This window comes from Ostrea edulis, chromosome 6 (assembly GCF_947568905.1).
Source record: "Ostrea edulis chromosome 6, xbOstEdul1.1, whole genome shotgun sequence".
Lineage (NCBI taxonomy): Eukaryota > Metazoa > Mollusca > Bivalvia > Ostreida > Ostreidae > Ostrea > Ostrea edulis.
The window spans coordinates 572,097-644,185 of record NC_079169.1 but is presented as its reverse complement, the minus strand read 5'-3'; the positions used below and the strand labels follow the sequence as shown (position 1 = coordinate 644,185).

The following is a 72,089-nucleotide window of genomic DNA, read 5'->3' as shown; positions in this document are numbered from 1 at the left end:
TCATTAGATTTATGTATATTTAGTATTTTGAAATTCAAATCTTTATTAAATAATATTGAAACTCCTCTACTGAAAATTGAATCGGAAAAGCAATGTATTGATATACCTTTCCACCTTGCATCATAATTTAGTACATTTTTTTCAATATAGTGGGTTTCTTGCATAAATATTACATCAAAACAGCTATCATTAATCCAGGTATAAAATTTTATACGTTTTTCTGCAGTATTTAAACCCCTGCAGTTCACTGAAATAATATTTAACTTGTTCATGCGTATGACTGACTAGCGTTTTTTTTTTTTTTTTTTTTTTTTTGTTTTTGTTTGGTAGACTTAACTCTGTTTTTTGCCCTGCTTGTTTCTTGTTGATCTAGAGGAATTGTTGGTAGCTGAATTTTCGTCTGTACGCTGCAATTTGGCTGCCATGCCGTCGAGGATACGTCCAAGCTTATTTTCACCTGGCCAATGTTGCATTAGAGTATGAGATGTTCCGGTCACGTTCAGCCCGCTACCCCAATAAGTATCCCACGTCGATTCCACCAGAATATCGGATTTTCTGATTTTTTTTAAAGCACTTCTGAATTGTGAACAATGCTGTAGTTTAGATTCCAGTATTTCCCGCATAACGGAGTCTTTAGATGTAATCCAAGCATCAGATTCCAGGACCTGACCTCCTACACGTTTGGCATCTAAGGCGGTTTCAGCTTTACTTACGGCTTCTGCACGGTTAAGATCACCAGAACGTAAGGATTTGATGTGTTGGAAAGCATGTTCGGCTGAAGGATATGTTTGCCCAAAAACCTTTAACTCAGTAGGGAAGAAATTTGAAAGAGGGTTATCTTTTCCAGAGAAGCATACTATGTCCTCCTGGTGAGTGACATATGATCTGCATTTATCCGATCCCGGAAAGTGACTTGGTAGCTTGCATATTCTACAACTCTGCTCGAATTCGCAAGCATTTTTGTAATGGTCATCTGCCCAGCAGTTTGTGCACTGCTTCTTTCGTTCCCGTAGGGGTTGGCCTTTGTGAGATATGGTACAGCGTAAACCTGCACATGACGCAGAGCGTGGAAGGAATTTTCCATTCTCTAGAGGCGACATATACACAAAACGATTTCCATTTAATATTTCAGTCATTCTGTGGGTTTTAGGATGTCTGATTTTTTCATATTTGATATCACTTGTTAATTCTACTCCTAGACCTAAGCCTTTGAGCATCTTTTTAATACATGAATCTTCAACCGATAGAGGTATACCTTTAATTAGGACTCGAACAACTTTCTCATCAGGAGAGTCTGTACCCGCAGAGAATGGGTTCGTGTCATAAACCTGGATTGATCTGCTTCCAAGTGAGAATCCTTCAGTAACTAATTTCGATCTACTCTCCGCAGACTTTATGTAGATCCTCCACAGATCTCTATCTCTTTGTACACATATCACATCCGAGACTGTTGCGCTCGCGGCTTCTGCAATGTCAAAGTCGGTGAAATATTTACTTTTTGTTGTTTGAATGTCTCTGTTCCGCATATAAACTGGCTTAAGAGTTTGTGTCCACTCCATAATTTCGTTATCTTAGACACTATGAGACTCTGAAACGCCGTTCGAAAAACACAGGCACCGTGAGTAGATTGTGAACACCTATTCACGCTCAGCACAGGTGTAAATTCACAAAAACAGTCCAAAAACAAGATCACCTTGAGAAATTGTGTCAAGAGTCAAGAAATATATTCACTATCTATCCAAACTCCAAACTCTGAGAAAATCGCATTAATTTCTCGAATTAAAGAGTGAAAATGACGGTCAAATTGACGGAGCAAAAAAAGTACGTCCGTACCTTAGCTCATCACGTGACTTCTCAAACGGTACTAGAATGTCTGATCATAAGTGTTTAATTTTTTCTTTGATTGTAAATGAAAACCTTAGAGGTCCAGGATACTGGAAATTTAACACATCTTTAATTGAAAATGAAACCTTCATGAACGAAATGAATACATTCCTGAAAAACTATAATTTCGATAAAGAAAATGCACTAGATTCATGGGAAAATTTGAAAAGGAATATAAAAACAAAATGTATAAATTTATCGAAAAATATATCTAAATCTTACAAAAACAAAATAAATTCTATTCAAGGAGAAATAAGTAAGATAGAAGACTTGCCATATGAAAAAATAGATATGAATAGAAAAAGAAAATTAGAAAATGAATTGACAGAATTAATAAACAAAAAGGCAAAAGGTGCACAGGTAAGATCAAGGGCAAAATGGATTGAAGAGGGAGAAAGAAATACCTCTTATTTTTTAAATTTAGAAAAGAGACGACAAATATCAAATGTGATAAAATCATTAAAAAATGAAAAAGGTACAGTTTTTGATGAAGATGAAATATTAGATTCTACATGCAATTTTTATGAAAAATTGTATACATCAAATAATGAAAATGATAATAAAGTGAATGAATATTTAAGTAATATACAATTAGAATATAGTCTAAATGATGAAGAAAAAAATGAATTAGACACCCTTCCCTCACTATCAGAATGTACAGAAACAGTATTCATTATGAAAAAAAATAAATCACCCGGATCTGATGGATTACCGTGTGAATTCTATCAAACTTTCTGGGAAAACATAAAACAACATTATTATTGCACTCTTCAAGAGATCTTCCAAAAGTATACAATGACATATTCACAAAGACTATCTTTAATTACTCTCTTATTTAAAAAAGGAGACCCGCAGAGTCTTAACAATTATAGGCCTATTAGTCTTACAAATACTGATTATAAAATAATAGCTTTTCTTTTAGCTAATAGACTACAAAAAGTGTTGGATAAAGCAATACATGTTAATCAATCAGCTTATATAAAAGGGAGAAATATAGCTCTGAATGCAAGGTTAATTATTGATATTTTTGAATATTGTGAAGAAAATGATATAGAATCAATAATGTTATTTCTTGATTTCCAAAAAGCGTTCGACTCTGTGGAATGGAACTTCATGACGAAAGTTCTTAAAAAATTTAACTTTGGCGAAAACTTTCTCAAATGGGTCAACATACTATACAATAAACCTATATTTAAAATAAAAAATAATGGATGGATGTCCAAAACATGCAATATGCAGAGAGGTATAAGACAAGGATGTCCCATCTCTGCAATATTATTTCTTTTTGTTATAGAAATATTAGCGGTAAATATTAGATCGAATTCAAATATTAATGGATTTCAAAAACCAGGAATGACTAACAGTATTAAGATTATACAACATGCAGATGATTGTACTCTTCCTCTAAAAGATGAAACCTCTCTAGAACATTCTTTAAAAGTCATAGCAAAATTCAGCAATGTTTTGGGTATGTATTTAAATATGTCAAAAACAGAATGTATATTAACGGGTCCTCACAAATATCATTATAAACAAATTAGAAATGTTAACGTAAACAATGATAGCATAAAAACTCTTGGAATTTATATAGGACACAACAAAGAAATATGTTATAAAAACAATTGGACAAAAATTGTAGATGACTTAGAAAAACTGTTTGAATCATGGAAAAAAAGAAACCTAACCATTTTTGGTAAAGTTTGTGTCATCAATAGCCTAGCAATATCAAAGATTATATATGTTGGATCAGTTCTGAGCTTTCCAAATGAAGAAGTAATTAAGAAATTTCAAAGTTTGTTATATAACTATATATGGAACAAAAGAGATAGAATTAAAAGAAATACACAGATTGGAAATGTCCTAAAGGGAGGCATTGGAATTGTCGATGTATCTTTGAAATTAAAATCCATAAAAGTATCTTGGATAAACAGGATTTCAAGCGAGAGAAACTCTCTATTCTTTTTTGTAGATAGTTTGTGCAAAGAAAGAGACTTTGATTTTGAATATCTATGTAAAACAAATATTACGAAATCAAATGATTATCAAATAATGGAACATTTTCCTCTATTCTACAAGGAAATGCTTGTATTTTTCAACGAATGTAAAAAAAATAAAAAACAATTTTATCTGAATGCATTATTGAAAGAACCGTTGTGGTGTAATAAAAATTTTATGTACAAAAACAAGCCAATATTTTTTCATAATTGGCTGAGGAGCGGTTTTAAATTTTTGAATGATATTGTAAATGAAAATGGCATAAAACCTTTGGAATGGTTTGATGACAAACTTATATGTAAAAAAAACTGGATGTGTGAATATATGATTATAAAAACAGTTATAACAAAAACCTTCAAAAGTTATGAATATTCAAATATACGATACGAAAACATTTTTCATGGGAGTACATCATACGATTTATTATGTAAAGGACATGTTAAAGTGTGTGATATCAATTCAAAGTTGATTTACGAAATTCTTTGTCATGAAAAATTTATACCTCCATTACACCAAACATATTACGGAAAGGTTTTTGAAATAACAAAAACGGCTTGGAAATCTATTTATGAACAAAAAATCTTATCCATAAGAGACAGAAGTATATCAGAATTTAATTATAAATTATTAAATAATCTATTGTGTAACAGAGAATTGCTGAAGAAATGGAAGATAGTAGAAAATGATTTTTGTGTCTTTTGCAGAGATGCTAAAGAAAACAATGAACATCTTATCTTAAAATGTAAAAATGTTTCTCATATATGGGACATTGTTAAACAAATTTTAAAATTTGATATATCGTGGAAAACAATTGTGATAGGATTTTACTATGAAAACAATGAAAAGACACTCTTTTTGAATAGCATAATATCTCTTATTGCCTGTAAAATATACAAGTATAAAATGTATTGTAGATTAGATAACAAAGACGAAAAACCTCAAGAAATATGTAACCACATAAAAAGTAAATTGAATTTTTATACAGAAGTGTACACAAAAATTCAGGATAAAAAATATGCTAAAGTTATGAAAGCAATTAAAGACAAATTGTAATTTATACACCTTTGCAGGTATGACTTTTTATAATATGAAACCTGACAAATATCTGACTATGCACATTTTTAACTATGTTACAATGTGAGTTTATTTTGAACAATTTGAATTGATTACAAACAACTATATTTCTATATCAAATAAAATTTTGTAATAAAAAAAAAAAAAAAAAAAAAAAGGGACTGGTTCATGATTTTTGAACAAAATATTTTTTATTTTTGATGTTAAACATTAAAAGTACAACTCTTAATATTGACAACCAAAATTTTGACCTTCTGAATGTAAGAATAAAGGCTATATTCTACACTTAGATCTGTGTTATGTAAACAAAGACTCAAGTCTTTTTATGTATACAAACAAACAAGTAAATATTAATTTTGTAATATATAGCATCTTAAGTCTGCATAGTCACAAATTTTAACTTTTACACGAAGAATGCTTGAAATGTGAAAGATATAATAAACTTAGATCAAAATCCATTTCTTTTGAAAATTTCGTAAACAATAAGATACTGCGATCTTTGTTTACAAACAAATAATTAACTCTCTAAATTGAGCTTCTGTGATCAATGTATAACCTTAATTTTTATGTGAAATCTTTTAAACATATTAGGCAGTAGATTTTGATCATTAAAAGTGAAAAATAAAATTTTGGGGACAATCATGAATCAGTCCCTTTAAGATTTTTAAAGATTTCCCATATTTATTCCCATGCGAAATTTTGATCCCCTATTGTGGGCCCAACCTACCCCGGGGGCCATGATTTGAACAAACTTGAATCTGCACTATGTCAGGAAGCTTTCATGTAAATTTCAGCTCCTCTGGCTCAGTGGTTCTTCAGAAGATTTTGAAATTACCCCACCCTATTTTGTAATTATCTCCCCTTTGAAGGAGGCATTGCCCTTCATTTGAACAAATTTGAAAGCCCTTTACCCAAGGATGCTTTTGGCCAAGTTTGGTTGGAATTTGCCTAGTGGTTCTGGAGAAGTCAAAAATGTGAAAAGTTTACAGACTACGGACAACAGGCAATCGGAAAAGCTCACTTGAGCTTTCAGCTCAGGTGAGCTAAAACCTGAATGCATGGTGATGTAGAGCAGGAAAGGCCTCAACCAAAATTGTAAATTTCATGATCACCTGGGAATAGGTTTGGACTCCAGGGTTGGGTCAAACTTGGTATATATAGTGTATATGTAAAACATTTAAATAAAAGTATCTTTAATGCAATTGATACTAAATTAATGGATATTTAGAAAGAGCAGGCAGTCCTTTACCAAATAGTAAATTCCATGATCCCAGAGGTTAAGAGTTTGGTTCCAGGATGGGGCCAAACTTATTATAGTCTTCATCATTTGAAAGACTTCTTTAATTTTGCTGATATGGTATAAAAGCTAAATGCCTATTTAGGAAAAGCAGAAAAGGATGTACAGTCCCAAAATTGACTTTCACAACCCCAGGGTTTTGACTAGGGCAGGTCGAAAATGGTCATATAGTGTTGATATACTATATATATAATATATATTACTGACTTGTATGTAAAGTCTTTCATCTGTATGGACACTTTCGGGGGATTTGTGTTTTGAGAAATACCGCTATGGAATATTAGAATTTAGATTAGATATATAGAAGAGGAAAATTATTAGAGATTTCGCAGCCCTAGGCGCCCTGGGCCTAGTGATTCTTTTAACAAATACTCAGGGGACTGATAAGGCCTGTGAACCTCTTGTATTTTATTTCTTTGAAACACTTTGACAAGCAAGTGGTTGTTCAGTTTGACATACTTGTAAAAGTTCTATTTTTAAAAGATGAGTTATAGATTGTAAAATATAGATATGGACAAGTTGTAAAATATAGATATGTACAAGTTGTAAAATATAGATATGTACAAGTTGTAAAATATAGACTTGTGTAAGAAACATAGAGATATAAATTAGAATTATTATTTTTAAACTTTTATATTGTTCTATCATATTGGTAATACCATAGAGAGAAAAAAACCTGAATTACATTTTTGCATACATAAAATTTTGAATTTGCAGGCAATACTATTAGTATATATTCATTTATTAGACTTTCATTGTGAAGCTCAATTTGTTCTAAATTTATACACAGGTGCCCCGTAGCTGGGTGTATGAATGAAAACCCCATTCAGAAGGACGATTTAGTTGAGAATAAAGAACTCAGGAGATACATCGAGAGGAAAATACGCCAAGAAAAGAGAGCGAAGAAAACAAGTTGATGACGTTCAGAGAAATTATATACCAGTCTATCTATATCAAAGGTCATTGAAGATGCAATTGTTCATTTGCTTTAGGGGCCATTGTTATAAACAATGAACATTTAACTGGTGCCCGTACTCTGCTATATTGGATATTAAAGGTTGACGAAAACCAATTTTATGTTTTACATCAAGTAAATTATTGAGGATGCGGGAAAATACACAAATTCTAAATAGTGACTAGGATAAAAGATGTTACGGTATTAAATTTGTAGCCATCCAAATATATAAAGTAGTTTTATCGGTGTGAAATAAAACTCCCAGAAGGTTAGACAGATTCACATGTATCATGTCCTTGCCAATTCAATTTTCATTCCGGAAACCGAAATGTTGAAATACAGTATCTTAGATTTTGGCATAAGAATTTACGCTGCGTTTAGTTTTATATTTGACATTTCTGATTGGACCAACTTTTGAACAACTGCATTGTGCAGTTGATGTGATGCATAGAATTTTTTTTTTAGGTCAGCTTTAAGAAAAATCAAACGTGTGTATATTTTGTGCAATATACTATTCTCTGGTGAAGAAAAATCAAACATTGTTACATGTTTTATCCTTTACTGTCTTTTAAGGAGGTAGGAATGTGTTGTACCCCAAGTTTTATAGATAATAGACAGTCTGTCAAAAAAATTAAATTGGGAATAATAAATTTTACAATATATGATCTATTTGTTGTGTTTTGAAATGAATTATTTAGATGTTCAAGATTTTTTGGTCACCGGAGTCACTTAGATGACCTATTGATATCGGTCTTCGTCCACTGTTTTGTTAAACAATTGAATATTTTAAACTTCTTGATTACTACCATTCCAATACTTCAAATTTAGTATGAAGCATCTATGGGACAATGGAAACAATAATTTAAGGACTTCTGCACCCTTGAGGTCTTAGGAGTGGGGCAAAAATTTACCAATTTTCAACATTCTCTACAACCACACATTAATTTTGTTAGAAAAACTAGATACATAGCCATGTTGAGCAGGAAAGCTTCTCCCAAAATTGTAAATTTCATGATCCCCCGTGGAAGTGGTCAGACTCCAGGACAGGGCCAAAACTTGGTACCCAACATCTTTAATGCTATTGAAACTAAAATTGAAGGTAAATGGGATAATGTAGTATTTAGAAGGAGTCGGTATACATTTAATTGTAAATTTCGAGATCTTGGGCCAGGGGCCAAAATTATGATGATTATTGCCTTTTAAGGAGGTATGCTACACCAGAGAAATTTGATGTAGATGAAAAGTGGAGGATATGTACAACAATATTTTGAAGTTGAAAATTTTCAAATTTATTAGATTTTGTCAAAAAATACAGTTTTAGTAGAAGGTAATCTGAAATTTTTTTTACAGTAAACCCCTGCTGACTCGAACATGCGACCTACAATTCAGCAGTCAGTATTCTAACCTACTGAGCTACTCGGCTTGGTATTTAAATGGGAAAGGAAAAGTCAAATATTGCTGATATCGATTTTTTCATCTATGTTTTTATAGGAAGTCGGCCATTATGACGATGTAGAGTACTACCTTAAGTTGCATTTGAAAGACATCTTTAATTTTCTGATACTGTAAAGCACTATTGATGAATATTGAGGTAAAGCAGAAAGGAATGTACCAAAATGGTGAATTTAACAATCCCAGGATTCAGACTTTGGGTTGGGTCCAAAGTGTCATGGACTTTTATTTCGGTATTACAATTTTTGACCTTGGTCATACACTCTGGATTTCCATGTTTGTCTTAAGGGGGGTTACAACATTTATTTCCATATGAACACATACACGTATGTGAATATATGATGACAAAACATAAGTATATTATTGATGTCAAGCATAAGTATATGGTAAACATATCTAGATCTTTGATATCGTATCTAATATATCACATCACATAATCATCTTGGCCTATATGTATATATTTTGTGTCGTTTTCCAAGAGATGGAGAAGAATTAAAAGATCATCAATAATAAAGGACCATTTCTTCCAGTTGGTATTGAAATGTATAATTTTATTAGTTTCATATGCAATTTGCTTTAAAGCTCTTCTATTTTAAACATCTCATTTTATATATATATATTCACTTTTGTTTAATTCTCCAAATATGGTAATGCCATCCAGATTTAAAATGACTTCTGAATAACAAAGATTAATGAACTCTCCAAGTAACTTTTGGACAGTCCCACAACAGATGATAGATTGTTTCTTCTTTGTGTTTACATAAATCACACAAATTTGAGTTTACTTTGCCAATTTTAAACAAAACTATTTGTAGTGAGAATGTAATGATTGGGTAATTTTGAATTGTAATAATTTACTATTATGTGTGGTTGAAAAAGGCAGATCATATATTACTTTCCACTGTTTTTTGAGTGGTGTTGAAATATCTATCCCACTTTTTTTTCACCCACTTGAATTTTATTGTAGTATAGTCACAGACATAAGTCCAAGTTTTGACGGAGTTTCTTTCAAGATTTTGAAATGACCCCACCCTTATTTTTGTGACTATCTCCCCCTTTGAAGGGGGCATAGTCCTTCATGAAAGGTGAAGATAACAAACAGTGATCAATCTCATATTTCCTATAAGCAATACAAAATTATAGATATAGTTGGGCAAACACAGACCCCTGGACACACCAGAGGTGAGATCAGGTGCCTAGGAGGAATAAGCATCCTGTCGACTGGTCACCCCCGCCGTGAGCCCTATATCATGATCAGGTAAACAGAATTATCCGTAGTCAAAATCAGTGTGCCAAGAACGGCCTAACAATCTGTATGAAACATGTCAGACAGCATTTAACCCAATAATGGGTTGTATTGACGAACTAGATCATTATAACGACCATAAAATTCGCGAAATGCTGACTTTCAATTGAGACTGTTGAAACCCCTGTACCATCAACTTGTTTGTCAGTAGCTTGCCTTGATTTAAAAACTGACTATACGCAGAACAAGCTCCTGCCTATCGAATCAGTCGAGATATATAAACACCATATGCAGGTGATAATGGAATATTGCTACATAAATATTGGAAGTTGACGATGGAGAAGCTGAAATCATCCTGTTTGTCATACTGTTGAGTTGCCAGTTTGTCGTTAATGTCTACTTTCAATAAAATATCGAAGTATGAAGCAGAAGTGGATGACTCTGTGGTGTCTTTTATTTCGAGCTCAAAGGGATATATCTAATCGACATATGAATGAAAGTTATCATTGTTAATAGATAAAACATCGTCGATATATCTAAATGTCGAATTGAAGGCCACAGCAAGAGATTTCTTGCGTACAAGTTTTTGAATAAATTCTGCTTCATATGAATATTGAAACAGGTCAGCTAACAAAGGAGCACAATTCGTGCCCATGGGAATTTCAACAGACTGTTGTAAGACCTAATCACCAAAGACCACGAAGATATTGTCAATAAGGAACTCGAGCATATTTATCCCCTTCACCCAAAGATGCTTTGTACCAAGTTTGACTGAAATTGGCCCAGCAGTTACATGTATGGATAAGAAGAAAATGTGAAAAGTTTACGGATAAAGTAATCACTTGAAAGGCTCAGGTGAGCTCAAATGTATTTGAGATATTGCTAAGAAGTGCAAAATGTTGACACCCACACAGCATTCTCCCATTTTGTCAGCCAAGTGTGACATCACAACTTGGCTTACTTAAAGTGAAACGGCTCACAAAGGGATACCGTGGGAGGGGTCGAGGTCCTCAATCCAAACAACTGTGATCTCAAGTACCAAAGATATTAAAAAAACATTGCATGTACAATAAATATCAAATTTTAATGGAAAAAAAAAATACATCCTAAGACAAAACTTTTCATAGGAAATGCACAAAAATATCACAACAGCTTTCTATAATACTATGAAATTTATACTGGTAAAAATGAAGAATAAATATGTTAGAAATTGTATACAGAAAGTGATTCTCATTCCATGAATCTTATCCTAAAAATATAGTTGTCATTCCAGGATTGCCACCAGTGATTCAATGTTAAAATGCATCACAGTATCTTCAACCAGTCAACAAAGCTCCCCCCCCCCATTTGTTTTTTTTTTTATATTGGAAACGGTTGCATAAAGGCAGACCACTATATCTCCTCACTAAAGATTGCGTGGGCTATATTGCTGTTCAAATCGATGCTGCCGAAGAATCAGGTGATCCTGGAATATTTCTATAGTTATACAGTTTCACTTGAGTGTACTTTTGTAGTTACAGCTTCACCTAAGTGTACTTAGTACACACCAAATTATATAAAGAAGCTGAGCCCTAACTTTTAAATACTTCAGATTCATTCAACGAAGATATATACGTATGTATTTGATATATTATGAACAATTTTAATACTGCTGAAAGTTGCATCAACGAATTCAGAATTATGCTCTGTTGATGGGTAGCTTCCCCTTCATCTGAAAATACTGGGGACAATCTCAACACACAATCCGAACAGAATACTAGTGGATAATACTGTGACAATTTCTGAATAATACTGTAGTTTTGTATTCAAGAATACACACCAGACAACCAAAGACTATACGTCAAATCTACACACAATACTGAAAATCATGAAGAAATGCCATTTGTTTTTGATACAGTCAAACCTTGTTATCTCGATCTTGATGGGGGTGGGAAAAAAACCTTTGAAATATCCAAAGGAAGAGTCGAAATATTGGGGTTAAAATACATAAAGATAATTGGGACTTCCAATTCACTTCAAAATATTCACTGTATTCGAAATATTGATGTTCGAGAAACCAAAGTTCAACTTCATTTAAATAGTTTCTCTTTTTAATCTAATAGTATACCATTTAAAGAGCAAAAACAAATGACTTCTGTAATTTTCACTCCAAAATCTTTTTTCTAATTCATGAAAATTAAACACAATGAAATTTTAAGAATTGTAACAGAATCTTAAAAACATGAAGAACAATTACTACAATTTTGACAATATTACTCCAACATAACTTAATTCTTTATTATCTTGATTGCCTTAAATTGAAATGTTTTATTGTTTATTTGAATATCTTTTACTGTACACGATTCGTTCCGGAGTAGAACACTACTGAAGCTAAGAGCATGATATGGCAAGAAAACCCCGAACAAGATGCATAATTTATCAGTCAAAATTCAAATCTTGTTCTTCAGAGTACATAAGAATTTCAATGAGCAAAACCTAATAAATATCACCATTTCTAGAAAATAATGAAGAGAAAAAATTCAAACAAAAATAAATAAATAAAAAAATATATACATGTATATATTAAATGGGCATGAAGTAAACATATATTGGCAGGAAACCATCAATAACTTGTGTAACAAAGCAGAAAAATATGATACTGGTTATTGATCAAATCTTGAGCATTTCTCTTGAATTTTCCAAGTTTACGTAAACAACAGCAAGTAGAATAAATGAGGAAATGCAAAAGAATCCAAACACAGACGACAATAATCAAACACCCATTATTTACACATATTCTTTACAATGCTTTCTTGGGTCTAACTTTCCGGGGAATAGGTACACAGAGTTCTTCCACCCTTGGCGTAGCATGAGCACGTCTGGCAGCCATAGAAACTCTATAAGGATCAAAATCATCCTTGATGAGTGTACGACTCCGGGGTCTGGAGAGCTGCTGTAAGCGGAGATTGGCGATTGCCTTCAGAGTACTCTCGTTCACGCTCCACTGAACAGGTTTTTCTCCGGTGAAGCGTGGGTGGTATTTTTTGGCCTCCGCTAGAGATTCTACGTGTGGAGTACAGTGGGCTGTCTTGGCCGCTGGGGCGACTGGATTGTACTGACCCCATGACGTTTCCAAGGTGATGAATCCAAACTTGTCACGGTCCCGCCTATCTCTGGGTTTGGCCAATACGTCTAATCTTTCACTTGCACTTGCTTTAGTAGCCCCTTCATTGACCTGATACGGATAAGAAACAAAATATGTCAGCTCGAATACATGCATTTCTTACTTATAAACGGAAAATCGCCCCAATGGAAAGGATATACTAAAGCTGAGATGCAGATTGTGGTTACATTGCTTTTTCTCATCATTTTGTTGGCAAAAGCTTATTTGTGTAGAATTTCAAGAATAAGGTATTGTGTCTATCTTTGCCGCCAAAATGATGAGTGAACTTCACATGGTAATAACATGTATATGAAACCTCAAGGACTTGCACATCATATATAATTCAATGCATACATTTTGTAAATATGAAGCCACAATACAGAGATATATAACTCGGTTTTTTTTGTGTGCAAGAGTTAAAATGAGCAATTTAAACGTATTATTTGTTTTAAACCCCTACTGCAGCCCTACTCTGATTGAAGGGGGGGGGGGGGGGGGGGGCTGGTTTAAACCCCTAGTATTGTAGCCCTATAATAATCCTGGTTCTAGGGGATCTGGTTTAAACCCCTATTGTAGCCCTATAGTAACCCTGCTTCTAGAGGACCTGTTTAAACCCCTACTGTGAAAAATATTGTATTGAGTGTATATCGAGAGTTTTCAAGCAAAATTTGGTTTTTATGGTTCTTATGATCGATGTTTTAAACACCTCCATTTTCACCATTTCAAAGTTACACATTTATCTCTGCTGAAGCCAGCATTATATGGTCCTCCATTTGTACAAATTCAAATCACCAAAGGAAACTTTTATTGTATAAATTTGGTTGGAAGTGGCCTAGTGGAGTAAAAGTTATAGTTCACATTGACAAACAAATGAATTTCGACATCAATTCATACACCCATGGGTACATAATATAGTTTGTATATATTTTTCTTTTTTAAAAGTTGGCAACCTAACATTTCTGAAATATGTATATTTTTGGTTTGTCTGCATGCAACTCAATAATGGTCATAAAATTTGATTTAGAATACTAGTAATACAAAATAGCAATTATTAAGTCATTGCAGTACTTAGTGGACAGAAAGGTCCATCACTTAGTCACCTCACTGTAATCGGCTCATAATTGGAGGTACATGCAACATGTTTCACAAACTTGTTTACATTTCAAAAACGTTAAAAACATAATCTATGTTAAAAGCTAAAAAAGTCATTATTTTCACTTCAAACTAGAATCTCTATATCTACAATTAAGTACATGTAATTTCTAAACAAGAGGCCCATGGGCCACATTGCTCACCTGAGTCACCTTGGCCCATATCTGAAGACTTTCCATATATATTTGCATGTAAAACCTTAGTCCCTATTATGGCCCAAACTACCCTTTGCAAACTTGAATCTACACTATGTCAGAAAGCTTTCATGTAAATGTCAACTTCTTTGGCCCAATGGTTCTTGAGAAGAAGATTTTTAAAGCTTTTTCCTATATTTGTATGTAAAACTTTGACCCCCCCCCACTTGTGGCCCCATCCTACCCCCCGGGGGCCATGATTTGAACAAACTTGAATCTGCAATATGTCAGAAAGTTTTCATGTAAAAATCAGCTTTTCTGGCTCAGTGGTTCTTGAGAAGAAGATTTTTCCTATATATTTGAATGTAAAACTTTGATCCCCTATTGTGGCCCCATCCAACCCCCGGATCCCATGATTTAAACAAACTTGAATGTGCATTATGTCAGGAAGCTTTCATGTAAATCTCAGCTTTTCTGGCTTAGTGGTTCTTGAGAAGAAGATTTTTAAAGTTTTCCCCTATATATTTGTATGTAAAACTTTGATCCCCCCTTGTGGCCCCATCCTACCCCCGGGGGCCATGATTTGAACAAACTTGAATCTGCATTATGTCAGAAAGTTTTCATGTAAAAATCAGCTTTTCTGGCTCAGTGGTTCTTGAGAAAAAGATTTTAACTATATATTTGTATGTAAAACTTTGATCCCCCTTGTGGCCCCGGGCATCCAACCCCCAGAGCCCATGATTTGAACAAACTTGAATCTGCATTATGTCAGGAAGCTTTCATGTAAATCTCAGCTTTTCTGGCTTAGTGGTTCTTGAGAAGAAGATTTTTAAAGTTTTTCCCTATATATTTGTATGTAAAACTTTGATCCCCCCTTGTGGCCCCATCCTACCCCCGGGGGCCATGATTCGAACAAACTTGAATCTGCACTATGTCAGAAAGTTTTCATGTAAAAATCAGCTTTTCTGGCTCAGTGGTTCTTGAGAAGAAGATTTTTAAATGACCCCACCCTATTTTTGCATTTTTGTGATTATCTCCCCTTTGAAAGGGACATTGTCCTTCATTTGAACAAACTTGAAAGTGAGCCCTTCACCCAAGGATGCTTTTGGCCATGTTTGGTTGAAATTGGCCCAGTGGTTCTGGAGAAGAAGTCGAAAATGTGAAAAGTTTAACAAACAGACAGACGGACGGACAGAGAGACAGACGACGGACAAAAAGCGATCAGAAAAGCTCACTTGAACCTTCGGTTCAGGTGAGCTGAAAAAACCATGTAAGCCAAAATCAATTTACAAATACACAATAAGTTACTATAAATTAAAATCAATTTACAACCTATACAATAGAGTGATTGAATGACAACTCTGAACTTAAATCAGGATTTAACACAGTGTACAATGATGTTCAATACTTACAATTCATATACCGCATAAGTAGAAATTTTAATGAGGATTTTAATTTTGGCATTATTAGCGAGGATGTTGAGATTGCTAAAATTGAATATCTCTAACAATTTATTCTGTATCGTTGGTAATACTTACATGTATTTTTCTTGGAATTATAAAGTCGCTAGAATTGACTCTCGCTAATTCTATGTACTCATTTCTATGGAAAAATCGCTGTGTATATATCGCAAAAAATTCCACTTATACGGTATATCTTGGTGTAATTTCGAATTCACGATAACATTCTCCCATACACAGTGTATTTAATATAATCTGTAAAGCACAAATATTTGTGAGCTAGCTAATTCCTGTTTGTTGCTCCAGGTAGCTATAAGTCACTGTGTGTTCCTTGTAGGGACTTCTTAATGCAAACCAGAGACAATGAAAATGAAAACCCCACATAAACGTACAGTAACACAACCGCCCTCCACATGTTCTACCAATACGTAAAGCAGTACTTATGTATATATATATATATATATATATATATAGATTAAATGAAAGCTACACATTTCCAGGTTATATTTGAATACATACTTGAATGAGTGGCATCTGAAAAGCAATTAATCCATCGTATTTGGTGGTCATTGTAAAACTTAATCCACATGCACTTTTAAAATATGTACTGACACAACATTATCGTTTGGTCGGTATAGAGTCACATTTTCTCCATCATAATCATTTAGTGTGCAGTTAGAGTTCAATATAAGACTTCATTGTTAAATGCCGCAGGTGCTTGTTTCATACACTTCTTAAGTTATGCTATATGAAATAACGTTACTTAAGCAGTCTTCATTACTATCACATAACTTAATAAAGTCTTACTGTTTATTATAAAAGCACCTAGCTGTGCAAAACCTAGAGAAAAATCTTAACTCCACTATTTGAAAGGAAAAATAATTAACCAAAAGTTCTATTATTACAATTTTTTTTTTTTAAAAATAGGAGCATATAGTTCATTTTATTGTGGTTTTAAAATCTTTGTTGAAACATTGTGACTATATGAGACTTTTCCCATTGTGTTTTGTCATTCTTTGACAACTAAATTGCTAATCATGCACTTTTGTTTGACTAAAATCTGAGATATGTGAAATTGTATTAAAACTACATGATGTATCTTGGTAATCATACACGAACTCTTTATATCAAGGAGGTGAAAAAACTATTTAGAGAAATTGTCAGAAATGTTGTGCATGTCCTAAATTTATATATCACTTGTAATAAGCTGGAAAAACACCTGAATGCAATCCTTAAACAGATTCACTGAAAACCAAAATGTAGGTCAAGACCATAAGCTTGACTTCACTTCCGTCCAATTCTGATTAGTACTTAAATACCTTAAAGATGAATCTTGCACAAATATTTAAAACTACTGGTTGATGAAAAAAAAAAATCAAATACAAACATACAGCTGTATACCAGTACTGAAAATTTTCTCATTTTTGTAAAGGAAACTTGTTTCAGAGTTAGCTGGATTTGAAATGTAGACTGAAGTCAGAGTGTACCATGAGTCAGAAGAAAAATCCTAAAATGTGTTATAGATAAAAATGGATGTAAATGCTGTCCTTAATCATGGTAACTTTAGCACAAAATGTCGGTCAGATGACGTAGCTAACTAATGGACCAGCAGTCGGAAGAGGCATCCTAGTAAGATGTCACATGATGTGTGCAGGGTGCCAAACTTTTTCTGTACTATAGACAATTGGTCTACCACAATTTCAAATATTCTATAATAGACCAAACTGATTTATTATAGACCAACAACAAAATAAAAATTATCCTTAATGTTCATTGTACTGTTTCTCATTATTTGTATTTCATTTCCTTCTTAAGACAGATTTATGACTTAATATTTTTATGTAGATATATTATTTACAACACCTATTCTTTCTGTGATATTTTCTAAAGCCTAATTAGTATAAATAGTGGAGGAAAATAATATCTGAACTACAATTTGTCAAAAAATATTTAACTGTCTTGAAAACTGCATTAATTCTCTCCATGTAAACAAATCAATCTTAAAATTTTCATTTTGATATAAACCAGACAAATTTTCTTAAGATTTTGCCTATCAGTCTATCATTAATTTCACACATTGCAGTTTCCACTTAAAATATGTAAACAGACCTACACACTAAACCTTAACCTAAAGTCTACACACAGACAGATGGACATGGTAATGCCAGTAATTACTCCCTTCAACATCATTATGGTAGGAGTGTGTATAATGATAAAATCATATAAACCATGCCAAAAGTAGAATAGAAACAAAATAATGAAATAAACAAACTCTTTAATAAACACAGTTGAACATTGAAGTAGATGTTATCTAATGATACGTACTGTCATGTAGGCTGTCCGATCAAACAAATATCGGGGGTGGGGCTCTTTGTGTTGGCTAAGGGACATCAGGCGGGGCCCTGCATCTGCCTTCTTTGCACCATCGCTCACTCCCCACATAGGGGTGGGTCTAAAAAATAGAATAAAGTTTTCAGGAAATGATTAAATGAATTCTTGGGGAGTTTATTTTGTGCCACAATAATTGTATGATATAGGGATCTGGTGTGTTGGTCTGGTAGCTCAGATCTTAAAGCATGTCCATGGTTCTTAGAGGGTTTGTGTCCGGTCACGAGGGGGTCAGAGTCCAGTCACGAGGGGGTCAGTGTCCAGTCACGAGGGGGTTAGCGTCCAGTCACGAGGGGGTTAGCGTCCAGTCACGAGGGGGTTAGGATCCAGTCACGAGGGGGTTAGTGTCCGGTCACGAGGGGGTTAGTGTTCAGTTATGAGGGAGTTAGTGTCCAGTCACGAGGGAGTTAGTGTCCAGTCACGAGGGGGTTAGCGTCCAGTCACAAGGAGGTTAGCGTCCAGTCACGAGGGGGTTAGTGTTCAGTTATGAGGGGGTTGGGATCCAGTCACGAGGGGGTTAGTGTCCAGTTACGAGGAGGTCAGTGTCCAGTCATGAGGGGGTTAGCGTCCAGTCACGAGGGGGTTTAAGCATCCAGTCATGAGGGAATTAGTGTCCAGTCATGAGGGGGTTAGCGTCCAGTCACGAGGGGGTTAGTGTCCAGTCAAGAGGAGGTCAGTGTCCAGTCACGAGGCAGTCAACAATTTTCTCTTCCTGTTACAATTGGATTAAATCCATGTGATTCATCATTTGTTCAAGTTGCAAAATTTTCAGTTGCAATGAATTTTTTTTGGTTGTTCTAAGCTGGACACACCTGATGTTGGGTCTTCTTTGCAGTTACATAATCGGTATTTGTGTAGAATTTGTGTGTTTTATGTTTCGTCGAGAATTTTTCACTCACATTTGTCTCCTGCCTAAGAAGGAAATGCTCTACCACTGAGCTACCATGACCGATTTATTTGTGTAGGAAGAGCCATTTGTCTAGGATTAGAGCCACACATGTTCCAAATCGGACTTTACAAAACTGATCAAAGTAGTCTTCTGAGCACACATAAAATTCTCTCAGAATCTATCAGTTGATATCTTGGGAAAAAAGCTAAAACTTTACAATAGAACTTAGAGGCTGTAGGTGTAGAGAACTTAGAGGCTCTGGGTGTAAAGAACATAAAGGCTGTAGGTGTAGAGAACTTAGAGGTTCTGGGTGTAGAGAACTTAGAGGCTGTAGATGTAGAGAACTTAGAGGCTCTGGGTGTAAAGAACATAAAGGCTGTAGGTGTAGAGAACTTAGAGGTTCTGGGTGTAGAGAACTTAGAGGCTGTAGGTGTAGAGAACTTAGAGGCTCTGGGTGTAGAGAACTTAAAGGTTGTAAGTGTAGAGAACTTAGAGTCTGTAGGTGTAGAGAACTTAGATTATGTGGGTGTAGAGAACTTAGAAGCTCTGGATGTAGTGAACTTAGAGGCTGTAGGTGTAGAGAACTTAAGAGTCTGTAGGTGTAGAGAATTAGAGGCTGTACGTGTAGAGAACTTAGAGGCTGAAGGTGTAGAGAACTTAGAGGCTGTAGGTGTAGAGAACTTAAAGGCTCTGGGTGTAGAGAACTTAGAGGCTCTGGGTGTAGAGAACTTAAAGGCGCTGGGTGTAGAGAACTTAGAGGCTGTAGGTGTAAAGAACTTAGAGGCTGTGGGTGTAGAGAACTTAGAGGCTGTAGGTGTAGAGAACTTAGAGGCTGTGGGTGTAGAGAACTTAGAGTCTGTAGGTGTAGAGAACTTAGAGTCTGTAGGTGTAGAGAACTTAGAGGCTGTAGGTGTAGAGAACTTAGAAGCTGTGGGTGTAGAGAACTTAGAAGCTGTGGGTGTAGAGAACTTAGAAGCTGTGGATCAAGGTCCAACTCTGCATGTATACATGTACCTGTCTCCTGTCCACCCGTGTTGGTTTGGTGTTCGATGTCGGGACAGCTCCTTGACCCTCGCGCTGGCAACTGCAGTAGAATACAGACAGTTATAAGCAGCAAGTTCTCCTAACTGAGTCTCCTTTTCTTTCTTTTTTTTTTTAAAAATCAAAATCTTTATGACTTTCAGCCTCATCAGTGATAGTTGCATTCAACAACATACATAAGTATATAACTAGAATTTTAAAGTATTGAGCATTACAATGAAAACTATTTGCTAACAATTATTACATAGATTATAGGCAATTTATACCAACAGATATTTTTTAAAGTACATATATAATTGACATATTGTACAATGGTTTATCAAAGCTATTATAAGTACATAAATATAGAATATACATCATCTATAACTGAAAAAGAGCTTAATTGTATAAATTCTATGGTCATTTTGTAAGTAAACTGACAAAGATGAAAAAGATGAAGTTTATTTTAATGATTTCAGGTGTGAATAGCTATATTTTCCCACACTGATCATGAATTGAATGTATGAATTAACAATGAATGAATTGCAATATCTAGGAAAAACAAACGGTTTTGATCTGTAATTCATTTTGGTATAAAATCTTCTCCACTAATTTACTGGATGGCTTAAATACAATTTGATACTGAAAACACATTACAAACATTAATATTAAATCTGATAGATCTATCTACAATGGAAAAATATACATCTAGTTAAAATGCAATGATTCCTGCCAAAATGACAATACTGAAATCAGACATGTTAGTAATATGAGTTGACATTTACATAACTTGGCAATGGTATAGGTTTAAAAGAATCCCCAATGGCTAGCAAGCATGAAATCGGTCAGTAAACTATCATACACACATACAGCTTAATTTTAATTAAATCAAGACTACAAACTCAGGTGTTGAATTTAAAAGACTCTATATTGTGAAGACCTTTGAATTTTCTCAGACCATTTAATATTCATTAAATAGCCATTATCAATAATCTTAATGGTATATTGTGGCATATATAGATATATAATGATTAAAACTATAATTACACATTCCTTATATCAATCCCTAGCATTTTATCACTGTTTTTGAAGAAAAACTCGTCAGTACATCTTATATTATTTTTTAATCTAGAATTATGTCTACTTTATTAATCCCAACATGTATTTTAATCACTGTTAGTGAGGAAGAAAAATACACGGCATCTTATTATGCTGAAGCAGTACTGAGTTCCTCTCTACAAGTATTAAATATCACTACAAGAAAGAAAACGGCATTGGCTTCACAGATTATTGCACGTCACTGTTGGTCTCTGTAATTGTTATTTACATGCCCCGCCCCCTCTTTGGATACTCACTGTAGTCCGAATCACTTGCAGTTCGACGGATCGTACCTTTTAAATACAATGTATTCTTCATTGAAATTGTTAGTGCCCACACATGAAATAATTTTTTATTTGATATACCCTGCCAGGCCTTGATATCAGTGGATATATATATGAACATGTTTTAAATTTCATTTGAAAAAAATTCAATTTTCTCCATGTGTATCGTTATAAATTTTACAATCATTAAATCAAATTGAACATATTATGTACATACATGATGTTCCTTATGTTTATTTTAAGGTAATTCACCCCTCTAGAATTATAAGTTCAATCTTATATTTGATTGCTGATTCTCCAAATAATACATCTTAGTTACAAATAGAAATGATAAAATAAGTATGTTGCAGTATTAATAAATCTTCTGTCAATTAACACACATATACCTGTTATCAACATCAGAAAATTGCAATTTTATTTAAACAGCATTGTCAAAATTTCACAAAAACTGATTAAAACAATAAAATACTATTCATAACAATTTCATGAAAATGTTTCTTTAAAAAAAATATTTGTGAAAAATAAAGAAAATCTATCGTATAATGGACTTGATAAAGGATTCTATGAAAACAGAGTTATTGCCCTTGGATTCAATATTTTCAAACATATAATTGATTATTCATATATACACTTAGACTGCAAAATATTTTATAGTTAACAAGATTTTTTACAATAACTATTGAAAAAGACTTCAACAAAATCTATGTTCCTGTCATGCATAAATCTTGATAAATCATTGACTTTGCAAAAACTTATGATGTCACAAGAGGGTGGAACTACATTAAAACAAAATATCCTTAATGTTTAAATCACTGCAGCATTACTGTGTAGAGCACAAGATGATTTCTTCATTGGATCATAAAGAACTACATGTACATGTAAAGTTCAATTTCAGAAAAATGAAACGTGTATTAAATAAACAATTTTTACACAGCTCTCCTTTTCTACCCATTCAAAAGCTTAATTAATATCAAACTTGTACAGAGAGTATATCACTCACATGTTTACATAATCTAAGTTGTTTTTCATGTAAATATTTTGGCTGCATTCATTTGGTTCATGTGTAGAAATTTCACAATCTTAAATTGTCAGACATGGTAAGTTGATACTAGTGTTTTTACCTGTACATATATATGGGTCATGCCTTTCTGTGTTAATTGTAATTTGACAGAGGAAATCCATGCTTGTATGAAACTTCATATCTTGTATAATATTCTTCAATTTTTAATGTCAACATTTCTGTCAATCAATTTAACAGATTTTTAAGGACTGTCATTTAGATTGATTGTAAATTGTTTAATAACTTCCCTCTCAAAAATATTTCACTCATATGGAGACGTCATCGTTATGAGGGATTTTTATCATGCCATAACTGCTGTGACACGGGTCCTCAGTTTTTACGGTCTCATCCAAAGGACTGCCCCATTTAGTTGCCTATTACGACAAGCAAGGGGTACTGAGGACCTATTCTAACTCGGATTCTCTTAATGTTATAAGAAAAAATATCAACCTGGAGTTAGCTGTAATGTATTACAGAAGGTTGTATACACAAATATAAACATTACAACGTTCTAGACTTGTAGAAAAGAAGGGGGGGGGGATAAAACCTTTAGATCAATCAGAGTTCTTATCGGGGACCTTTGCATTACTAGTTAGGTGATCCAACTGCTGTCAAGCTTTACCTGAGGCCGATATACGGAATATGGTAATATATATTACTACAATATACAATTTAAACCCATTTCGGAAATCAATACAAGAACTCTTCACATATCTGAGATGAAAAAATAATCCTGATATATAAGGATATATTACTTCTGTAACAATATAAAATTTATACCTATTAATTTTGAAATTGATACAAGAATTATAAATCTTCACATCAGAGATGAAAAAAAATTTCCAATATAAGGAATATGGTAATATTGCTTCAATATGAAATTTTAAACTATTTCAGAAATCGATGCAAGAGCTCTTCACATCAGAGATGAAAAAATAATTTCAAAAAATTTTTCAGAAACATTGTCAATGACCTAAAGTTGAAAGCCATGTTGATGTAATAATATTGCATGGTTCAAAGATTGTCAATGGTCTTATGTAACCACTTAAAACTCATTTTATCTGTATCTTGATTTCGTTAATTCATTGTCAACAATTTCAAAATAATAATTGCATTACATGACTGGGTAGTAATGCGGGGTTCCCTCTGTATGAAAATCTTTTGAAAACCCGGATCAGTGAGCATTTAATGAAAGTAAATGTTTTCTCTCCGTATCTGCCACTGTGTGCTGTGTTTGCTCTTTGGATATTTGCCTGTACAGAATGTTTCAAATCAATATTTTTACACTGCATCAAACAGTCTTGAAAGAAAAACCTACCCATTTAAACCATGTCTTAATTTAGTTACATATGTAGATTAGGGTGTCATTTTCCTCTTGAACATTTTCTATAACATAGGATATCTGACTTTGGGAGTTTTTAATTGTCAAAATATTTTTCTGTTAGCTTTATATGCCAAGGAAATATCAGAGTAATATTATTCTACGGCAATTTTAGTGCATTTAAGAAATATCAATTGACCCAAAATTGCTAAATCTCTAATATTTAAAGCTCAATCTGTAATACCACAGAAAAACGTAGATGAAATAATGAACATTTTAACTTGTTCAGTTGGTCTTGTAGCGTTACATAATGTAGGAAACCAGTTCATGTGCTATTAAGTGACACCTTACCAAAAGTAGGCAACAAATTAACTAAACACAAGGAGCAAGCAATTACAATTATATATATATATATATATCTGTATATAGAAATCTGACAAACAGAATCAGGCAATTACAGTTAATATAATATAAGGGAATCCAAAGATTACAATAATTATTAATATAATATATATCATATATATAAGAATCTGGCAAACAGAATCAAGCGATTACAATTATATATATTATAATATACATGGGGAATCCGGCAAACAGAATCAAGTGATTACAATTACCGGTAAATATTATGATATATATATATATCGGAAATCCAGCAAAACAGAATGAAGCTTTCACTACTGGGGTTTATTGTTTAAAAAAGATCTTTGACACATTTGAATTATTAACAGGTTTGTTACTATCAACTAGTAAGGTGATTCAAGACAGATCAATATGAAAACAATATTTCTAATTGGTTATATCAGGCTGATTTTTAGCTAGTTTTCATGCACACAGGAGGAGCTAGCAGGCTGATTTCCAGTTTTCATGAGGTACACGTGGGGAGCTAGCATACCTACATTTATAAGGCAGCAGAGAGACCTGAAGTAGTTTTCTGTCGTACCTTAATATTTTGTATATTTAATTATTGTGGATTTAAACCCAAACCCTGCCTAATCTACAATTCATTCAGTGGGTCAGAATCATAATAGTAAGGTAATATTCTCCACTTCAACTCCTGCAGATTGAACGCACCATATCGATATTGGTTTATGAGAGCTTAGATGCTATCTTAGTTTTTACATCAGAATGTAGTTTAAATCTGTGAACTAAATCGATCACCTTTTGTGTGCCTGACAAAATGAAGAGATGGGCACCCCAGCAGACACTTGTAAGCACTTTAACGGACACAAAGCATTCCGCTATCAGGCAATTCTACACAATAATCATCACCCGTATAGATTAGACCCAGACAGACACTCAATAGACACTTTACTGTTACATGGGATAGAGGTGGTATTGAATTAGTTTGAACAATTTCATTAAAAAAAAAATGCATATAAAATAACATGAACTACACAATTTAATTATCAATACTATCACTGATTCAAATCTTTAAAATCAATTGCATAAATTGATCAGCATTTATCAATCCTGTGCATGTGTGCTAAAAAAAAATTTCTATCTAAATTTGAATGGTATTTAAGAAAAACGATGTGCTGAAACAAAAATAGGTTTACTTGTGTGTGTATTGCTTACTACACTAAAATTAACACAAGGTGGGTATTGTAATTAGTGGGTATTGTAATTAGTGTACAGTAATCGGTGTACAATTGTAATCAGTGCTGAACCAATGAGCTTGAAATACGTGCCGCAATGTGAAATTATTTCACCATTTCTTTAACACTTTAACGCAATTCAAATAATTTTGCTTTTAAATTGTCTAATTTGAATAATTTTCTTTCAAAAGTCATACATTATAATTTTTCTATTGAATTAAAATGTGTGACTTTTAAATAGATTTTACAATTAAAAATGAGTTCACGAAGAACATCTCTACCTCCTGCAAGTGGCAATCCTATACTGGTATTAAGTGTAGAATTACAAATAACCAGTTTCATTCACATTCAATAATTGAATGACAAGAAAAATCACCAATTATCTTGAGCACATTTCTGCTTTTTTATACTCAGATTCAATTTTTATACATCTCCTTTCTGCCATTACAGTGTTTTAAAAATTTAAGGTTGTTTAAAAAATGTTGGGAAAAAGTTCTGTGCAAACATTTTTAATGGTGGGTAGTTTGGTCTATTACAATGCATTCTGAAAGAAAATAATGCAACATTCTCTCACCTGAGGACATGTTTCGCAAGCTTCACTTAAATAACTTGTAGTGCAAATAGTGCACGAAACTCTGGGTTATGATAATGCAACAGTATATTTATGTTCAAAGTGAACTGGCATTTTCTAAGTGCTTCAGAAGCTAAAATTGCAAAATTTTAGAAATATATCTATAATTACATACTAATTTGTGTGGTTCCATGTGGGCCTGCAGTGGGAGGATTTCTGTCCACCCAATACACCGACCGCCTACAAAAAAAAAAAAATCCTATGATGAAGGTACAGCGAGTTTACAGCTGCATTCTTAATTAAGCTGTCTACATGAATTGTGCTATAAAATGCATAATAATTTTGCACTGATTTAATTAATACATATCGCACATTATCACAAGAAAACTTTGACCTGGTCAGTCTAGTGGAAACTTAAAGTTACTGGAAAACTAATACTGCTCTATAAGACAGTCTAAGACTGGTGGCAACTCATTGATGAGGAAGTATAACTTGTCACTAATCATGTAATGGTATAACAAATGTAATTCATATGAAGCATTCAAAGTACACGTTACTTATTCAATACCAGCTATGGGGGACCCTTTAATTTGAACAGTAAAACACTGCACAAGGTATCAAGTTTATGTACTAACAACATTGTCCACAGGTTTATAAAAGTGATTGTCCCAGAGCTTCACCTTAAGTAGATTGGAATATTCTTAGCTCTACTTTAGCTGTATAAAAGAGACACAGCAGTCTGGATGTAGACTATAACCTGTACACTTCTTAGTAACGTGCAAGATACAGGTCTTTTTCTTTAACAGTAGGACAGGCTTGAGATTTCCTCTGCCAATATTTCTATGTTTACAGTTTCTGACCGACTATATCAAATCTATGTAGGCGTTTGGATACCCTGAAGCTGTGAGTTGCTTCGTTAGGTGAATCAATAGTGGGCTCTTATCAATAAAGAATAATATTCTAAAACAAACCACGTGTAGTGTGCAAATATTTTAAATTAAACATGTTAAAGGCTATTTGCTTAATTATCACTATGAATGGGGGTACTAATACATGTACATATACTGTCCATTCGCGTAATTAGAAGGTTTTGTGGTTAACTGTTCCACAAAATCGTAATATCATTACCATATGAGATGAAAAATTCATTACGATAGCAATGAACATTTAAACCTTACCTGTCTTCTTGGAATGTTTTCGGAACACTTTTGGGATTAGCAAGATGGTCTAACCTATTATCACTGCCTGTAACAAAGAAAATAACGTATAATCTTCACTGTCGTCACAACTAAACTTATCCTTCACCAGGGTGTAGTGTAGCACATGCACACTTACTTGCAGTTGTTGTCGCCATTTCTACCAAAAATCTCGCGCTTTACGCGTGGTCGTCAAGAGAGTTGTCAATGACTCCTTCCGATTGTTTTCATTGGTCAAAACACTTTCATATTCTTTCTAGCACTCTAATGTACGTTTTTATTCTAGTTGTGGTACCTATTAATCAAGAATCTATTGTTTGGGCGAATAATAAATTACATTTAAATCCCCAGCAGACGATATTTGTTTAAATGCCAAACAGAGCGGCGTTGTGTAGTACAACCTATACTTTTACTTTCGTTTTAACTGTGACGTCAATAGATCACATACACATGCTTGTCTATTTTCATACCATTTTTGTATGATAATCCGCGATGGATCATTAAGATTCTTTGTCAGTTTCATTCTCGATTCCAGTAGGCCTAGAACATATCTATTTTTCCAATCAAGGCTCCTCAAGGGGCGGCTTGAAAATACATACAAAATACTGTATATATATATACATATATAAGTACAGAAAGAAGTGATTTCATAACACATAGTTACATGCAAATACAGTGTCATATATTGTTCAAAATAAATTTTCCAGTTATATTTAGAATAGATGGCTTAAAAAAATTCAGAACACGCGATATATGTACTAATTGAATGAATTACTTAAAATTCTTTACTGCTTTTTAAAAATTTGATTCTAATCACAATACAATACAGGACTACCTCGCCCCCTCCCCCGTTGGTTGAAACTCTTTATATAGGCCTAAAACGTAATTTTCTGCCAGTTTGTGAACCTCATTCTAACAGTTTGGGATCAGTATAGCCCCATTCTGAACGGAAAAGATACACGATGGGTCGCAATACCCTTGAAAATAAATAGGACCCGCTGCTGCTTGGGAATTTGACAGGAAGGGATCTAAGGGTCACCTAGTAAAGACCCTGTCTTTGAGAATTTTCTAGCGTATTGAACTTGCGTACGGTTAATATCTCTCTCTCTCGCTCTCTCTCTCTCTCTCTCTCTCTCTCTCTCTCTCTCTCTCTCTCTCTTATACCAGGACATTCTCACACATTTTCCCGAGTCAAGGGCTTCATATAAATGTTTATATGAAGCGGAGCGGATTAGAAACCCTTGACTGGGGAAGATGATCCTTAAAATGCCTTGAAAAGAATACACACGCATTGTAAAGAAAAATATACATGTACTATCCTAGATAATTCTAGTGACACCTATAACATTCTTTAACCAATAGGCCCATTCAAACAGTGAAACGGAGAATATCAGTCCGGACACGCCCCCCACATCACTTGTCCCCACTGATTTAACCCTTTCATGTTCTATGGGTCACGTTTGAAATTTGCCCTGACTTCACAAGGTTTTTAAATCTTTCTTTCTTTCATTCTCTCTCCATGCTTGAAACAATACCAAAAACTTTAGTGAACTTTCCTGTAGGATGCCAGAAATCGTAAAGGAATAAATTCTATTCACTAACTTATCATAACTTCCATGATGCCAGTATGTAAAAATCATAATTGTAAAGATGACACGATGCACCACGGAGGGATTACAGTGAGAGTTCGTGGGGTGAACGGGAATACCACTTAAAGCCCCTTCCTAATAATTGTATGGTTTTTTTTGGGTATATGAATTATTTTCTTTCCTGCCAATGAACGTATAATCAATGCAATCCTTGATATACAGATATATGTAAAACACAGATAGGATATTGAACTATATAATAAAATTCATTAATAAGCACATGCAAATAAAATCAACGATGAACAACTAAAAATGCAGTCTAAATTAATTAATTAATACATCAGAATAATAGAATAGATATACGTCTATGAAATATACATATACACATAGAAAGTGAAAAACATAGGGAAAGGCTACATTTTGTCGGGTGGTATAAGGAATTCTTGTTGCTAGAGAGAGAAACGAAATGTGATATTATGGATAAAAAGTGTCTTACCAGTTAGATTGGTTCTTCCCCCTTTTAATGGAGGAAACTTAACAACTTTTTCATCAGTAGCCATGCTTTCCGCCTGTTTTACGTGCACCACACAACTGACCCGCTAGGCACTCCGCGTAGATACCCGCGGGTCACGCGTGGGTCTATTGTTTCTTAATTAATCAGTTAAATCTCAGATCCAAACGAGCATTTGATAGACAAGCATTATCAATTTGATTTACAGACATTAAATTAAGGATATGTATGTACTCTACTTTATATGTTATGTGAATTACTAGATAGTATTTCTGTACATACGAAATGTTACCAATCTTAATGTGATACCACGAAGAGAACAAAAAGAGGTTAAAATTAAATTTCTATTGAATTACGTATATTAGATTTAGGTAATATCAAATTTAGTTAAAGTAGAAAATAAATTTTATTTTTGAAAAGAAACATGAGGGGTATGAACTGCGTGTATCCCACTGTGTTTTTAATATTAAGTGTTTAGATACTGTAACCGGTCGCGATAGCTCAGTGCATGATGGGACGTTCGCTTTGTAACCGAGAAGTCGTGAATTATAGAGCACTGCTCATACCATGGACGCGTCAAACATAGGGGTATAGTAATATTTCTTCTTCGCCAAACGCTCGGCCTTTCAGAAACCCGTTTACTATTTATTCCAAAAATTAAGATATTTCTTCAACATAAAGAGATATCTCTTATTTTAAAGAAAAATCTCTTTAAAATGAGATATATCTCTTGATTTTAAGAGATATCTCCCTAGAAAAGAGATATCTCTTTTACTTTTAAAGATATATCTTACACTTAGAGAGATATCTCTTTCACTTAGAGAGATATATCTTATACTTTAAGATATATCTCTTTCAGTTAGAGAGATATTTCTTTCACTTTGAGAGATATCTCCTTCACTAAAAAAATATCTCTCTAAGAATTCCTAGAGAGATATCTCTCAAAGTATAAAAGATATATCTCTCAAAGAGAAAGAGATATCTCTTTCCAATATTTCTTTTATTAGTTTGGAATTCTCCCTAATCCGAAGCCAACCAAAGCAAATCTTACCATGATGGCTGCAATCCCGGGCGAAGATTTTGCGTTTACCGCATGTGAAGTGTATACAGGTAACAAAAAACAAAAACAATGAATTGATAAAATATGTGAGCTAGACTTGATCAGCATCTTGGCAACTTCATAATATTACCTCAACCACCTATTCAACCCTTTCCGCCATTCGTACATTAGAAGTATTTTGATTGGTTAAAAAATAGGGTTACATCATATTAATGGCAATGCAACAGGGAGAAGTCATTATGATCACTGATAGAAAAATCTGTTTAATTTAAAGAGATATCTTTTTTTGAAAATTTAAACAGATATCTCTCTAACTTAAAGAGATATCACTTTTTACATTGATAGAGAGGTATCTCTTTATTTTATAGAGATATATCTTTCTCTTTGAGAGATATATCTCTAGCTTTAACAGATATCTTCAAAGAGAAATATATATCTCCAAAGCGTAAGGAGATATCTCTTGTTTAAAGGATATCTTTTTAGTTAAAGAGATATCTCTTTTGGTTAAAGAGATATCTCCCTAGCGTAAAAAAGATATGTCTCTAACTTACAGAGATATCTCTACAACCAATAGAGATATATCTCTAGTGTAGAGAGATATCTCTCTTATCTAAAGAGATATCTTATTTTACGAATAAATAGTAAAAGGGCTTGATAAAGAGGTTCCGTGTCACGGCAGGCGTTAGCAGGTTAAAGAATCCTCACTGCTACGGCTGTAAGCGTAAAGCATAGATTTAAATTTGTGGTACTTTACTACAGCTGTCTCAATATGAGTGAAAATATCTACCGGGCTTAAAACAATCAATCAAACACTGGTATATACTATATAATAATAAGTACTATATAGTACTATCGAAAGGATTGCTTTCATATCCATTTAATGATTGTACTTTCGGGATAGTGTGGTAAGTTTTGGGGATAAAGGCCTAGTGGTTTAGGAGGAAAAGAGGGAAATGGCAGACTGGCATCAGATGGACGCCTGACAAGTCTTACTCCGGTCCTCGTCTCAAGTGAGCTAAAATGACGATTTATGAAATGGTCAATCTTTTCAATACAATCACATTCTACGAGTACTAAGTTTGACGTAAATTGAAAAACAAACTGTTGATGGTCATATATTTCATATTTACAGTACGTGTTGTAATTTTCATTTTTCATCGAAACGTGACTCCGTGTTAATATTGATGATATGAAATGATATGACCAAACCATCATAGACTGAAGATATCGCATATCATACGCTACACAATTACGTACAATTATATCGAATTTGTCAATGGTGTCTGTTCAAAACCTATCATTTGCATTGCTCGTTTACCGAGTGAACGCGACTGTGAAATAAGATTGGGTATGGTTACATTTAAACAGCATTTTAATGTTAAAACAAAGCTTTGAAATATAAAAACGTTTATATTCAACGTTGACTGAACGTCATATTTCGGCGTTGTAATTTTGAAAAATACATTTTATTTCCAAACAAAATTTTACTGTATTTATTAGAATTTGATTTTAACAACATAGATGAATGTGTTCCTGACTGAATAGGAGCTAAAATGAAATTGTCAAGTCTTAGGCGAGGCATATGTTAATTTATTTGTTAGTTTAAAAAATCAAAATATACACACACAAGTTAAAAATCTCTGAAAATTGATGTAAATGTTATTGTGCTTTGAGATGATCTGATCTTATATTTAGGGTGGTATGAAAAAGCGAAGATTAGGAACAGTTGTCAACTTCATAAGTACCACAAAGAAATCAAAATTAAGAGTCGGACAAAGACGAACCTCTGGAAACACAAGAGGTGGAACCGTGTGCCAAGAAGGAGAAAGCATCTCCTGTTGACTGGGCCCTATATCTTGATTTTTAAATCGAGGCAGGCTACTGGCAAATGAATATACATGTATGTTGTAAGGGTTTCAACAGTCTCGTTATAACGATCTAATTTACCATAAACCTATCATTGGGTCAAATGCTGTCTGTCTTGTTTCATACAGATTGTTTGGCCGTTCTTGGCACACTGATTATGACTACGGATTACTCCGTTTACCTTATCAAGATACATTCAGGCCTCACGGCGGATGTGGCCGGTCGATGGGGATGTTTATTTCTCCTAGACACCTGACAGCGTTATGTAATATTTAAGTCAACTTTCACGTTTTACGCCATATATTTCTTTGAAAAAATATCCTTTGTTTGAACAATAATTCTGAATTCATTTTTGCTCTTTTATGAATCTAAAACATTTATTACAAAACATCTGGACATAAATTCTATTTCTGATTTCTAAAACTTTTACCAACAATTGCAGAAATATGACTGATATAAAACTAACATAAACTTTTAGCATTCCGTTTCTTTGTGTAATCCTTTGTAAGAGTGGAACGAAAACCCTGAGTATGGTGTTCTTACAGTCATGTAATATGTGTATGGCTGTTGAAGGGGGAAAAAGACACCGAAAGCAGAAACTGCAGATATATTTGCTATTAATGGTGTAAACGTTGCTATAAATAGAACCTTGATAAGTTTATGAATTGAGTTTGAAAATGGTTGTTTTCAATTAATATACAGCACTTACTTACTTACTTAATCCTCTTCGTGCATGTCTGCACATAAGGCTGAAATCAGCTTCCGCCACACTTGTCCCTTGCCTTCTTTTCTGCTTCTTTCCAGGTTAGTCCCATCTCTTTCAACTCTCCATCTATCATTCTTCGCCAGGTTTCTGTTGGTCTTCCCCTCTTTCTTTTCCCTTCAGGAGTCCATCTGAGAGCGACATTTGCTGGGCATGCTTTGTTCATTCTCATGGCGTGCCCTAGCCACCTCCATCTGCGTTGTTTAATTTCTAATTGGATGCTCTTTTGAGATGTTTTACTCCTTAGGTCTTTATTAGAGGTCTTTTTCGGCCAATAGATTTTGCAGATTCTCCTAAGGCAGGTGTTATGGGAGGATGACAGCTTCTTAAGGTCGCTCTGAACCAGTTTCCAGCACTCTGCTCCATAACCTAATATGGACTTGACATTACTGCTATAGATCTTTTCTTTATTTTTAAGGGAAACTTTTCCTGATCTCCATAAAGGTCTTAACTGACAAAAAGCTGATCTTGCCTTGCTAATTCTCGATGTTATGTCTTTTGATGTTCCATTGTCTTTATTTATGATGGCACCTAAGTATGTGAAGTTGTCTATTTCTTCGATGTCATGATCCTGGATTCTTATCGGTGTATTACAGGTATTAATTATCGCCAATACTTTTGTCTTCTTTGCATTTATGTCCAAACCAATATACTGTGCAGTTGTTTCTAGTCGTGTTGTATTTCTTTGCATTTGTTGTTTGTTGCTTGAGATGAGACAGACATCATCGGCAAAATCAAGGTCTTTGAGAAATGATTCCAATGTCCATCTTATTCCAGTATTTTCATTTCCGAGGGTAGATCTCATGCACCAATCTATAGTCGTGATAAAGAGAAGAGGATACATAAGACAGCATTGTCTCACTCCAGTGTGTACTTTAAACAAATCAGATTGTTCTCCGTTGTGGATAACACAGCATTCATAGTTGTTATAGAACGCTTTGACAAGTGCTACTATTTTATCTGGTAGTCTATATGCTGAAAGTATTTCAATAAATATACAGTAGTAAAATGAATAAAAGTTGACGCATTTATGGTACTCTGCTTTGATACCACCTCGGGTATGTCGAGGGGTCAGTGTGTGCCCTATTCCTAATTTTGTATTCTTTACAACAGTGATGAGATTGATCACTGTTCGTTATCTTCACCTTTATAGGAGTTATGAGATTGATCACTGTTCGTTATTTTCACCTTTATAGGAGTTATGAGATTGATCACTGTTCGTTATTTTCACCTTTATAGGAGTTATGAGATTGATCACTGTTCGTTATTTTCACCTTTATAGGAGTTATGAGATTGATCACTATTCATTATCTTCACCTTTATAGGAGTGATGAGATTGATCACTATTCATTATCTTCACCTTTATAGGAGTGATGAGATTGATCACTGTTCGTTATTTTCACCTTTATAGGAGTTATGAGATTGATCACTGTTCGTTATCTTCACCTTTATATGAGTGATGAGATTGATCACTGTTCGTTATTTTTCACCTTTATAGGAGTGATGAGATTGATTACTGTTCGTTATCTTCACCTTTATAGGAGTTATGAGATTGATCACTGTTCGTTATTTTCACCTTTTCATCTTAATCAATTTTATGGTACATGTACTGTACGTAGCTACAGTCTCATTCTCTGGGAAGTAGACACAAGCTACATATATACGTCTTTTTACGAGGGCCCCAGTAATGTGGTACAGTGTATTTACGATCTTGCGTGTTGCATGAACCCTGAAAGCATGCAAAACTGCACTATTACAGTCATTCATATCAGTGCCAATAATGCTTCAGTTTCTAACACGATGAGAAAATGACTTAATAATCAACATAAAACATCGGAAATATAGTTTAGCTATGTAATTTATTGACCTTATATTCAATTTGGTGAACATTGGCACTCTATGAGTGAGAAAATCTGCTCACAAGTTAGCGAATGTTTCAATCCCGGCTCGTCCAATATTCACCAATGTTAGTTCAATACCTTATATTACTATGTTTTAGTATACTTACATGTGTTATGGTATTGGAATTTAATAATACTCAGTCTGATTGTAATAGGGGTATATTTGAAACAGCTCTAAATATTGAGTGTTCGGTGCAAAAAGGTGAAATCAGTGCTATACATACGTTTTTAAACGCGAATTGCGATTCCCCAGATTTGCTGTGCATGAATGCGTAGTATGCGAATGTTCATTATGCATTAAAGATTATCACGTGAACAGCAGGAGATTTCCAATGTACTTGAGTTGGTAGCATATTTCAATGCAAGCTAGAATTAAGAATACAACGCGTATTCATATTAACAAGGCACAGAATATAAACTATTGCTGAATTTATGTTATTAAAGAATTAGATTTAAAGGACATTTTCGAGAAATGTTACACATCCACTAAATACTACACATCCCAAAAACTCTCAGTTTTGTCTGACAGTTGAAACCATCCAGGATAGCATTTTGTCTAAAACAAATTCCAGTTACGTTTAGTTTCAGCCTCGATACAAGTCCATCGACTTGCAGGTAAGGGTCAATGACAACGCCATCAATGAATACCGTTGGTTTAAGTTTGGTGCCGCTAACCAGGATCCGAGGAGCTATACAAACACCTTTGATGTGAATTTCCGGTTGCCCAGCTATACCTCTGACGGATATTACGGGATTCACAAACAACCCCGATAAGTAAATTTTTGGTGACGTAAAACAGCCGGAAATGGAGACTAAATTCTTGGATCGAATCCATCCAATATGGTTCTTCACATCAGTGCATCTTTCGATGTGAATGTTGGAAGAATAGCAACTTCTACTAATTTTGATATTGGCTGATTTATCGCAGATGTCCCTTAGATAAACTGTATCAGGTTCAATACATCGCGTACGATGTAAGGTGAGAAACTCCTCCATATTCAGATTTGCCTTTCCATAGTAATCCAAAAGTATGTTTTGTGCATGTTCCACGTTGTTTTTTAACACAACCATTTCTGATTCCAGATCTCCCAGTAGTGTACTGTTTAATATGACACTTTTGACCCTTCCTTTCCCATTGTTCGAGGTGTACGATCCGTTTTCTTTCGACAGTATTTCAAATTTCAACTGATTAATTTTATCAAGATTTTTCAAGACTTCATCTCTCAAGGATTCAATCTTTAATTGCCTATGATCCTTTTCTATGTGCGTTTCGTTGTCGCTGAATGCTAGTGTTTTACCTGCAGTCCTATGATCCATTTCACTGGCCTCGAGTCCCGTTAAACCACACTGAGAATAGCGGGAATACAGACCAGTGATGCCATGGATTTCATCTGTGCTAACGACATAGGTGACCTTGTGATCATGTAAATCACGACGATTTCTATTTTTCTTTCCCATGATGCTTTGACTGTGAAAAGAGAATTAAAGAAGCATCATTAAAATGTTTATTGAAAAAAATGCATATATATGTATTTCTATTTTAAAACATAAGCTAATCTCGGCGGGTGTAAATAAGTACTTACCAGATCTAGAACAGACTTTCAAACACCAGCATTTTCTTTTTTCTTCTGAAATCCGAATTTATTCAGGTAAATGTATTTTCCTTCCGCATTCCTCGGTAATTTTGTCTCAGAATTAGACACCGTGACTCGGTGGAGCACGCAGATGTAACGCACCAAGTCAACCACACCCGTGATACCCGATACCGTCAAACGGGGCAGGTTTGTTAAGGAGGAATGGTACACTACAGAAATCTGATATGGATTGAAAGTTGAGGATATGTAAAATAGTATTTTGAAATTTAAAATTCAAATTCATCTCATTTAGCGAAAAATTGCAGTTTTAAGAGAAAGTAATATGGAAAAAAAATTAAAACCACTGTCACTCGAACGCATGAACTACAGATCAGCAGTCGACACGCAAATCTACTGAGCTACCCAGCTAGGCGATTCGAGTTATAAGTATGCATATTGCTGATATTCATATTTCATCCAAGTTTCGAAAGGACGTCAGCCATTATGACGATGTAAAATGCTTTCTTAACTGGTAAGCCGATAAAATGACATAGGACAGGTTTAATTATCAATCAGATATATATAGAGAAACAGGACAGGTTTATAACTGTTATATAGATACTGTGACACAGGACAGGTTTGTTAACTCTCAGATAGATATAGTGACACAGGACAGGTTTGTTAACTGTCAGATAGATATAATGACACAGGACATGTTTGTTAACTATCAGATAGATATAGTGACACAGGACAGGTTTTTTAACTGTCAGATACTGTGACACAGGACAGGTTTGTTAACTGTCAGATAGATATAATGACATAGGACAGGTTTGTTAACTCTCAGATATAGTGACACAGGACAGGTTTGTTAACTGTCAGATAGATATAATGACACAGGACAGGATTGTTAACTGTCAGATATATACAGTGACACAGGACAGGTTTGTTAACTCTCCGATATAGTGATATAGTGACACAGGAGAGGTTTATAACTGTCAGATAGATATAATGACACAGGACAGGTTTGTTAACTGTCAGATATATACAGTGACACAGGACAGGTTTGTTAACTGTCAGATATAATGACACAGGACAGGCCTGTTAACTTTCAGATAGATATAATGACATAGGACAGGTTTGTTAACTGTCAGATAGATATAATGACACAGGACACGTTTGTTAACTATCAGATAGATATAGTGACATAGGACAGGTTTGTTAACTGTCAGATATAGTGACACAGGACAGGTTTGTTAACTGTCAGATAGATATAATGACATACGACAGGTTTGTTAACTGTCAGATATATACAGTGACATAGGACAGGTTTGTTAACTGTCAGATAGATATAATGACATAGGACAGGTTTGTTAACTGTCAGATATATACAGTGACATAGGACAGGTTTGTTAACTGTCAGATATAGTGACACAGGACAGGTTTGTTAACTGTCAGATAGATATAATGACACAGGACACGTTTGTTAACTATCAGATAGATATAGTGACACAGGACAGGTTTGTTAACTGTCAGATAGATATAATGACACAAGACAGGTTTGTTAACTGTCAGATAGATATAATGACACAGGACAGGATTGTTAACTGTCAGATATATACAGTGACACAGGACAGGTTTGTTAACTCTCCGATATAGTGATATAGTGACACAGGAGAGGTTTATAACTGTCAGATAGATATAATGACACAGGACAGGTTTGTTAACTGTCAGATATATACAGTGACACAGGACAGGTTTGTTAACTGTCAGATATAATGACACAGGACAGGCTTGTTAACTGTCAGATATAGTGACACAGGACAGGTTTGTTAACTGTCAGATAGATATAATGACACAGGACACGTTTGTTAACTATCAGATAGATATAGTGACATAGGACAGGTTTGTTAACTGTCAGATATAGTGACACAGGACAGGTTTGTTAACTGTCAGATAGATATAATGACATAGGACAGGTTTGTTAACTGTCAGATATATACAGTGACATAGGACAGGTTTGTTAACTGTCAGATAGATATAATGACATAGGATAGGTTTGTTAACTGTCAGATATATACAGTGACATAGGACAGGTTTGGTAACTGTCAGATATAGTGACACAGGACAGGTTTGTTAACTGTCAGATAGATATAATGACACAGGACAGGTTTGTTAACTGTCAGATAGATATAGTGACACAGGACAGGTTTGTTAACTGTCAGAAAGATATAGTGACACAGGACAGGTCTGTTAACTGTCAGATAGATATAGTGACACAGGACAGAGTTGTTAACTGTCAGAAAGATATAATGACACAGGACAGGTTTATTAACTGTCAGATATAGTGACACAGGACAGGTTTGTTAACTGTCAGATAGATATAGTGACATAGGACAGGTTTATTAACTGTCAGATATATACAGTGACATAGGACAGGTTTGTTAACTGTCAGATAGATATAATGACACAGGACAGGTTTATTAACTGTCAGATATAGTGACACAGGACAGGTTCGTTAACTGTCAGATAGATATAATGACACAGGACAGGTTCGTTAACTGTCAGATAGATATAGTGACATATGACAGGTTTATTAACTGTCAGATAGATATAATGACACAGGACAGGTTTGTTAACTGTCAGATATATACAGTGACACAGGACAGGTTTATAACTATCAGATATATACAGTGACACAGGAGAGGTTTGTTAACTGTCAGATAGATATAGTGACACAAGACAGGTTTGTTAACTGTCAGATATAATGACACAGGACAGGATTGTTAACTGTCAGATATAATGACACAGGACACGTTTGTTAACTATCAGATAGATATAGTGACACAGGACAGGTTTGTTAACTGTCAGATATAATGACACAGGACACGTTTGTTAACTATCAGATAGATATAGTGACACAGGACAGGTTTGTTAACTATCAGATAGATATAATGACACAGGACACGTTTGTTAACTATCAGATAGATATAATGACATAGGACAGGCTTGTTAACTGTCAGATATAGTGACACAGGACAGGTTTGTTAACTGTCAGATATAGTGACACAGGACAGGTTTGTTAACTGTCAGATATATACAGTGACATAGGACAGGTTTGTTAACTGTCAGATATAGTCACGCAGGACAGGTTTGTTAACTGTCAGATATAGTCACGCAGGACAGGCTTGTTAACTGTCAGATAGATATAGTGACACAGGACAGGTTTATTAACTGTCAGATATATATAATGACACAGGACAGGTTTGTTAACTGTCAGATATAGTGACACAGGACAGGTTCGTTAACTGTCAGATAGATATAGTGACATATGACAGGTTTATTAACTGTCAGATAGATATAATGGCACAGGACAGGTTTATTAACTGTCAGATATAGTGACACAGGACAGGTTCGTTAACTGTCAGATAGATATAGTGACACAGGACAGGTTTATTAACTGTCAGATATAGTGACACAGGACAGGTTCGTTAACTGTCAGATAGATATAATGACACAGGACAGGTTTGTTAACTGTCAGATATATACAGTGACACAGGACAGGTTTATAACTGTTATATAGATACTGTGACACAGGACAGGTTTGTTAACTGTCAGATAGATACAGTGACACAGGACAGGTTTGTTAACTGTCAGATATATACAGTGACACAGGAGAGGTTTATAACTATCAGATAGATATAGTGACACAGGACAGGTTTGTTAACTGTCAGATATATACAGTGACATAGGACAGGTTTGTTAACTGTAAGGTCGATACTGTGACATAGGGTGTGCATTGATTCCTTATGCAAAATAAATATAAGTAATTAAAGATATTTTAGATCAATTAAAGAGATCATGAAATCATTGATACTGAGCACCAAGTTAAACTCTGCGAGCAAATAATCCACCACATTGATCTGCTCATCAATTGAATTGATGAAAACAACAATTGAATTGATGCGCGTATCAAATCAATTATATACATGTATATTGCTCTCATTATTCAATTGATGTGCGCATCTTCAAATTATTTGAGTACATGTTAATTTGTCGCTCCAGAGAATTTTGTACGGTGGAATGCAGTCTGAAAGTGTAAACTTTTAATGTGTATAACCTTTGTTAATGTAACTTACCAGTACATACATGCATATGGTGTGTACACTGTCAATTGGTAACTTACATGTATATAAATATTTTTGCACCAAACTTAAATATGATGCATCGTTGTAGTTTACTCAAAGTTTCTCTTTCGTATAGTTTGAGTAAAGTTGTAAACGTATCTTAAATTCAGTTTTATAGCATGTAAATAAAAATCCCAGGTCTTGCAGTGGGAAAAAAGTAACGATCACAGTTCGAAATTTCTTTCACACCTGCATATTTTTCCTGAAGCGATATGTAGAGATTAGTAATAGATGAAAATGTTAAGATAGCGGACAGAGATCAATCTCATAAGTTCTATAAGGAAGACAAAATAGAGGGTGGGGCAAGCACTGACCCCTGGACATACCAGAATTGGGGTCAGGTGCCTAGGAGGAGTAAGCATCTCCTGTCGACCGGTCACATCCACCGTGAGCTCTATATCTTGATCAGGTAAACGGAGTTATCCGTAGGCAAAATCAGTGTGTAAAGAACGGTCTAACAATTGGTATGAAACACGTCAAAAGTTGGACAGCATTTGATGCAATGACAGGGTGTTATAACGACCATAGAATTTACAAAATACTGACTTTATACAAGACTGATGAAACCCTTGAACCATTAACGTGTTTGTTAGCAGCCTTCCGCGATAAAAAAAAATATCATACGCAGAACAAGCTCTCTCTCGTATTGAATCAGTTGAGAGACAGGAACACCATACGCAGGTAATAATGGAATATTGCTACACAAATATGAGACGTTGACAATGGAGAAGTTGAAATCAACACAACATTCTACTTGCACACATATGAAGTGGCGGAAAAACTACCCCAAACATATACATAAAAATACACACAAAACATATTCACATAGACATGAAATGGGAAAAAGTGGATAATATTTCGAGTACTAACGAACAGTAGCGTATATACAAGCCGTACTTTTATTTTGAAACAGATAAACTGACAGTATCGTGATGGGGCAATAATTTTGTAAGTGAACTTAGATCCTGATTATATAGTATTCCAAACAAAGTACATGTACGTTTCTTTTTGCCGCTATCTGGGATGATGAAATCAAGTCCAAGCATGCTTTCGTTGACGTCCGATCGTGAGCTCATCTTGAAACTAATTGTATACTATAATCATAAATGTTTATTACATGTGCCCGAGAGCATTTCAATAGTTAGATTATGTGTATGTTTGGTGCATGTGGTACGTACGTGTACATCCATTTGGAAAATAATAGAAACATTAGGTGTTATCATGGCAAATCTCTATACTTATAATTCGTTTCTCTGACAGACTTTCCTTGACCTATATATCGTAATCTACTCGCGACATGTTCAGCGGACAAATTCTGCTTATCAAAGTGACGGTTGAGCAACACCAATATGGACAGAATCTGTAAGTTACTCTAAACACCCCCGGCCGTGAATCCAATACAAAAAAGTAAAATAATCATACAACTCGTTGAAGTTTTGATAATGTATTGACTTTATCATTATCATCTGTATCTTTAAATCTAAACTAAAGACTCAACTGTTTACAATTCATTACAACTAGTCTGTGCAGATGAAATCTAAGTCAAGATTACTACATGTATGTCGTGCAATCATAACGGACTCCCTATCTTCACCTACTAGTCATTTGTTCTTACACAACTTACTTTACTTATCTTATTGTTACTGGTTCACGATTTTTTATAAAAATAGTTTTCAATTTTGATGGTAAACATTAAAAATATAACTCATTCAATATTGACAGCCAAAAATTTGACCTTCTGAATGCAAGAATAAAAGCAATATTTTAGCCTTAAATCTGTGTTATGTAAACAAAGACTCGAGTCTTTTTATGTATACAAACAAACAAGTGAAATATTGATTTTTTAGTATAAAGCATCTTGATTTTACATAGTCACAAACTTTAACTTTAGATGGACACATTTACACCAAAAATGCTTGAAATGTGAAAGATATAATAAACTTAGATCGATATCCATTACTTTTGAAAATTTCGTAAACAATAATATACCGCAATCTTTGTTTACAAAACAAATAATAAACTCTCTAAAATGAGCTTCTGTGATAATGTATAACTTTAATTTTTATGTGAAGTCTTTTAAACACATTAGACAGTAGATTTTGATCATAAAAAGTGAAAAAGAAAATTTGGGGGGAAAATCGTGAATCCGTCCCTTTAGCGTTTAGAGCAATATGGATTTTACACTTTACAAAATAAATTTATTATTACATGTATCATTATTTATCATTATTTTGACATTATTGTTTATACATCTTCTCATAGACTGTCTTATCGTGATTGGTGCATTCTGGGTAATGGCACTAGCAGAACCAGGTGAGGAACAGATTCCTAAAAATCATTTTCTGATCAGTCGAATTATCGCGTACCTTTCCTATCCAATATTCCAAATAATTGAATTATTGTTACAAATGAGAAAATCATACTGCGTAACTGAAATCCGTTTGCGCATCAGCTCGATGCTGAGAAATCATTGCTTTCATGTTGTTGGTTTTACACGAGTCCTATGGTGTCAATGTTTGATATTCAGAGCCCATCCTCCACTGTCTGTTGTGTAGAAATGTGAAGAATGGTACAGATCCGTGTGTTTACCTGTCAGAATGTTCCAGTGAGGTACGCGTGTACTAAAATATAAACTTAACCCTAAGTTTGCCTTTCAGTAAAATCAAGATGATATGAAATACCGTGACATACATGTTATAGATTTAATTATTTTCCAGTGCTATGAAGCTACAACAACGTCGACAGATGGCGCTGTAGTTAGGAATTATGGATGTGCTCCGGTAAGACCCAAATTTTTTTTCCCCTGTCATTTATATTTATTTCTAGCCATTAAATTCTGAACGGAAGGCGAAAAAGCAGAATAATAGACATTCTATTAAAGTTATCTCTGAAAACGAAAACATATCCCCTCGCCAACTCTGTACTCTAAGAGATTCCGTGATATCGGCCCTCTGTACTCTCAGAGATTCCGTGGTATCGGCCCTCTGTACTCTCGGATATTCCGTGATATCGGCCCTCTGTACTCTCAGAGATTCCGTGATATCGGCCCTCTGTACTCTCAGAGATTCCGTGATATCGGCCCTCTGTACTCTCAGAGATTCCGTGATATCAGACCTCTGTACTCTCGGATATTCCGTGATATCGGCCCTCTGTACTCTCAGAGATTCCGTGATATCAGCCCTCTGTACTCTCAGAGATTCCGTGATATCAGCCCTCTGTACTCTCAGAGATTCCGTGATATCGGTCCTCTGTACTCTCGGATATTCCGTGATATCAGACCTCTGTACTCTCGGATATTCCGTGATATCGGCCCTCTGTACTCTCAGAGATTCCGTGATATCAGCCCTCTGTACTCTCAGAGATTCCGTGATATCAGCCTTCTGTACTCTCAGAGATTCCGTGATATCGGTCCTCTGTACTCTCGGATATTCCGTGATATCAGTCCTCGGTACTCTCGGATATTCCGTGATATCGGCCCTCTGTACTCTCAGAGATTCCGTGATATCGGCCCTCTGTACTCTCAGAGATTCCGTGATATCAGTCCTCTGTACTCTCAGAGATTCCGTGATATCAGCCCTCTGTACTCTCAGAGATTCCGTGATATCGGCCCTCTGTACTCTCAGAGATTCCATGATATCGGTCCTCTTTACTCTCAGAGATTCCGTGATATCAGCCCTCTTTACTCTCAGAGATTCCGTGATATCAGCCCTCTGTACTCTCAGAAATTCCGTGATATCGGCCCTCTGTACTCTCAGAGATTCCGTGATATCGGCCCTCTTTACTCTCAGAGATTCCGTGATATCGGCCCTCTGTACTCTGAGATTCCGTGATATCGGCCCTCTGTACTCTCAGAGATTCCGTGATATCGGCCCTCTGTACTCTCAGAGATTCCGTGATATCGGCCCTCTTTACTCTCAGAGATTCCGTGATATCAGCCCTCTTTACTCTCAGAGATTCCGTGATATCAGCCCTCTGTACTCTCAGAGATTCCGTGATATCGGCCCTCTGTACTCTCAGAGATTCCGTGATATCGGTCCTCTGTACTCTCGGATATTCCGTGATATCAGCCCTCTTTACTCTCAGAGATTCCGTGATATCAGCCCTCTTTACTCTCAGAGATTCCGTGATATCGTCCCCACCAGAAAGGAAGGTTTTGTCTGCTGGTTTCCAAACTGCGCAATCGACTCTCTGGGGAAACCGTGGATAAAATGATTTTCCTGATCAATTCAAAAACGTATTGAATGTTATGAATGTGAACAATATGTGTTGCAATTATGTTTCTTCTGCTTTAGTATCCAAAATTGTTTTCTTTTGATTTTAGGTTTATGATAGGAGTAAATGATTTAAATGTTATAGTAGTGATCGTTATTGTCCTAATTTATAAGGACAATCTACCGAATGTTATTGAGATCTTGTTTGTTTATTATTATTTGAATGCTATTAAAGCAGAAATTGCTCGAAAATTGTACCACAGTTACCACTGACAAAAATGGTCTGGAGACACCTATATGATTTTACATAATGCATGTACATGTGCATAACTATGAAATACTCAGCGATATATTTATATGAATATTTACAATATGTAAGTTCCAGTTATATTCCTATCTATATTATAATACTTTTTAAAGATCCTGTAAGCAGTGATGAAAATTATAGCCATCAAATATTTTTCAAATAATCGAATGAGCTCGAGGATTTTAATCACTTTGACATCTCTACTGGTACTATAAGCACGTACGTGTATCACCAGAGACAAACTTGCATGGCGCCATCCGCTCCGGTGGGGAGACGGGCAGCTGCACTGGGTTCTCAGACGACATTCTGCAAGAAAGAATTGTGTAATGCAGGTAAGAGAGGAGAGTATACGACATTCTGCAAGAAAGAATTGTGTAACGCAGGTAAGAGAGTATACGACATTCTGCAAGAAAGAATTGTGTAACGCAAGAGAGCATTATCTGTTCTCAGAAATACCTAGCGGATTTCAGAGAATCTCACCTCACAAATTCCCACAGAAAAATGACACTTGAGCAGAATTTCTGCGGAAACTGAAGTTCACTGCGGCGGAGATATTCTGACCCCCCCCCCCCCCCCCGTTACCCTACTACTGTTAGCCTCTATACAGAACATCAGTATGGAGTCCTGATGGAACAATTTGTAAAAGAGCACAGTGCGTTAGGGGAAGAAACCCAATAAAACGCGCTTCCACACAACATGCCGTGCGTCATAGTAAATTGGCACCGTGAAATAAAATGGCGTTATTCAATTACATGTAACACAATTTTATGCAACAGTGTCAGTTCAACTATAAGGAACAAATGGAACACTTTATTTGTTTTTGTTTTTTGTTGTTGTTTTTTTAGATAGAATTTTTGTCCCGGGGTAACTGGGCAAATCCGATAACAGTGGTGCAAATGTTTAAAATTCCCGGGCATCTAATAGACAAACGCTTGATGAGCAAACAGCTACTTCTACTAAAATTGTGAAATACATGATACAAAGGTTCTGCCATTGTCGGAAGCAAATCGCCACTCGCTTCATGAGACCACAATCGGAACTCCTCGAATGTCTCGCGCACTCGACATAGATCTCGGATGTAATACGATGGCATCCATTACATCAATCGGAAATTTGGTCGGCCTTTTCCGTCAAATCCGAGAACTACTTTCAAATATGGAAGAAGAGTCCGTGGAAACTCCTGTCAAAGTAATTGTGAGGGATTGTTGTGTTGTTTGTGAGACATCTATGTCGAGTGCGCGAGACATTCGAGGAGTTCCGATTGCATGAGACCAACCATAGACTTCGCCGCGGATGGTGGGGAATTAGTATCTATATAATTAGCAGCAATAACGTAGCCCTCTCCGATTTTATTATTTGGGGGAGAGGGGTCTCGAAAATATCAGAAAAAATCGGAGACCTACATTATTGAAGCTTCTTTATGGTCATATTTGTTACACTCAAACGAACTTAAATCATTTATAAAATAATAACAACACGTGATATAGGAACAAGAGCGCTCTCGGAAGTGCAGTTTATTATATATATATATATATATGTATATATAGTACGAAATTTTGTTTAATTTTCTTTTTCCCAAATCTTTAAAATCTACAAAGCAAAATAACATGATTTAAATACAAGACAGAATAGAAATAATAAATATGGTTTACTGAGGAAGGGTGGGTGGGAAAGCGTGTTACTGTGTTGAATTAGAGCCTACGAATGCAGTAAATTCTTACAAAAGAGAAAGTGTGCGCTCAAGTGTTGAATACTTGTAGAACAGGTATTCTATATTTACTTTAGCCAATAGGATTGCAGGATTCAATAAATACATTTATAATCAGCACTGGACATACATATGTTAGCAACAAATTGTGTACGTAATGAGAAAGGAGGACAGACCAATTTGTGAAGCTCGTGATCAGTGGTTCCCACCTGGCTCTGGTCAGGGGATATGTGGAGCAGTTACTGAAATTCCATTTCCACCTTCACGTCAGAACATGGATACACAATTTAGTGGTCACCAAAGTCTCTACCAAGGTGTGAAATTCATAACCCCTGGGTCCGGGCTTAATGCCTTAGGGTGGGGTTATATTGTACACAATGAATCATAAATTAAAAGTGCATATTAGTTGAATCTTCCTCTTTCTTTTGAACATCTGATACACAAAGTGAGTGCGTATCTATAATGGACATGGATGTTGTGTCTCTATTGAAGTTTAGGAACTCATCACCCTTGGAGCACAGGACGAGCTACCCTACTTCATAATTATTTAGTATGCATATTACATGAACATGTCTGTGCGTAATAATTTCCCAAACAAAATTCGGATGGTATACTTAACTCACATTGTCCGTCCGTCCAGTTTTTGTCCGTCCATCCTACCTTGTGTCTGGTTATAACTTTGAAATCGAAAAGTAAAAAGGCCGTGTTTATATATTTAAAAAATGCTTATGGCGTCACGCACCAAGGTTATTTGATCTAGTCAAGGTTATTAGTAAATCTAACAGTCAAAGAAGTGTAACAAAGGACCACTAGAACCCCTGCCCCATACATGTCAAACATCTTTTTGATCACATAAATTGTCATAAACTTGGACAAAGTTCCTTTAGCCAAAGTGAAGCTCACAAATAGAAATATTGGGTCTATGAGGCCCATGCACCTTTTGCTTAACATAATGTTAACTTAATGTCATTGGTTACTCAGATGATTTTGTTCTTGCCTCAGTAGACATGCAGTGAATGGTTTTTTGATTCGGTATGAGTTTTAAATGCTTCGTTTACTAATCTTTTCAGACGTCAGTCGCTTTCAGGAACCGTCCACAGACCCCTGTGTTGATGCTTCACCCACGGAATGCAGTGACCCGGCACAACTGACAACCATGTGTAGCGATTGCGAGTACGCGCAGTATTGTAGGAAATCCTGTGGGATATGCCAAAGTTAGTGTCAATTCATTCACACTAATTACATCAGAATCAAAATTTTGTTTACTTTAGATTCGCGCATTTAGATTAGATTACAAGGTATGTTCAATAAGGCTGATATTTGTTTTTCAACTCTTGACAGAAGAATGCATTTAGTTTGGTATATAATACACACGTATCTGTTCAGTATGGAAACGTTTAAGGTTCACTTTATTTATTTTTTCTCTCAAAATGTCATCTTTAATGCTGACTTTCTACGTTTTAAGTTGGAAACTCCACAAATTCCGAGATTAAAGTTGGAAATACCATGATTCAAGTTGGAAATACCATGATTAAAATTGGAAATTTCATGATTAAAATTGGAAATTTCATGATTTAAGTCGGACAATTCAAGATTAAAGTTGGAAATTTCAAGATTAAAGTTGGAAATTTCAAGATTAAAGTTGGACATACCATGATTAAAATAGGAAATTTCATGATTAAAATTGGAAATTTTATGATTAAAGTAGGACAATTCAAGATTAAAGTTGGAAATACCATGATTATAGTTGGAAATTTCATGATTAAAGTTGGAAATTTCATGATTAAAGTTGGAATCGAAAGTTGGAAATTTCAAAATTAAAGTTGGAAATACCATGATTAAAGTTGGAACTTTTATGATGAAAGTTGGAAATGTCATAATTAAAGTTGGAAATTTCAAGATTAAGATTGGAAATTTCATGTTTAAAGTTGGAAATTTCAAAAGTTGGAAATTTGATGATTAAAGTTGGAAAAGACATGGAAAGGCCAATATCAATGTTGATATTTTGAGAGAGAAAAAATAATGTGGCCCCTATACACTTCCATAGTTCAGAGACGAGGCAGCGTTACAATTGTTCACTGATATGACTCGTCATATAGCCTGATTTTCATTGACAGACAACGCACATAGTGGTGTTTGGTACGAGAATGTAGTTCTCTTTGATTACGACCCAGTACACAAAACCTGTCGTCACAGCGCATCTGTCGACGCCTCCATCTGTAGAAGCATCACCCAGCAGGCTCATCTCGTGGTCCCAGTGATGGAAAACAACACCACACTTAATACGGCTCATGCTAAACATGATTACCTCATTCTTGCTTACCATACCAGTTACATTAACCTGCACTTCAGAACAAACGGGGAGCCCATTACTAATGTTCAACTGAGCGCATGTCAAACGACCGGACATGGAAGAGTCGACATCTTGCTGAATAACAATGCAATAACCCAGTCATATACCGGCACTGACGTATGGAATTTAAGATGGCAAATTCACAAACTGAACACACACAATTTGAATAACGTCAGGGACTTTGACTTGCGAATCCAAAAGGACAGCGTGACGCATAGTTACGGCCATTACTGGATAAGCCGCATCCGAGCGGAGAGTGTCATTACCCACCATGTTCATTGAAGATACCTGTTAACAGTAATAAAATGAAGTCCATGAATTGGTATCGAACAGTTGATTTTAAATGATGAATTTAGTTAGTCGGATGGACCAGGACTGGTCGTGTGTCTATGATCACAGTTGATAGCATGTTAAACGTCTCGGGGTAGTTCCATTGCGATCGTCAAGGAGACATAACAAATTCTCCTAAAGCTTGTCTTTATTTTACCACAGAAATGGATGTATTGGTTGTTTGCCCATTGTGACTTATTGGTACAAGTAACTATTTTATTCCCCCCCCCCCCCCAAAAAAAAAAATTACACATGTATTGCTGAGTATCTCATACGATGATTATTATAACAAAAATCATTCTACGTCTGGGGGATAACACAGGCAATTGCATCGCTTGGGGTCAAATTTACAACTCTTTAATAGTAAATTTGACCCCAAGCGATGCAATGGCCTGTGGGGGATAAATAACACGAATTGTTTGTTCATAATTACAATCAGTCCTAACACTCACACCACATGGTCATATTTGTACACCACATGGTCGTATTTGCCACATCACATTGTTGTATTTGTTACATCACATGGTTGTATTTGTTACATCACATGGTCGTATTTGCCACATCACATGGTCGTATTTTTTTTTTTTTTTACATCACATGGTCGTATTTTTTACATCACATGGTCGTATTTGTTACATCACATGGTCGTATTTGCCACATCACATGGTCGTATTTGCTACATCACATGGTCGTATTTGTTACATCGCATGGTCGTATTTGCCACATCACATGGTCGTATTGGCTACATCGCATGGTCGTATTTGCCACATCACGTGGTTGTACTGATAGTGTATGCAGTATGCACAGGTAATTACTCATTCATAACCACATTTTTATTTCAAGAAAACGCATACACAAACTTTAGATTGTCAGGTATATACGTGCACCAACTTTAAAATAATCCCGCGAGGATCTGGGTTAGAATAGTTCCACAGTACCCCTTGATTGTAGTAAAAGGCGACTAAATGGGGCGATCCTTCGGATGAGACCACACAGCAGGTGTAGCACGATAAAGATCCTTCCATGCTCAAGCACCGAGTATAAGCTTAAAGTTTGCAGCCCTTCACCGGTGAGGTCTCCATATAGGTGAAAAGCGAAGATAACGATTGATTGATTGATTGATTGATTGATTGATTGATTGATTGATTGATTGATTGATTGGATATTGTTTAACGTCCCTCTCGAGAATATTTCACTCATATGGAGACGTCACCACTGCCGGTGAAGGGCTGCAAAATCCAGGCCTATGCTCAGCGCTTATGGCCTTTGAGCAGGGAGGGATCTTTATCGTGCCACATCTGTTGTGACACGGGACCTCGGTTTTTGCGGTCACCTCTTACGACAAACAAGGGGTATTGAGGACCTATTGTAACCCGGATCCCCACGGGACAAATTAAAAGATAACGAACGAATCTCATAACTCTTATAAGCAATACAAAATAGAGAGTTGGGCAAACACAGCCCTGGACACACCAGAGGTGAGATCAAGTGCAGAGGATAATCGAAGGTATTGTCCACGTTCTTCATAGATAAGCAGATTTTAAATCAAAAGTGAACACGTATATAATCTACGATTTTATCATTTCTTTTGCAATACAAACATCCTTAACTTTGTGCAAATGGGGATTGATATGCCTGCAATCAAGAAGTAAGCATGGTCATCATTTCTATTTCAAACCAAAGTCAAAGGATTTACCACCATGGGTATTGTTGATACACGTGACATACACTGGGTATTGTTGATACACGTGACACACACTGGGTATTGTTGATACACGTGAGACACACCGGGTATTGTTGACACACGTGAGACACACCTGGTATTGTTGATACACGTGACACACATCGGGTATTGCTGATACACGTGACACACACCAGGTATTGTTGATACACGTGACACACACTGGGTATTGTTGATATACTTGAGACACGCCGGGTATTGTTGATACACGTGACACAAACTGGATATTGTCGATACACGTGATACACACTGGGTATTGTTGACACACGTGAGACACACCTGGTATTGTTGATACACGTGACACACATCGGGTATTGCTGATACACGTGACACACACCAGGTATTGTTGATACACGTGGCACACACTGGGTATTGTTGATATACTTGAGACACGCCGGGTATTGCTGATACACGTGACACACACCGGATATTGTTGACACACGTGACACACACCGGATATTGTTGACACACGTGACACACATCGGGTATTGTTGATACACGTGACACACACTGGGTATTGTTGATACACGTGAGACACACCGGATATTGTTGACAAACGTGACACACATCGGGTATTGTTGATACACGTGACACACACGGGGTATTGTTGATACACGTGACACACAATGGGTATTGTCGATACACGTGACATACACTGGGTATTGTTGATACACGTGAGACACACCGGATATTGTTGACACACGTGACATACACTGGGTATTGTTGATATACGTGACATACACCGGGTATTGTTGATACAAGTGACACAAACTGGATATTGTTGATACACGTGACACACACGGGGTATTGTTGATACACGTGACACACAATGGGTATTGTCGATACACGTGACATACACTGGGTATTGTTGATATACGTGAGACACACCGGGTATTGTTGACACACGTGACATACACTGGGTATTGTTGATATACGTGACATACACCGGGTATTGTTGATACACGTGACACAAACTGGATATTGTTGATACACGTGACACACACGGGGTATTGTTGATATACGTGACATACACCGGGTATTGTTGATACACGTGACACACACCGGGTATTGTTGATACACGTGACACACACCGGGTATTGTCGATACACGTGAGACACACTGGGTATTGTTGACACACGTAACATACACTGGGTATTGTTGATACACGTGACACACATCCATTTACGAGGTGACGTAGTCAGCCTCGTCTATTCATCGTCCAATTAAAATGGTTGACCAGCCGATTTACTACAATTTTCATTTTACCAATTTTCTTGAATATTACTACTTCTCCAACTCATCTCCCAATGGATAATGATAGACAGCTTCATTATACCGAAATCTATTATAGAATTTGTCTTTGTTAATTTTCAAAATAAGGTAGAAAATTACCGATTTATGATTGTTTACTTTTATCCATGAGCTTTGAAAATAGAGTTCATGAGGAATGTAATAATTTCTTCCAAAAATAGATGTTTTCTAACAAAGGGTTTTTCAGTTTATCAACATTGTATTAAGAGTTATCCTAAACAAAAATGAAAATCGTTTACATTATATATGCAATGTAGGTATTGATCCGATGGCAAGTACCTACACGTGTATACACGTTTGTTTATGTCGACATCTAACTCGAAGAACATTCTGGGAAGAGAAGCTGATCCAGCTCTAAGTTCCTGACAGTTCAAGAAAATTTTCGATGAAGTTATCTTCATTTATCGAAATTATTTAACTTTCCTTTCGATTATTGAATTAGTAAAACGTAAGGAAAAAATAGACATGATTCATACTGGGGTCATTTGATGTTGTATTGACCAATTTGAAGTAGGTCACGTCCGTGTAATTTCAATTACATTATCTATTACACTGTACGCAATGATAGTTGTGCCGAGCTTGCTATTACGGAACGAAGCAGAAAAGCGCATCACTTGGAAAAAATATTGGTATTATCCCCCTGGATTTCCCCCTGTCCTATCATCAACGTGTATACCAGTAATCGTGATCGACTCCAGAATTTACCATAAGGTGTTGTAACACGAATGTCCTATTATCATTTTATGAAGATATGACCGCAAATCGTTCCAAATTCGAATTTCTTATCAAGAATAAAGGCCATTAAAGGGACTGGTTCACGTTTTCCGAAAGAAATATTTTTCATTTTTGATGTTAAAAATATAACTCATTTAATGTTAACAACCAAAATTTGGACCGTCTGAATGCAAGGATAAGAGCAATATTTTAGCTTTGATTCTGTGTTATGTAAACAAAGACTCGAGTCTTTTTATGTAAACAAACAAACCAGTGAAACGTTAATTTTGTAATTTAAAGCATGTTCATTTTATACAATCACAAATTTAACTTTTGAATGAAACATTTACATAAAGTATACTTGAGATGTGATATATATAATAAACTTGGAATAATATCGATTTATTTTGAAAACTTCGTAAACAATAACACACATCAATCTTTCTTTTCAAAACAAATAATGAACTCTCTATAATGAGCCTCTGTCATGATGAATAATCTTAATTCTTTTGGTGAAACATTCTAAACATATTAGACTGTAGATTTTGATAAGTAAATTTGGGGGGGAATCGGGAATCTGTTCCTTTAACCGTAATTTATTGTTTTGTTTATAACATACCGCGATTAAACGCTTTGTTTATTACATACCGTCATTAAACGCTTTGTTTATTACATACCGCGATTAAACGCTTTGTTTATTACATACCGTCATTAAACGCTTTGTTATTATATACCGCAATTAAACGCTTTGTTTATTACATACCGTCATTAAACGCTTTGTTTATTACATACCGTCATTAAACGCTTTGTTTATTACATACCGTGATTAAATGCTTTGTTTATTACATGCCGTCATTAAACGCTTTGTTTATTACTTTGTTTATTACATACCGCAATTAAACGCTTTGTTTATTACATACCGTCATTAAACGCTTTGTTTATTACTTTGTTTATTACATACCGTCATTAAACGCTTTGTTTATAACATACCGTCATTAAACGCTTTGTTTATTACATACCGTCATTAAACGCTTTGTTTATTACTTTGTTTATTACATACCGTCATTAAACGCTTTGTTTATAACATACCGTCATTAAACGCTTTGTTTATTACATACCGTCATTAAACGCTTTGTTTATTACTTTGTTTATAACATACCGTCATTAAACGCTTTGTTTATTACTTTGTTTATTACATACCGTCATTAAACGCTTTGTTTATAACATACCGTCATTAAACGCTTTGTTTATAACATACCGTCATTAAATGCTTTGTTTATTACATACCGTCATTAAAAGCTTTGTTTATTACATACCGCAATTAAACGCTTTATTTATTACACACCGCAATTAAACGCTTTGTTTATTACATACCGTCATTAAACGCTTTGTTTATTACATACCTTGATGCGACCTTAAAAACGGAGGTCCCGTTTTGCGGCAGGCGTTGACACGTTAAAGAACCCTCACCGCTATGACCCTGAGTGCTAAACATATGTCTAAATTTGTGGTACTTCACTTATAAGAATTGAGTCGTCAATTTTAGTGAAAAATTCTCGACGGGGCGTCAAACAAACAAACAAACATACCATGATTAAACACTATGTTTATCACATTCTGTAAGAGTAACAAACCATCATGTTTTCGATCATTACTGAACCACTTGCTCAAGTAGCTGACTATTAATTACGTCTTCAACATTTCTTTTGTTTTAATTAGAAATTACAAAACATCGACATTAAGCTAAGCGGCCTTGATCTGTAGAGTTATCTTGTGTTATGTCAACACTTTTTGCCTGTGTGGAAACATGGATAGATTGGTCGTACTATGTGAGTATGGTATTTCTTATGAATAGAAAGATAAAGAAATTCTGAAATTCAGTTGAAATAAATTGCCCATCAAGAATTAATATTTTCGTAATCAATAACTTGGAAAAAAAGAGCTTTGATATGGTTAAAATTTATTCAGTTTTTCGATATATTGAGTTGAATACGTCTTTCGTATTGTATATGAATACAAAAAAGTACAAAGTTTTTCAAAGAATCTAAAGGAAATCTGACGGTCATGTAGGTCCTCTCTATAAATAGAAAAAAAAAGACTCACTATATATATGGTTTCGAACTATTTTGCCCCCTTCCCCCCGAATCGCCTAACAATTCATTGCAATTTGAAAGATACAAGCAGTTGTATATTTTAGGATTTTAATGCTTTCATGACAAGATCATTTTTTTTTCACCACATTGACATTTCTTGTAAATAAGATACATGTATTTCATCGTCCGATGTGTGCATTTTACGTGTTTGCAATTGTTTATTTCAAATAGATAAATAAACTTTGTGAACAAATCTAGAATGTTTCTACCAATGGCGAATGTTTTAAAGATAGATTTGTAATGAAATATCAATCGTTTAACGAAGTTGGTCTACATTTGTGGAAAGGAATTTGATCAATATGGAAATATGTATTTTTTTACGTCAAAATTTTACAATTCCCAACACTTTTCTCAAAATAAAATACATGTATATTATTACTATACATTTTATTTTTATTTACAACCTTAATCTAGTAGAGTAACCTTCTTTTTTATTATTAATTTTTTAAAAGATAATTTAAAAGTCATTTGGGGGAGAGGGCAAATTCAGCCGAAACCATTGTATAGTCTTTTGTATATGATATACTCGTAAATAAGATATGACTAGAATGAATTGTCATGGACTATTACCTTTTAATGAATGACGTTTAACACTTTTTTTCTTATAGACAGTAGAATCCTTTCGCTTGCCATTTTCTGGGCGATTGTCGAAGGCCAAGGACAGACTAGTAAGTTGTCTTAAAATCAAGTTTGTAAACGTAGAACACAGTCAACAAGAAAACTTATTCACGCAAGCGTAAAATTCGGTGTCATCTACTTGGTAACTATCAAAATTATGTAAAGTTAAAAAAGAGAGAGCAATAATCAATTTCATAAATATCATAAATAATGCAACATTGAGAGTAGGGCAGACACGGACCCCTGGACATCCCAGAGGTGGGATCAACTGCTAACTATCAAAAGTACAAACTATCATGTATGTCGAGCTAGCCGTTCAGAAGCCTTCATATTTCTATTTCGAAACTTATTTATTCCTGAATTAGTTCATTCGGGCAGACTAAGGGTTCACCGTTTAGATAAGATATGTAGTACATATGATAACATCCACATTTCCATTTGATTGCCTCAGTTATATTTATAGATTGTAATGATAGCCATTTCCTCATGAATACCCCGAAGTTGTAAACAATGCGCGTATGAATCTTGACAAATATAGTACGTCTATTTGAACAGCTGGGAATTCCGACAGAAATGGAAGTATAATGTAAAGATGAAAAATGAATTTCATTTTCAAAAATACATGAGGGTATGGACTGCAATGCTTTACTTTTTATGAAGTATCAATTCATCACCGTTGACAAACATACTCCGGATACAGCTATTCCTATGTAGGATACAATCGTGCTTTAAACTCAGAGTACAATCAACCCCAACGTCAGGTTACTATAGAGATGGTTTGGATGATATATAGCATTCGGTCAGATCCCCTACCACTTGCTCAAACACTTCAACACAGTTACAAAATTCTGTTTAAATTGGTCTCTGTCGTTCGTTTTCTTCATATTGTTTTAGAAAACAGAAAAACTCACTTAAAATTCAATTATATCAGTGAAAAGACAACATCATTACAAATGTATATCATAAACGACCAGAAGAAAGCTTTGCAATTCAGACGATCATTAATGATAATTAAAATATAACGCTGGATACAATCATTCTATGAAAGTATAATATAGGATACAACCATTCTTAACATATTGGCAATACGCAACGATGGATGATTTTAACAATGTCTTTTGTGATGCTATCTGGCATTTTCGTTTTGTTTTCAGCTCAACTGAGCCAAGGCTCAAGTGATGAGCTTTTCTGATCAAAACTTTCCGTTGTCTGTCGTTGTCGTAAACATTTCACATTTTCATCTTCTCCAGAACCACTGTCCACTGGGCCAATTTCAACCAAACTTGGCACAAAACATCCTTAGGTAAAGACAATTCCAAAAATAGGCTGGAGTCATTTAAAAATCTTCTCAAGAAACACTGGACAAGAAATGCAGAAATTTACATGAAAGCTTCCTCACATAATGGAGATTCAAGTCTGTTAAAATCATGACCCCCGGGCCTATGTTTGGGCCACAATAGGGGATCAAAGTTAAAATTGCGAATATATAAAGGAAATCTAAAAAATCTTCTACTCAAAAACCACTGGACCAGAAGAGTGGAGATTCACCTGAAAGCTTTCTGGTGTAGAGTAGATTTAAGTTTGTTCAAATCATGGCCCCCGAGGGTAGAGTGGTGCCATATTAGGGGATCAAAATTTTAAATTTAAGTTTGTAAAAATCGTGACCACTGGGGTTAGGATGGGACCACAATAGGGGATCAAAGTTTTACATGTGAAGGAAAGCAAACTAAATGGCACAAACATCCTTACTAGATGAAAGTTGTTAAAGTGAAAAGCCATACCCGTCTACAAGGGCATATGCTATTCAATAAATTTGTAGTAAAGTTTAATAATTAAGTTTGATGATTAATGAAGTTTTAGTCGTTATAACCTTTGATAAGTTTGTTTCTGAACCAAGCTGAAATGATAGTTTTTCTCAAACTTTATTGCGGGGAACTGCGATTTGGTCCATGGGCTTCATTGTTTATTACAAGATATACAACGTAAATTATAACTGTTCCAAAGGGGAGTAAAATTTCAAGAGGGTTTCAGGACTGCCTACGGGGGCTTTTGAAATTATCAATTCTCTTACATGTCAATCATTGATCAAATGAATATTTTTTTCTCAATAATTCGAACTAAGAGCTAATATAAAAGTTCGCACAAAACTAGGTCATTCGGTAATGCAGATTTTTACTGAATTGGGGGAAATTTATGGGTCTGATAAGGCATCTTATGAAACAGTTCGTAGGTGGAGGAAGAAATTTCTGACTGGCACAAAGTCCGTCAAAGATGCAGCAAAATCTGGCCGACCTGTGACTGTAACAGGCAAGGCAAATGTCTTAAAAGTCAAGGAAATAATTGAAAGTAATGGCAGATACACGATTCGTGATATTGTCAAAGGTGTTGGCATATTGCTATCACGGGTGCATTTCATTTTGAAGCGTATTTTGAAAGTACGAAAGATTTCTGCCAGATGGATACCGCATATATTGACAGATGACGGGTACGAGTACAAACCACTAAGCAATTGCTCAAAATGTTTCTCAAATTCAATCAAGACAATTTTCAAACATTGTTACTGGTGACGAAACATGGTTTCACTATTTCGAACCAGTAAAAAAAATTGGAAACAAAATATCGCTAACTAAACACGGTGGAAGGTCTGTAGTTGCCAAAAGAACCATAAGCACGAAGAAGGTTCTTTATTGCATATTCTTCTCATGTGATGGTATAGCCGTACAAATTCCGATGCCGAAGGGCAAAAGTGTTACAGGTTGGTTTTACCGAGATGTTATACTAAAAAAGCTCAAGAAATATTATCATTAACGACGCCCTGTGTCAGGATTTAGGCATGTTCGTCTACTTCATGATGATGCTCCATCACATACATCTGAGCTTGTGAAGCAATGTTTGAAGTCGGAGAAGTTTCCCTTCTTGCCACACCCACCATACTCTCCAAACTTGAAAAGTTCTTATCTGGTTGTCGTTACAAGTCCCGACAAGCCCTTGGCTCAGCTATCAATCAGTGCCCAGAGGTCTACCCAAATCAACCTACCGTTACGCATTTCAGAAATGGATTCAGAGATTGAAATCATGTATTTCAAACCGCGGAGAATACTTTGAGGGGATGTAATCTTCATTTCAGTGTTTGAGTCGAATGCTTTTGAGATATCGTACAACACACATTACATATCGAACAGCCCTCGTATGCCCAGCGCCGAGTACACCTCAGCCAGTCTGCCAACGGTATACTTTGGAACAAAGTTGATCAAACATCTCGCGGCCAATTCTCAGTTTCTGCGATTTTCTCAAATGAAGGGAAATACTTCACTACTATTTTTTTCTTGAAATTTTGGAAACAAAATAATATTTTCAGCTGCATCAAATCATTCCTGAAAGGTAAATTTTAAATATGCTCGGCATGTACTTTCAAATTTTCTAAATCAAATTCTCCTTCATTTATCCTCTCTAATCTTTCGTTTCTTAAAATTTCATTTAATCGCAAATTGTATTTTCTCTTTTTCTATTTATTTTGCTCTTTTATCTTCTTTTTTCATTTTTCTCGCTCAAATTATAATTTTTCTATTTCTCTTTGTCTTTCTAACTGCATGTGTTCTAACTCTGTCATTTTTACTGGTTCAATTATTTGTTTGGAAAATTGTATGTCTCAAATATGTCTTCCTGTAAAAGTTTTTCTACAACCTTAACTCTAATATCTTGTTTCAACCTCTTACCAGCGTAAAAGTGTAAACCTAATGCAATAAACTCATCCTTTTTCAAAGTATCAATAACCTTCTGCTGGCTATTGAAATTAATAAAATAAAATAAATGCAAATAATGAAAGGTGAAGATAACGAACAGTGATCAATCTCATAACTCCTACAAGCAATACAAAATAGATAGTTGGGCAAACAAATCTACAAAAATGCAATAATACTTTCTCCCAGACGAGCCACCAATTCTGTTCTGGGACAGAAGTACCAAAATTCAGCAAAAATCAATTACACAATTAAAAAATTAATAATTATTTACAGTAAAATATATCCACAAAACAGTGTCCATTGTTTGTTTACCGCTTAACTGAATTCACACTCGCGATCTTTGGCCTATTCTAAAGCCTCGGTCGTTAAGTCTAGTCCCCAATAATATAATATCCGATGTAATTCTGCAGATTGCTGTTTTACCTTGTTACTACACAACAATGTATATCATAATGAAATATTCAAATACTTAGAATAATAGGCTCGACTAAACATTGCATACCCGTGGAAATGTTTATTTGTTGATGATCTCTTTCTGAGAGAGAGAGAGAGAGAGAGAGAGAGAGAGAGAGAGAGTTCTTTATATAGGTGTTATGAGATTGATCACTGTTCGTTATCTTTACCTTTTCATCTTGCATGCTTTGAAAATGTATATCTTGAATAATTTTCCTCAGACTCAAATGCAACGAACTGCCACTGTATTTTGTCTATAAATAGTAATTTATGTGGTTCGATTTTAGGTCCGATACTGCATTGTTTGTACTGTTCCAACGTGGCACTGTCAAATTTAAACAGATGCGTTACTCTGACAGAATGTGCAGATGAGGTGAGTGATGTGAATTTTTCTGTATCCTGCAAACCAAACTTTTATATGTGTTTTTGTTTAAAATATATCCTATTCTAAATTATACCTATGGGGGTTTTCTATAGGCCTAATACGTTAATAGTAAATATGTTTCTGATCAATGCTTTCTAAAAAGAATACCTTGGATTCTATAAACAGACACGAGGTATTCTATTACCGCGCGATATTCATTTCTGTGACGCCCCTATTTTAACTACATTATACTCACTATGTGAAACGACCGAGCTGTCATTTATTCCCGTATGGAATCATGATTATCGCTATACTACCCACACTTAATCAAACGTCAACAAAATGCCCCATTTATATAATGTTTAATTATCCCCACCAAACTGTAAATTTTTAACAGTGAATGAATATCTGTCCCCCATGGATTTTAATGATTGGTTTTGACTTTTGGGTTTTGACACAATCTGAGCAAACTGATATATATATAGAGTGAAGGGAGCTAACAAGACAGCCATTAAATTCTCGGTTGCTCGCTTCAAACTCTCAAAACTCCGGTTTGCTCAAATTGTGTCAAAACCCTGTGCCCGCAAGCCTCATTTTGAAATTCAATCTAGAATTAGTTGAAAAATAAGAAGGAAATTATGGAACAACCTTATGATTTATGCCTTTTCATCGACTCCATTTCCCCATTATTTTGGGAAACTCTATCATGCTTATGTCATATTGTAAATCTTGAATTCACCGGGTGACAGTAGAATGTAAAAGACAGTAAATACCGGGTATAGTAACTCTATAAATACAAAATTTACAATAAACAACTACTAGGTTGAAGCTAGTAACCACTAACCAGCAGCCAATAAAGCCATATAAGCTAGCAGCCAATAAGAAAGTTCATCAAAGTACTGCGAGTTTTCAGACGGAATACTGAAAACTCGCAGTACTTTGATGAACTTTCTTATTGGCTGCTAGCTTCTATGGCTTTATTGGCTGCTGGTTAGTGGCTGCTAGGTTCAGTCTAGTCAAACAACTAGTTATCATATTGTAAATGCATTTACTGTCATATTGTAAATGCATTTACTGTCATATTGTAAATGCATTTACTGTCATATTGTAAATTTCGAATTCATCTGGTGATAGTAGGATATAAAATTTACAATATGACGGAAAATACAAGATTTACAATGTGATAGTGAATACAAAATTTACAATACCGGGTATGATAACTCAATAAATATACATTTTATATTAAACAACTCATCATATTTTTTGTCACCCGGTAAATTCAAACTTTACAATATGATGACTAGTTTATACAAATAATTGTTTCCTCTATTCAGTGCTACACAGACACACAGGTGCAGTCAGATGGATCGTGGATAAAGCAATTCGGTTGTGCAAAGGTATTTAGAGGAGTGTTCTCGCTTATTTGTTTGGGTGATTATATTTGCAGATATTGCACTACCCGGTATATTAAATAATGTACGAGGGTTATTCGATGTGTAATATACAATTATTGCTGTTTTTGAGGTCAATACGATGATTTAGCCATCTGAGGAGTACAATATTCACCGAGCCCGAAGGGTGAGGTGAATATTGTACTTCGAAGGTGGCTAAATCATCGTATTGACCTCAAAAACAGCAATAGTTGTTTTATTATATTATTAAAAAACCCTTCAAGATTGTTCTTTGCTTTAATTATAAGTTTCAACGACCTATTTTTGGTCCTATGTGGAAAAAATAATTCCCTATGTTCACCTGGAAGGTCACGTGCAGGTAAACATAACGTAGTATGATTTCTACATTGTTGGATCTCAGCCAATGAGAGAGCTAGGAATTATTCAATCATATAATAATGTGTATTATACCACAGTGCGATAACGCTTTGTACGATTTCGTGGATGATGATACTCTTGAATAGCTATATTCAATATCTTTCCAACGGTATAAACACGAGCCTTAAGCTCCACATACTGTAGTTTTAAACTTATAGTCATTTCAATAGAGCCACTCGTTGACCACTGTTGTAAAAATGGTTGGGAAACGGGTTGAGAATATTGAAGAAATTAGAGCTTATATAAAAGTTCGCACAAAACTCGGTCATTCGGTAATGCAGATTTTCACTGAATTGGGGGAAGTTTATGGGTTTGATAAGGTATCTTATGAGACAGTTCGTAGGTGGAGAAAGAAATTTCTGACTGGCACAGAGTACGTCAAAGATGCAGTAAAATCTGGCCGACCCATGACTGTAACAGGCAAGGTAAATGTCTCAAAAGTCAGGGAAATAAATGAAAGTAATGGCAGATACACGATTCGTGATATTGCCAAAGGTGTTGGCATATCGCTATCGCGGATGCATTTCATTTTGAAGCGTATTTTGAAAGTACGAAAGATTTCTGCCAGATGGTTACCGCGTATATTGACAGATGCCCAAAAACGGGTACGAGTATAAACCGTTAAGCAATTGCTGAAAATGTTTCCCAAATTCAATCAAAGACAATTTGCAAATATTGTTACTGGTGACGAAACATAGGTTTACTATTTCGAACCAGCAAGAAAAATTGGAAACGAAATATCGCTAACTAAACACGGTAGAAGGCCTGTAGTTGCCAAAAGAACCATAAGCACAAAGAATGTTTTTTTTATTGCATATTCTTCTCATGTAATGGTATAGCCGCACAAATTTCGGTGCCGAAGGGCAAAAGTGTTACAGGTCGGCATTACTGGGATGTTCTATTAAAAAAGCTCAAGAAATATTATCATAAATGACGGCCTGTGTCAGGATTTAGGCATGTTCGTCTACTTCATGATGATGCTCGATACATGTGAGCTTATGAAGCAATGTTTGAAGTCGGAGAAGGTTACCGTCTTGCCACACCCACTATACTCTCCAGATCCAGCCCCATGCGAGTTTTACCTTTTTCGAAAACTTTTTTTTTAACTTGAAAATATATTTTTTTTTTATTTGCAAATTTTAGTATCTGATAGAAACATTCATACATACATTCACACACATAGTTTAGTTATAATAACATATGAAGGTTGACAGTACCCACGTAAGGAGTGGAAAGACATTAATCAAACAGATTTTTTCATACAGCTCAGATTGTACTGAATTTTTTAAAATTCCAGTATTTTGAAAATATACAATGGTCAATTTCATCCTAATATATTGTAATACACCCTCAAAAGATGATAATCTGTTTTGTTTGCAACATAAATATATATATATATTGTTTGGTATATGAAATTATGAAATTTATTACTTTGTTTGAATTTTGTAATGGACAATCACCAAAAATAACAATAAATACATTGAAACCAATTCTATTTGTTGTTTTCTCATAAATATGTAAGCTTAGTTGGTTCCACAAAGTTCCTATCTTGTCACAAAACACAAAAATATATTCAATGTTTTCAGAGTTGTGTCCACAAAATGAGCAAATATCATTATCCACAAATTTGATTTTTTTCAAGTAACTTTTAACAGGTATAATTCTATGTAAATTTCTGTATTACAACCATTGTGCTGCTGAATCTGACGTTAATTTAAAACATATTTCAAAAACTTCCTTGGTAATGATATCTCTATAGCCCCTCAAAAATGGACAGGAATTCCGTTTAGCAATTGAAGTCGGAATTTCTTCTTTATAACTAATGTTCTTATATATATAATTTGTGCATTTCTTATGCAATAGTATATCTTCATAGTGAAAAGCTGTGGCTGGACCATTAACATATTTTCTCAACTCTTTTGACACACACAGTTTTTTTGCCACTGTAGAAATATAATTTATAATACTGTTGTATTGCATAAAACAAACATGATCAATATCAATTTTCCCCCCAAATCTATCCATTGTTAGAAAAACACCGTTAGAGTCTACAAAATCATTGACTGTCTTGACACCTGTTTCATACCACGTTTTTGCAAACACATATGAATTGCCAACTTTAACTTTTGAATTGTACCATATTGGACCATTTACAAATTTCGTTTGCGTCCGAGAATTCAATGCCAAGTGTGAACTCATTACCTTCAACCATGAAGTAAAAACATCAGTCTAAAATGGATTAAAAGTATTTTTTAGCAGACAATATATATATTCATCCCAAAATCTAAGATTTTATTCACCACTCCTTTTCCATAAGAAGCTTCAAAAATGTTTATCCAGGATTGATTGCATGTTATTACTTTTTGAATCCATGGACACTATAAAGATATTATGAAATTATTTATATTAGTCATGTTAAGCCCACCCAACATGCATTTTTGAGTAACCGTTACTCTTTTAACTTTATCACATTTTGCTTTCCATATAAATCTGAAGAGTTCCTCTGTTAATGAGTTTATGATTTCTTGACTGGGATTTGGTAGTGCAGAAAATAAGTGATTAAGTTTTGGGAGGAGAAGCGTTTTAATGACTGTGACTCTTCCTATAGGTGTTAAAATCCTTCTACTCCACTGCTTAATCATTGCATGAATAGTAGGAATCTGAGGACTATAATTTTTTTCTACAATTCTTTCTAGATCAACTGAAAAATGTATTCCTAGGAGAGTGAAGCTTGTGGATCCCCAGTCTAGTTTTCATCTTGGGTGATGATAGACATCAGCAGATTTTTTTTTTGCTCCAATCCATATAATTTTTGTTTTTGAGCTGTTTATTTTTAATCCTGATAGCTTTGGGAAGAATTCTAGGGTTTCCATAGCATTAAAAAGTGATTTATCTGAGCCATCAAGGGTCAAAGATGTATCATCCGCGTACTAAGACATTCTATGTTGTTTGTCATTGATAACTATGCCTTTTTAAATATTTTTATTTTGTTGAATCAAAATAGCAAGTACTTCTGTACTTAGAATAAATAAGTATGGGGCAATAGGGTCACCCTGACGGCACCCTCTCTGAATGTCAAATTGTTCAGAAAGCTTTCCGCATTGTAGAACCGAGGCTTTGATATTGGTATTTAGAATTTAACCCAAGTAATTATATAGTTACCGAAACCAAATAAATCTAAGACCTTATATATAAACGACCATGATATTGAGTCAAATGCCTTCTCAAAATCTATAAGCATAAGCAAGCCTGGTAAATTATGTTTTTCTTTTTCGAAAACTTAAAGAAGTTCTTATCTGGTCGTCGTTACAAGTCCCGACAAGCCCTTGATTCAGCCATCAGTCAGTGCGTCAGAGGTCTACCTAAATCAGCGTACCGTGACACATTTCAGAAATGGATTTCGAGATTGAAATTATGTATTTCAAACCGCGGAGAATACTTTGAAGGGATGTAATATTCATTTCAATATCTGAGTAGAATGGTTTTGAGATATCGTACAATACACATTACATATCGAAGAGCCCTCGTATATATATCTTTTTAAGAATACGGTTAGCGACAAGGTCTGCAATACAAATCCACTCTCCAAAGTGCCCTACGCTCTGCACATCCATTCATTTCATACGAATGCTTCTAATATTCGTTTGAAAATAATTTGTAAAGAAATGTGTTCTTTTTACTTTACGTTATGTTAGAAATACTGATGTATCAATCCGGACCTGTACAACTCTGATTTTTCGCACAGCTCGGGAACTAAGCTGCGTACACCAGATCACAGATCAGCGTGACTATATGGCATTATTTGGCCGTGCCACTCAATATACTTCTCCTGCCTGGTTGTTATAACATCATAATTAACTTTATGATGTCATAATAAAAAACGTCATTTATGATGTTAGACTCCTATGACATCAGAAAGATATGATTTGATAATGAATTTATCATGTATCATATAAAAGACTTCAAACCTACACGACGTCATTTGACCTACATATACATATGATTTGGCCTGCAGGACCCGTAATACTCCTGATATAGAATAATCATACTCGAGAAAAAGCTTGCTTATGACCTCAGAGGATGTCTTTACCTTAAGTACGTCTAGAGAAGATAAAGGCCACTAGGAGCAAAGATATGAAAACAATACTTCTGATTAAATCTTTTTAATGCAAATATACATGTAGATCTGCCACAATAATGCAATCCTAGATGTAAGAGGAGACTACTTACAAAATTACTGATGCACTGTCCTACTATATCTGATTCCAATGGAAAACAAGACCGCCTATCTGAAATTGCATTCACACACATACATTGTTGAACTTCTAGGGTATTTCAATAATGCTAAAGATAATATAAAATCAAATACAACAACGTCTTCTTGCAGAAAACGGCTTGTGTGTCATCGCAGGGTGTTGTAGGAAAACGAGAACTATCATCTGCAAGGAGGGAATTTTGTAAAAAGGAAATATGCAATACAGGTCAGGTACACTGCACATAGTTTAAATTCACATCTGTCTACATCAGATTTGATTAAAAAACACTTCACAAATAATATACGTTCTTGCCATCAAATCTAACTGAATGTAAAATATTTTACTGGATTTCATACATATCAAAGAAGAAAGCTTTTTGACATCATAGACAGCTGTTTCTTTCACAAAATGGTAAAAGGAAACATTCGTATATTGTGCTCAGTCATCCAAACATTTACTTGATTAAACAAGAATCTGAGTCTACGCATAAATACACACAAGTGAAGTTGACATTAAAAAGATGTTTGAGTTCTTCGTTGACAATATGTTCGTAGTCTTTGGTGATCAGGTCTTCAAATAGTCTGTTGGAATTTCCAAGGGCATGAATGGTGCTCCTCTGTTAGCTGACCTGTTTTTATATTCTTATGAACATATAAGATGAAGATAACGAACAGCAACCAATCATTCATAACTCCTACAAGCAATACAAAATAGAGAGTTGTATATACACGGACCCCGGAAACACCAGCGGTGGGATCAGGTTTCTAGGGGGAGTAAAAATCCCCTGTCGACCGCTCACACCCGCTGTGAGTCGTATATCTTGATCAGGTAAACCGAGTTATCCGTAGTCAAAATCAGTGTGCCAAGATCGGCCTAGCAATCGGTATGAAACACGTCAGACAGCATTTGACGCAACAAAAATGCATTTAAGGTACATGTAGTTTGATCCTCGTGTGATATCATAGGTTTTTGTAAAAATCTTAATTAGATTAAACTTTGAGCGTGATGGAAATATATCTTTCAGAGGAATTTTATTCCCTTGATAAAATTTTAAACTAGTGATAGTGAAAAAGTTTATATTGCCCATAGATAATCAATTATTTATGATGAATTTTTTTTGTCAAGGGCAATAACTCCTATGCTCGTATTATGCAATGATTTCCCTAATATTCACAATTAATTTATACATATTTATATATTAGCAGTTTTTCTAAACTGTTCACATAAAAAATTGTGATTTGAACAAGTTTTTATCTATTTTTTATTATTCTGTTTTACGAAAATGTGTAATTTTCTGATGCTGACCTACACTTCTGTTTTTGCATGTCTGACATCTTAAAAAGGGTGGCAACATATACATTTCCATTGATTATTAATTAGATTAAGTTATATTGAGTGGAAATTAATACAGTTTTTCTCCTTTCAACCATTAATATTGATAAGTCACCTTAGGGTGGAGCTACCTTACATTTTAGCTGACTCTTTTGTATTTTTGCGAGATAGAATTTATTCAAAAGTTTCTACAAGAGAAGAAAAACCTAAGTATGAAATCTAGAATTTTTCTCTGTTTTGAATACCAATTGATATTCAACAAAACTACATGTATAAGTTTTAAGAGCACATCTTTTTCTTTAGATGCCCTTGAAAGTGTCCAAAGTGATGAAAGGCTTTACATGATATAATATTTGTAACATTAACACAATATGACTAATACGGACCCGTCCTAGAATAAACACCTTGGGTTGTGAAATTCACAATTCTGTTACATTCTTTTCTGCTTTTCCTATATATGCATTTATTTCTTAATACCATATCAACAAACTTCAAGAAGCATTTCAAATGATAAAGAAAATATAATCATTATAAAAATTCTGGCTCCACCCTTACCCACTAGGATAATAAATTTTGCAATTTTGGTAAAGGACGTCCTACTCCTTCGAAATATCTATTTAGTTTCGTATCGATTGCATTAAATACTTAAAGGTGTTATCTAAATGTTTTACACATATACTAGTACACTATACATACCACAGCACTTATGTGTAAAACACTTAAATAACATCTTCTTTAGTGTCATTGATACTCAATTAAAACTAAATGTTTTATTGGGTCAAATGCTGTCTGACTTGTTTCATACCGATTGTTAGGTTGTTCTTGGCACATTGATATTGACTACGGATAACTTTGTCTACCTGATCAAGATATAGGGCTCACGGGGTGTGTGACCGGTCGACGAGGGATGCTTACCCCTCCTAGCGACCTGATCCTACCTCTGGTGTGTCCAGGGGTCCATGTTTGCCCAACTATCTACTTTGTATTGCTTGTAGGAGTTATTAGATTGATCACTGTTCGTTATCTTCACCTTTCATCCCTATTCATTATCTTAATTTGTTGCCAAATTATGAATCATTCTTTTAATATGACGTGTTGTAGATGTGAAGCACTTTCAAGCACCTTCAGCCACTCCTTGTGGTGACGTTTCCGCCAACGACTGTCGTGACCCCACTGCACTGGCGTCAATATGCAGTGATTGTGATCTAGCGCAATACTGTAGAAAGTCATGTGGACTGTGCCGAGGTAATAAACGGACATTTCCTAGCACTGTGTTTACCTTTAAGGTACTAAAGCTTTAGTAAGAGCGATGACATTGGTGTCCAACCACTACTAATCGTGATGTTAAATTTTCAGATCATGGTAATACTTGGTACGAAAATGTCGTCTTATTCGACTACGACCCAGTTCATAAGACATGCCGCCACAGTGCGTCTGTTAATCCGTCTATCTGTAAGAGTGTGACGGAGCAGTATAACAGGGTAGTTCCCGTGATCAACAACAACACTACCTTAAATGCAGCGCACGCTAAACATGATTATCTCATTCTAGCTCAACCCGACAGCTACCTCAACCTCCATTTCAGAACAAACGGAGAACCACTCACTAACCTACAAATTAGCGGCTGCAAAACCACTGGTTTGGGAAGAGTCGATATTCTACTAAATAACAATACTATCGTGGAATCATACAACCAAACCAGTAAATGGGATTTGGGCTGGCAAATTCACAAACTTCACACGAACCAGTACCTCAACGTACAAGATTATAACCTACACATACGGAAAGATGCCACGTCTATCAGTTATGGTCATTACTGGTTGAGTCGTATTCGATTGGAAAGCGTTGTCGTCCACCACAGCCATCATTAATGTGTCAAGCATATGCGGAAACAATTGATATAAATCATCTCTCTAATTGGCTAATCCAGAAACAGTGATTCGTCGTGCATGCTAGTTACATGTACCATCAATTTTCTATTAATGCATGGGGTCCAATGATTAAGGTGTTTTCTTTTCCTTTTATTTAAACCTTGAAAAAAAAATTCTAAATCATATTGCTGGCTTCATATACACAGGTGAAACAAGCCAAATGAAATATAGATTCAATAAATTGCTTTGTTCTTTAATCAAAACTTGTACAGTGTATCATGGCTGTGGTGTTTTTCCTTTTATAAAAAGTGTACAATAACTGAGATACACCAGTGAGCGGAACCATCATTTGCATTTTTTTTAAACTGTGCTGTGTAAATAAATTATTGAACCGCGAGCCGAGATCTAGTGAATTCTAATTTGAACTTTATCATGTGTTGAAATTGTCAGGTGGTGTTCAATAATTTATTTATAAAGGCTTTCTTCCTTTGGGTACCCATGTTAATGCATTTATAAGCAGACATTCGACTTTTTTCGGCGAAACAGCCCTGCGAAACTTTTACAATTTGAACAAAGCTTTGCATAAAATAGTGTCACTACGGCGGAAATGGCAACTGTCTTTGCTGTGCGCCACTATAATATGAACACCACCTGACAATTTCAACACATGATGAAGTTCAAATTAGAATTCACTAGATCTCGGCTCGCGGTCGTGTCGATATCCATTTTATCATCTCCCAGTTTAATTTCACCAGGGGTGGGATCAGGTGCCTAGGAGGAGTAAGCATCTCCTGTCAACCGGTCACACCCCTGTGAGCCCTATATGCATCACCAACTTCCCATATTTATGTAACAATATTCCATTATCACCTGCATATGGTGTTTATATATCTCAACTGATTCTATACGCAAGAGCTTGTTCTGCGTATGGTCAGTTTTAAATCTAGGCAAGCTATTGACAAACAAGTTGATGGTACAGGGGTTTCAACAGTCTCGACTGAAGTCAGCATTTCGCAAATTCTATGGTCGTTATAACGATCTAGTTCGTCAATACAACCTATCATTGGGTCAAATGCTATCTGACGTGTTTCACACCGATTGTTAGGTTGTTCTTGGCACACTGATTTTGACTACGGAGAACTCCATTTACCTGATCAGGATATAGGGCTCACGACGGGTGTGACCGGTTGACAGGGGATGCTTACTCCTCCTAGGCACCTGATCCTACCCCTGGTGTGTCCAGGGGTCTGTGTTTGCCCAACTATCTACTTTGTATTGCTTGTAGGAGTTATGAGATTGATTACTCTTCGTTATCTTCACCTTTCATTATTGTTAATAGACAAAATGTCGTCGATATAACCAAGTGTCGAGTTGAAGGCAAGAGCAAGAGATTTTTTCCTCACACGTAGAAGTTGTGGAATAAATTCTGCTTCAAAAGAATATAAAAACAGGTCAGCTAACACAGTAGCACAATTCGTGCCCATGAGAATTCCAACAGACTGTTGGAAGACCTGATCACCTAAGACTTCGAAGATAATATCAATGAGGAACTCCAGCACATTCTTAATATACACTGTAACAAATTCCTACCAGTGATTGAACAATGCATTAACATGGGTACCCAAAGGAAGAAAGCCTGGACGACCAAAAACATTATAGTGGCGCACAGCAAAGACAGTTGCCATTTCCGCCGTAGTGACACTATTTTATGCAAAGCTTTGTTCAAATTGTCAAAGTTTCGCAGGGCTGTTTCGCCGAAAAAAGTCGAATGTCTGCTTATAAAGAGCCCTGCACTAATTGTGCTCCCCGTCTCCTTCACATACATGTAACCTAACGTCTCATCCTATATATGTAGCCTAATGTCTCATCCTATATATTTTGAAGGACTATATAATATTCAATAATGCTGTATAAACTTTCTGCTCTCCTTGTCCAACGAGTTTTACAAAGGACCCCATATACTTAGAGATGCCTTTTGAAAACGACATCTTTATAGCGTGACAATTTGATAAGCTTTGTAATATATCTCAAAATTGTACTGCAGTCCTTTATTGCATCGCCAAAAACAAGGTTAAAAGCATGGTGTTGACATGTATACCGCACGTTTTTCAATCGAGCTGATCCCAGACTT

The 72,089-nt window shown here is 35.1% G+C and overlaps 5 protein-coding genes across 14 annotated transcripts in view; 3 read left to right on the top strand and 2 right to left on the bottom strand.

Moving 5' to 3' along the window:
* The window catches only part of LOC125683823 (E3 SUMO-protein ligase NSE2-like), a 19,347-nt gene extending 11,477 nt beyond the window's left edge, over nucleotides 1-7,870 (top strand). For all 4 annotated transcript variants that reach the window (XM_056141182.1, XM_056141183.1, XM_056141181.1 and 1 more), the window contains exon 6: nucleotides 7,041-7,870. In XM_056141182.1, coding sequence (XP_055997157.1) covers nucleotides 7,041-7,167 — 127 coding nt within the window. In that variant the 3' untranslated portion in view covers nucleotides 7,168-7,870. The remainder of the gene's footprint in view (nucleotides 1-7,040) is intronic.
* Nucleotides 7,871-10,968: 3,098 nt separating this feature from the next.
* On the bottom strand, nucleotides 10,969-29,383 carry LOC125646850 (testicular haploid expressed gene protein-like). Of its 7 annotated transcripts, none has more exons than XM_048873411.2 (8): nucleotides 29,302-29,383; nucleotides 27,199-27,265; nucleotides 26,196-26,260; nucleotides 21,444-21,479; nucleotides 20,083-20,152; nucleotides 18,117-18,243; nucleotides 16,311-16,325; nucleotides 10,969-13,117 (listed from the first exon to the last, which is right to left on the bottom strand). In XM_048873411.2, exons 1-8 carry the CDS (start codon nucleotides 29,363-29,365, stop codon nucleotides 12,683-12,685), a joined length of 879 nt encoding a protein of 292 aa, XP_048729368.1. In that variant the 5' UTR covers nucleotides 29,366-29,383; the 3' UTR covers nucleotides 10,969-12,682. The 7 variants fall into 7 exon arrangements, with proteins under 7 accessions (XP_048729368.1, XP_048729371.1, XP_048729369.1 ...); XM_048873414.2 differs by lacking the exon at nucleotides 29,302-29,383 and adding an exon at nucleotides 27,356-27,541; XM_048873412.2 differs by lacking the exon at nucleotides 16,311-16,325.
* A 5,460-nt stretch (nucleotides 29,384-34,843) lies between these two features.
* LOC125646604 (uncharacterized) lies at nucleotides 34,844-36,592 on the bottom strand. Its single transcript, XM_048872994.1, has 2 exons — nucleotides 36,490-36,592; nucleotides 34,844-36,374 (listed from the first exon to the last, which is right to left on the bottom strand). The coding sequence occupies exon 2, from the start codon at nucleotides 36,362-36,364 to the stop codon at nucleotides 35,393-35,395; it is 972 nt and encodes a 323-aa protein (XP_048728951.1). The 5' UTR covers nucleotides 36,365-36,374; nucleotides 36,490-36,592; the 3' UTR covers nucleotides 34,844-35,392.
* Nucleotides 36,593-41,961: 5,369 nt separating this feature from the next.
* Nucleotides 41,962-49,568, top strand: LOC125648254 (uncharacterized). Its single transcript, XM_048875228.2, has 7 exons — nucleotides 41,962-42,026; nucleotides 42,927-42,977; nucleotides 43,192-43,274; nucleotides 43,382-43,444; nucleotides 45,418-45,514; nucleotides 47,961-48,104; nucleotides 49,008-49,568. Exons 1-7 carry the CDS (start codon nucleotides 42,014-42,016, stop codon nucleotides 49,523-49,525), a joined length of 969 nt encoding a protein of 322 aa, XP_048731185.2. The 5' UTR covers nucleotides 41,962-42,013; the 3' UTR covers nucleotides 49,526-49,568.
* A 5,542-nt stretch (nucleotides 49,569-55,110) lies between these two features.
* Nucleotides 55,111-70,221, top strand: LOC125646306 (uncharacterized). The gene is made up of 7 exons (XM_048872539.2): nucleotides 55,111-55,168; nucleotides 56,101-56,160; nucleotides 60,594-60,679; nucleotides 62,005-62,067; nucleotides 66,887-66,980; nucleotides 69,189-69,332; nucleotides 69,444-70,221. Exons 1-7 carry the CDS (start codon nucleotides 55,147-55,149, stop codon nucleotides 69,956-69,958), a joined length of 984 nt encoding a protein of 327 aa, XP_048728496.2. The 5' UTR covers nucleotides 55,111-55,146; the 3' UTR covers nucleotides 69,959-70,221.
* Nucleotides 70,222-72,089: the final 1,868 nt, after the last annotated feature.

Excerpts from the sequence above, each read along its gene's own strand:
- LOC125648254 (XM_048875228.2), top strand. Across the intron at positions 42,978-43,191 it reads AATGGCACTAGCAGAACCAG|AGCCCATCCTCCACTGTCTG; the intron begins GTGAGGAACAGA and ends TTTGATATTCAG. Across the intron at positions 43,275-43,381 it reads TGTCAGAATGTTCCAGTGAG|TGCTATGAAGCTACAACAAC; the intron begins GTACGCGTGTAC and ends ATTATTTTCCAG.
- LOC125646306 (XM_048872539.2), top strand. The coding sequence starts at position 55,147 with ATGGATAGATTGGTCGTACTAT. Across the intron at positions 60,680-62,004 it reads TGACAGAATGTGCAGATGAG|TGCTACACAGACACACAGGT; the intron begins GTGAGTGATGTG and ends TCCTCTATTCAG. Across the intron at positions 69,333-69,443 it reads GTCATGTGGACTGTGCCGAG|ATCATGGTAATACTTGGTAC; the intron begins GTAATAAACGGA and ends TTAAATTTTCAG.
- LOC125646604 (XM_048872994.1), bottom strand. The coding sequence starts at position 36,364 with ATGGGAAAGAAAAATAGAAATCGTCGTGATTTACATGATCACAAGGTC.
- LOC125646850 (XM_048873411.2), bottom strand. The coding sequence starts at position 29,365 with ATGGCTACTGATGAAAAAGTTGTTAAGTTTCCTCCATTAAAAGGGGGA. Across the intron at positions 26,261-27,198 it reads AAAACATTCCAAGAAGACAG|GCGGTCGGTGTATTGGGTGG; the intron begins GTAAGGTTTAAA and ends TTTTTTTTGTAG. Across the intron at positions 18,244-20,082 it reads CACGGGTGGACAGGAGACAG|ACCCACCCCTATGTGGGGAG; the intron begins GTACATGTATAC and ends TCTATTTTTTAG.